Source organism: Ochotona princeps, chromosome 31, assembly GCF_030435755.1.
Source record: "Ochotona princeps isolate mOchPri1 chromosome 31, mOchPri1.hap1, whole genome shotgun sequence".
NCBI lineage: Eukaryota > Metazoa > Chordata > Mammalia > Lagomorpha > Ochotonidae > Ochotona > Ochotona princeps.
Window position 1 is genome coordinate 6,647,161 of NC_080862.1, and position 72,089 is coordinate 6,719,249.

Here is a 72,089-nt window from a genome sequence, read left to right on the forward strand (position 1 = left end):
GAGGCTTGGGAACAGGAGATCATTAAGACCGCCCAATTATTTAGTCATTGATTGGGACTACAGTGGCTTCAGAAGAGGAGTATTTGAAAGACATTTAGGAGCCAGAAGAGTCTGCAGTTGCCAACTGGTTTGTACATGGACTGAGTGATTAGATGTTGAGGGATAGGGAAACTTCAGAGATTCTGCTTGAGCCATTAGCTTTGGAATCTGTGCCCTCATTTCATAGGTAGCCATAAAAGGAAAAGTACATTTGCAGAGAAAGATGCTAAGTTTAGTCTGGAACTGTTGGATGTTGGGCGCCTTTGTTAAATCCAAGACTGTGTTACTGCCCAGTAAAATGACTGCATCATGAAAATTGAGTGAAGACGGTAATTCCAGAAGGAGTTGTTACCCTCCCTAGAGTCTCTAAAACCAACTAAGATGAAGATGAAAAATGTGTCCAGGTTAGAATTCATTTTAATAAAGTTGTTGGAGACTTTGACACATGGACGGAGTAGTAAGGCTAGAAAACAGAATGCAGTGAGCTGAGAAATGAGTGGGAAATTAGTAGTCAAGTGAACAAAAACAACTTTCAGGACTTTGGAGTCAGTGAAGCTTTGGGAGAAGTTGGGTGATTCCTGTAGCAGATGTGGGGGAGTGGTTGCATTTGATAAAGGAGAGAGTTGTGCATGCTTCAGTACTGATGGTAAAAGGCCAGTTTTTTCTATTGAAGTGATTTTTTTTCTGTCTCTTCCCTTCTGTCTAGAGATCTGTATGGTTCCTGGAAATCCCGGAGCAAGTCTGCAGAAGCCTCAGCAGGAGTGCTTTCTGATCCATTATCAACCAATTCTTCAGGAACAGCTGCTGTTGCCAAACCCTAAACCCGCATTCCCCTCGGACTGCTTTCCTGTCTCTCCCCTCCACGCTGAGGGGCGCCAAGCTCTCGCGTTTGCCAGTGGGGTAAAGAGAACAAAACCAATTTTATTGCATTTAACCTGGAAAATTCACGTTTATAAGAATTTTGCTGAAGTTTCAACATTCCATTATTTCTTACTAGTATCTTACCTCTGATATCTTAATGGATCTTGAGTTAAGGGTCAATTCTTGTTCTCTTTATGGTCCCTCTGAGGTGGGACTGTTGGGAGATCTTCAGGTCACGAGCAGCATGCCCTCAGAGGGTGGTTCTCACAAGAAGGCTGATTATTTAAGTTCAAGCTTTGTCTGTCCATTCTCTCTGCTGGTTTATTGTATAACCATTCCTCCATGGCCACCATGGCCAGCCTCTACTAGCCACCGGCCTGTGAGCTTCCTGGAGTCACAACCTCCTTACTATATACTGAAAGAAACATGAAACTCCTCTAAGGTATTGTAGTTAAAGTACAAAAAGGCTGACTATCACAGCATCAATCACAATCTAGTCATTGATTTTTTTATTGATTATTTGTATTGTTGATTGATTGTTGCTATGTTGGTTTTGCTTATTATTGATTGATTTTATGCTCGGCATGAATCACATAAAAGTGACCTAAACATCTTGGTTTTTTTTAAAAGGCATTTTATGTTTCAAAGGTAAATTTCTGTAATTCATGGGAATTTTTAATATCTTAGCTATGCTCTGCTACGTGAAGGCTGTTATTACTTCTGAACTTTTTCTAATTCTACCCTCAAATTCCCTGTTTGTCTTTAGATTTACTTTTATTTCGTTGAAAGTCAAATTCACAGAGAAAAGAAGCAGAGACCCTCCATCTGCTGGTTCGCTTCCCAAATGGCTGCAATGGCCGGAGCGGAGTTGATTCAAAGCCAGGAGGTGGGAGAAGCCTCTGGGTCACCCATGTGGGTGCAGGTGTTCAAGGACCAGGGCCAGTTGTTGCTGCTTTCCCGGAACACGTAGGCAGGGAATAAAAAATACAACTGTTTGAAACTGTGTCACATAATACAATGTAATAAAAAAGAAAAAATATAACTGTGCTTAGTAAGCTTAGTGAGCTGTTGGCATGTTCTTATTTTCTCTATTTTACAAATTAAGCAATCATCATCAAATAATAATAAGTTATGTACTTATGGACATTAGCACACAGTGGGTTTTTGTGTGATTTATTGAATTAGCGCACCGAAAAAATCCTCTTTACATTGTATATTGGCAGGAGTATGTTAACTAATACTACTATTGAGAACACATGAATTATGTCAGAACTGGTGAATCTATTCCAACAAAGGGGATGTTGGTGATTTTCAAGGGTACAGGGAGTAGGACAGAAGCAGCAGTAACCAATAGATAGGTACAGAGATTGTTTTGGAGTCTTTTAAGTTCTCAGACAGCAATTTCTCCTCCTGCACCTGAGGTGATGGAATGTGTTAGAACTAGAGAGAAGTGATGGTGTAAGACACTGTGACCGTACTAAATGCTATTAGATTGTATGCTGCAACCTGGTTAATTCCATACATGAATTTCACTTCAGGGCCCGGTGGGATAGTGTAGTGGTTAAAGTCCTCACCGTGCGTACGCTGGGATCCCATATGGGCACCGGTTCTAATCCCGGTGGCTCCACTTCCCATCCAGCTCCCTGCTTGTGGCCTGGGAAGGCAGTGGCGAACGGCCAAGGCCTTGGGACCCTGTATCCTGGAGGATCTGGAGGAGATTCCTGGCTCCTGGCTTTGGATGGCTTGGCTGTGGCCTTTGTGGCTACTTGGGGAGTGGATCAGCGGATGGAAGATCTGTCTCCCCTTCTTTCTGTGGATCTGCCTTTCTAATAATGGTTAAAAAAATCTGGAGACCTGGTGAGTCTTCTTGAGAAGTTACATTTCAGATTAGCCTGTGGTAACCACAGCAGTTGCTTTATTTGTAACTTTATAAGAGTATTCAAAAACAGAAGATGTTAATAGACATGTCTCAATGTGAAGACAACATTTGGCTAGACTTTATGTAGCCAGAAAAAAAAAAGTCTTCACTTGTTACATGCTGCTCCTTGTGTTTACCTTAAAGGCATCTTGAAGTGACCTGCACTCATTTCTGGGTCTTTGCCCAAATGGAAGAGAGAAGCCTTGACTTGGAACAGGACTGTGGAGCTCTAGCTGTGAAGCAGCAGTGGGCAAGGGAGGGGCACAGGTGTTATTGCGTGTGCCACAAAATCTCAAAGACACCTCAGCAACTTTCAGATGGTCTTGTCTTTCAACCCGAATTATGAACCTTCTTTCTCTGCCACTGGGGATATTAAGACAAATGGCACATTTTCTGCCTATAAGAACTTGCAGTCTAGGTTAGAAGACAGCCACATAAATAGCTTCATGTAGCACATGCTATAAACCATTCTAAAATTTGTGGATGAAGGCCAGATTTTTACTTTGTTGCTAATTGTACACATTTATGGGGGTACAATGTGATAACTTGATGCATGTCTGTAATCCATAATGATCAAGTTGGGTAATTAGCATTTCTAACATATTTGTGCTGAGGTACTTCAAGCTTTCTGATAGTTTAAGAGCTAATTTATTTGTTTGAAAGACAAAGAGAGAGACAGTGATGAAGTGGTCTTGCATCGACAGTTTCGCTCTTCAAATGGCTGCAAATCTGGGCCATGGCCAGGCTGAATCCAGGATCCTGGAGCTCCACTCAGGTCTTCCACATGGGTGGCAAGGACCAAGTTCATGTTTATTATGAAGGATCTGGATTGGAACCAGCAAACCAGTGCTCTGATACAGAATACCAGCATCAGAGGTGGCAGCTTAATCTGTCGTACCACTGTGCCAGCCCCTTTGTTGTATCTTTGTAAAACGTATAGTAATTATTGTAAGTCATAATCATCCTGTACTGTGAAACTCTGAAATTTAGTTTTTCCTAACTGTGTTTGGGTTTTTATCTCCTAACCTGAGGATGTTTCTGTTGGTCAGACCAGGGGCGGAAGGTACATTTCGGTGTGTGATTAGTGTGGATTTGAGAGATGACATTTCAGCTGGATCTCCGTTAGGATTTCTTTGGACAATAAGGATGTTGGGAGGGTGTATGTGTTTGGGTGATAAAGGCTTCCCAGAGTACTAGAGGAACACAACTGAACTTAGTTAAATCAAAATGCTGACAGTTTAGGTGGCCCACCTTATGTTCACAAAGAGTAAAGTAATGGAAAGAGGATCCATAGGGGGAAGAATGATCCTTAGAGAGGACAAGGACAAAACTTCCTGTTTCCCTAGGCGCATACCGATGCTTTTCAGCTATATATGTTGGAAAATATTCCATCGAAGGCCCATCCCAACAAAAATGTGCAAAGAGGCAGTAGGTCCTCCAAGGGAGGACAGTCGTTGGTTGGTGTGGGCTGGAGCTCCAATGATCATTAATGATCTCCTATGGATGTTTGTTTGCTTTCCACTGGCAGCTATTTAAGTTTTAGATTTACTTCGATGATTATTTTCCGTTAAATATGTATGCATATTCATTGTAGATAAATTTGTTAGTATATTTCCTTTTTGGGGGGGGCGGTGAGAATTTCTTATTTAAGAGATATTTTGCAGAGAAAAATAGAAAGAATGTCTTCCATCTGCTGGTTCACTCCCCATGTGGCTATAACATCCAGAGCTGATCTGATCTGAAACTGGGAGCTAGGACCTTCTTCCAGGTGTTTCAATGGATGTAGTGTCCTAAGAATGTTGGACATCCTCAGCTGCTTTCCAAGGTCCTAAACAGAGAGTGGGATTGGAAGCGGAGCAGCCAGGGCATGTACTGGTACCTGTACAGGATGCCAACACTACAAGGGCGGAGGACAAGCCTGCTAAGCCACACAGCACTGGTCCTTTTGTTTGTCAGAGCTGATTCTTAATTTTTTTTCTTTGCAGGATGAGTTTTGCCCGAAGACTCAGAAAACTACATCATTCCACTAAACTCCAATGGTTCATATATAAATTATCTTTCCAGATTCAAAACTTCCTATGCATCGCTTATAGTAAATACTCATCATTTGCCAATTCCAGTGAACTCTTTGCCTGTGCACACCCTATTGCGCCTCTGTTTGTGCCCCCTAGCCTGTTGGTACACAAAGCACCAAAATGGGCTGTCTCCCCTTTCTTTGCTTGGGCACCCCGTCCCCTCCTTGGGGTGCTAAGAGTTTCAGCAGTGGCTTACTGTTAACTTTGGTAGTTCTGATTCCTTTAGGTCCTACCTGCACCCGTGTCAATAGCTGCTTCATTTCACCATTCTCAGTTGCTCCCTTTGACCGTCAAGGTTTTTTTTTTGCAGATTCAAACTGTGCCCAGAAAGAACATTGCAATTCCATCTGTGACGTCTGCATTCATTTTAGTGAGTTTGCGAAATAAAAGGAATTCAGTGAAGTTCAATTAGAAAGCTGTTTTCTTTGACATTAAAAAATGTGAAATGCATGGATTGAATTCCTGGCTCCCAGCTTCGGTTTTCATCCAACCGAGGGTCTTGTTGGGCACCTAGATGTGATTACCAATGCCACAGGTGGTGGCTTAATCCGCTGCACCACTGTGGCACTCCCCAGAAGCACTTTTTCATTGTTGCATCCCTTGAAGTTGTTTCTTGGACGTCCGTTTCAGCTCTCTTGACAACCATGATGTCTGGGGGCTATGGACTTCATCTCTGATGTCGGAGGGCCCTGGTGGCTCTCAACCACTTAGAGTAATGGGATTTTTAGTTCATCCTGAGCAGAGGTTAAAGTCAATCAGACAATGTCATTTCCTGAGTTGCTGAAACTAGATCAGAGTTAGTCCAATCTGAGTGAAGCTTGGTTCTTGGAACTGTTGATTCTAGAAGCTGGCCTTGACCCTTGTTCTGCCCCAAGGTGTGAAGGAGGAACCTCTGTGCCTGCTGCCAGCACTCATTATGTGAGGCCAGCACGGCAGTGAAACCAACCTACACAGACAGGCAGAATTCTGAACTGCAGGAAAAATTCTGCTATAGTCTGTTCCTAGGATCAAGCCAAGTATAGAAGTGTGTGGTAACTTTTGGTATTTGCCTCAGAAATAACTTAAACCAATAACAACTTTGCTATGCTTGGGAACTTAAATTTAATTTAAAAAAAAAAAAATAGAGCTCAGGGCCCGGCACAGTAGCCTAGTGGCTAAGGCTCTCGCCTTACATATGTCAGGATCCCATATGGGCCCTGGTTCTAATCCCAGCAGTGCCACATCCCATTAAGCTTCCTGCTTGTGGCCTGGGAAGGTAGTTGAGGAAGGCCCAAAGTCTTGGGACCCTGCACCCATGTGGGAGACTCAGAAGAGGCTCCTGGCTCCTGGCTTCATATCGGCTCAGCTCTGGCCATTATGGCTGCTTGGGGAGTGAATCATCAAATCGAAGATCTTCCTCTCTGTCTGTCCTCTTCTCTTTTTTAATTTCAGATGGAGATGAACTTGAGCATTTATTGACTAGGTACTGTGAACTAGGACTATGCTAAATACAGAGTATACAATGTCTCATGTCATCATCATGACTGGAAAACTGAAATGAAGATGGATTATTTAATTTGCCCTTAAGTATCAGAGCTGGGATTCAGATATTTTGCTCTGGCAAAATGCCAACCAATCTCAAGCTTTAATGAACCAAAGGGAGTTTGATAAAAACAGACTCTTAGCTCTCACTATGTGAGAATCAGTTAGTGTAAGGTAGGCTCAGAGATCTGTTACTCAGATGAGTTGGGTGCAAGTGGTCCACGATTCCCACTGCTGAAGATCTGCTGTATAAGATTTGTGAAAATAGCATAGGAAATTATTTTAGTCCTAGTGTCTTTAAAAAAAAAGAATGTGTTTTTATTGCAAAGGCAGATTTACAGAGAGAAGGAGACACACAGAGAAAGATCTTCCACCTGCTGGTTCACTTCTTAAATAAGTGCAACAGCCAGAGCTGACCCAATCTGAAATCTGGAGCCAGGAGCTTCTTCTAGGGCTCACACGTGGGTGCAGCATCCCAAGGCTTTGGGCCATCTTCAACTGCTTTCCCAGGCCATAAGCAGGGAGCTGGATGGGAAGTGGAGCCGTCGGGACATAGGGAAATGAACATGTAGGATCTTGGTGCATAGAGGTAGAGGATTGGCCAGTTGAACCATTATGCTGGGCCTGCCTGTATCTTTCGTTCAACAAAACCAGCTGCTCTGGTGCTAGCTTCTATTGTGTTTCTTCCTCCCTCACTTTTCTCACACTCAATATTTTTTTTTTTTTTTATGGATATCAAAGGTCTGGCTGAACTTGACTCCTTTATTTTTTTTAATGTAAGTCTTATTTTCTAGTATAAACATGTCTGGAGAAATTATGTCATGGCTCAAAGGTCAAGGAATCTTGGAAATCCCTGTGTGGTTCCTGTTGTGAGTGGGCATAGCAGTAAGACACAGGGATGTTCGCTGAGAAGGCAAGGCTCCACAGTTCCGAGAACCCATGTGGAAAACACACATGTGGGCCACCAAATAAAATTCCTGGTATTTTAAGAAATTTGCAAACAGCTCACTATCAGCCAGGAATTACTTTTCCTTCTTCTTTTCATCACTTTCCTTACAACCTTGTTTTGCCAATCCAGCAGTAAACATTTTGGAGAAGTTCTCTTGTATGAAGAACGTCTTATTCAAATGTTACCAGGAAAGATAAAATGTAGACATAGTATTTCCTCCCAGACTTTGCATTTTCCCTAACATTTTAGTCTTCAATAGGGCGCCTGTTGTGCATTTAACTCAATTGAATCTGATTTTTTTAAATAAGAAAAAAGTAGATCCTACATTCTTGTCCACTGTGACCAAAGACTCCCATTTAAATATGTTTGAGGCCAGCAAAGTATTTTTGACAAGCTCTTAAGCATATCTTTTATGTCTATAGTATCTTATGAAACAGGCTTAAAAGTTTATTCGTGGTGAATCACTGGTGAGGAAACCAAGACCCAGAGACGTGAAAAGATTTTGCTAAAAGTATGAGGAAAATTGTATAAACAACCCGCGATCCCACTGCATTACTTAGCAATGAGTTGCGAGCTGGAGGCCATTTCCCAGCTGGTTTCCCAGAAAGAACAAATGCTTTCCATTAGAAATGGTTCAGGCTTGTAATACCCAAGTTTCCATTTATGTCTGCAGTCATGGATGGTCAAGGGCTGACCCAGCTGGCCATGAGAAAACTATGTGGGATAAATGAAGGGTTGCTAGCCAAGTAATTACAGCATGGCTGTCTCCAATTCTGAACACTAATAACTCAATAGAACACAAAGAATTTTTTGCTTCCCCCAGTACTGGGTGTATGATCAACTCAGATGAGCTGGGCTATTACAGCATGCTTTCTTTCTCCCTCAATAAAATGTCCAGCAACTAAGAGTTGAAAGCATTTCAGATGTTTTGTGGTCAGCCACACAGCTTTTGGGATCTCCGTTGATGACACTGATGAACAGGCAAGCCCTCTCTGTGCAGATTCTGGTTTTATGCTCTTTGGAGCATATTTCATGGGAATTTTCACCGAGGGCTGTGCACAGTTCACTGAACGATCTGATTTCATTTGTACTCTGCTGCAGTTCAGTAGTATTTAGTTGCTGTGCTGGATCTAAAGGTCATTGCATTAATTGTTGATGGAGGTTCTTCCTGACTGATGGTGAGTCCTACCTGAGTGTGAAAAGGCGATTTTCAAAAGCGGTAGCTGTTCTTGTTGGTTAATGGATAACAGCATCCCAGCCCTGGGGTTACTACTTCAGTACAGTGTGATGCATGTCCCCGAGATGTGTATTTTTAACAGCCAAATGAATGTCGACATCAGGTAAGAGGGACAACAGCACTCTGTGAGCTACACCTTTGAAAAAGTAGAGACCAGGAGTCTGTAAGCCTCAAATATTCCCCCACTGTTGCCTGGAAATAGTTCTCTCCATTTTCCCACACCTTTCTTTCTTTCTTTCTCTGTTTTTTTTTAAACATTGATTTTTATTGAAAAGGCAGATTTATAGAAGGAAAGACAGAGACAAATCTTCTCTTCGTGGTTCACTTCCCCAGTGGACACAATAGCCAAAGCTGAACCGACCTGAAGCCAGGCACCACGAGCTTCTTCCAAGTTGCCTGTGCAGGTGCACAATCCCAAGGCTTTGGAGCATCCTTGACTGTTTTCCCAGACCACAAGTAGGCAGCTGGATGGGAAGTGGAGCAGCCGGGACACTAACCAGTGTCCATAAGGGATCTTGGTGTGTGCAAGGTGAGGATCTAGCCACTGAGGCATCGTGCCGGGCCTGCACACCTCTGTTTTGTACCTCCTGCTAATTGCCATTCAATCCCACTTGGGGATCATTTCGCTTCAGCCCACAATTTCCAGTCCACTTTAAGTAACTCCTATTGTACACCCCTGGGTCACAATCATGTCAGGTGGCTTGCTATTTCACACTGCACAAATCCCAAGAATCTTTTCAACTTTGTGACATTCCGCTCCCTGCATGGAATGCCTTCCCACTCTTTTGCCCATTGGCGTTCCGTGTCTTCAAGCGTTCACGCTTCATTTTTCATCGACGTTTCCTCTGGCTCCTCCAGGGAGTGTTAATTTTTGCTTCCTTTCCCAGCATTTTAGATTTCCTTATCTAGAATGTAATTACATGTTTACCCATCTGTCTCCCTCAGTAGGCTGTGTGCTTGGGGAAGGCATTCTGATCACTGTATTTCAGTGTCTAGCAGAGTACATAATAGGAGATCTAGACATATTTGCTGAGTGAACATTTGACGTTGGTTACTTTATCAAATGACTTCTATGAAATAGAGACATAGAGTAACTTATGTAACTTCAGGTATTCGATTGGTTGAACTGTTTCTTTAGGTTACTACAGATTTAGCTCTGACTGCTTGCTGCATATGCTAATGAAAACCACTTTGTAAAATGACTGTATAGTGAGTAGGTTCCTTGCTATGGAAGGTGTCAAGAATGATAGATACTTGAGGAGGTTGGTGAGTCCATGACCATGAGCTGTGAGCTGCTTCATTTCAACTTATTGGGAATGAGAATTTACACTAAGATGTTTAGAAACCGAGTTACCCAAATCCACTGAGTGGTTCATAATGAGCTCCCAATTTGTATGAAAACAGTGGGAAATGTATGGTGCATGGACCTCGGGTGACTGTCCGGTATCTGGATGAAGGTTGTGTCCTAAATATCGGGGCAGCCAGTTGCCCAGATTTAATTTCAGATGAGCCTGATTTCCTTATCCTGTAAAACTGTTTTATCATTCATGGCTTTTGATTGTTTGGTCTTTAACAGTTCTTTTTTTCTTTCTTAAAAAAAAAGATTCATTTATTTTTATTGGAAAGTCAGATATATACAGAGAGGAGAAGAGACAGAGAGGAAAATCTTCCGATTCACATCCTCTACCCCCAAGTGACTACAACGACCTGAGCTGAGCTGATCTGAAGCCAGGAGCCAGAAGCTTTCTCTGGGTCTCCCATGAGGATGCAGGGTCCCAAGCCTTTGGGCAGTTCTCTGCTGCTTTCCCAGGCCACAAGCCTCCTGCTATAGAGGGTGTCAAGAATGATAGATACTTAAGGCAGTTGGACCTCCAGTATTAGAAACGGCATGCAGATGGGACCTTGGTGTTCACAAGGCGAGGAACTTAGCTTCTAGGCTACTGTGCCGGACCCAGCAGTTCTCTTTTGTAAATACAAACGACATCTATAGTATATTTTGATGAGATCCAGACTGAAAGAAATATCTTAAACCCACCCTTGGGTTTGAGCAGAGTCGACTCCGCATGGAAGTGAAGCTTTATAGGTGGCCGGTTCCTCAGTTTTGCCTCTGCATCGTCTCCACCAGAAATGAACATCATTTTATGAGTGTGGCTGGTAACTTTCCCGTTGAGCATCACTGCGGTTGTTTGGAGTTGGGTTTTACAATGAAACAGAAAGAGCTTTTCTCCCTAACCCCTTTGGCTTTAGGAAATCCAGTAACATCGTTAGCAAAGTGATTAACTGGTGAGTGTGTCCCCCATTCTGTCAGCTGAGCTGCTTCAAGTGTCTTCTAACACCTTTGTGTTTCGGTGGCCTCACACCAGCTTTTCAGAAACAAGTTCTTGCTGTGAGGCCAGGATTTCATGAGAATTTCAGTGTCACTAGTATGAAAATAGTACTTCCTAACCCGGAAAGAACCTACAGAAGCAGAGCTAAAGGGAACTAAAAACATAAATTTATTCACAGAACATATAGAAGCATCCACAAGTGATCGTACAGAGTTATAATTACTGAACAAAAGAAGAGTGTTTTCTGGGCTTCTGTAAAAAGTTCTAGAGCTCCATATTTGTCCCCAGGGGCAGTTTGAACCTGCTACGCTCATGGCTGGGAGTTGTCCCAGAGAAGACAGGCTCCAAAGGCTAAGTCCCAAGTAAACAGTGAGCAGGCTGACTGCTGCTCAAACTTGGCTAACATCGTCCCATTGTTCTTGGAAGTATAGGGTTGGAAGGGCGGTCCCTACTTCTAATAAAGAAGGAAGTCCTGGCCACACAAGTGGGGGGATATAGGTATCTAGAGAAATGTATCAATAGATGTAGCTAGATACATGTATCAAGATGTATCAATATATGCTACTAGATATATGTATCAATAGATGTGTCAATAGATAAATACAAAAGGCAGAGATCAAGCAACAGAGCTAACCCAATGGTATCCATTCAAAGGCTTCGCAGTCCAAAAAAAAAAGCCCTGAGAAATCAGGAGACATTTCACAGAATAGCTGTCACAATAAGAATTGAGTAAAGGGGCACAAGGAAAGACTGGAGTGGATTTTGGAAGGATTAAAACTTGACAGCAAGCCTGAGTAATCTGTTTCATGCAGTTGGTTTCAAACACAGCACACTTTCTCAACCGTTGCTTTTCTCCTCCCCAAGTGGCAAGGCACTGCAAGAAGATCACATTTACTTGGTCCACAAAAGGAAACAGGACAGCCTGCGTGAAATTACTTTCTGTCCCAAGACTCTCCTAAATCCCACTCTGCCACCAAGGGGATAGATTGTCACACTGCCACCCTTCTCTGGTTTCTAGGAACCACATACCTACTAACCCAGAACCCCAGCCTATCTGCGTCTTACATCGTTAGAAATGGCTTTAAGAGAGTAAACTGAAATTTGAAATAAGCGGAAGAAAGGATTCTACTTTTGAAAATACGAGGACATGTCTCAAAAGCTTCACTAACCAGAAACAATAGATGCTAAATGTAGTGTAACATTGAAGTTATTATTATTAACATTTATTTTATACTTGTGATTGCTGAATAATGAATTATTAGTCTAAATTTCAAAGAAGCCCCTCTGAGGACAAGCCTGGAACAAGAAGTGCTGTTCAGCACTCCCAAACTGAACTAGTTTTAGTGCTTAAGTTTGGAATCTGGACTGGTATATGGCAAAAACAATACTGATGACGGATTTGAGAACATACGTGACTCTAAGAGGACAAATGTCTAAGATAAGCCAAAATTGCAGGAAGTACTCTAGATTTAAGACTATGGAATTAGTGAGGCTCAAATCAAGGGCAGTGAATTAATGAGTTTCAAGTGTAAGCACTCATGCAGTATCTGGGTTATAGGTTGACATAGGATAGGAGGAAAGGATGGAGTTTGAGGATGGAGTGAGTGGGTTAGACAGAAAGTTCTGCTGGTTGCTATGGGAGCGGCTGTGGGCACCTCCCTTGGCTGTCCTCTGTGCTCAGAATCCTTTGTGACTGAAGCTCTATGATGCAAACCTGGAACTATATAGCCAAGGGCCGGAACCTTGAGCTCTCAGTTGCCTCGTAGCAGCCTTACGATTCAGACACGGAGACTCTCCTCTTACTTCTGAAAAGCTATCTTGAGCTGTGGCTGAGCTTCAGCTCAACTTTTATTGAGAATGAGTTCAAACACGCTGTTAGCCTAGTTGTTATCAGCGGGTTGGGGATCATCTTCGTGTACTTGGGCTACCGGGTACTGAAGTTGTTTTTCACAAATGCACAAAGAAAGAAGAACATGGCAAAGGTAAGATGGAACTGAGTGAACTCTGGGGCAGATATCATTTTAGCTGTTTTCCATTTCTGTTCTCACATTTCCAAATAAATTTTGTTGGCTCAGAGAAAAGGCAGAGATGGGATTGTGGGAGCACAGGAGACCACTTTTCCAAGGGAAGAGGATGGGCCGAGATGGGTTGAGAGAGGACAAAGGTTTACAAGCAGAGCAATCAGGTATGTTGAAGGTTACCAGGAGAAAACCCTGCAATCAGTGCTGTGGTTCTGTGATGAGATGACTTCCCTACAGACTGTGGCTTCTCTGCTGGAGACCATTCCTGTTGAACCCTGACCGTGAGCCTCATTTTCATGTCAGGTGTTTCCACACCAAGCCCTCCTTTCTCATGGGTTGAGAAGGAGAGTAACACTGGGACTCGGATCAGAACCTACCTGCTGACTGAGCTTTGTCCTGAAGACAAGGTCTCCTTGAGGGAGCACAATGAGAACAGTTAACCCCACCATCTTTTGAACGGAGGCCATCTCACTGGGAACCATTCATCCCAGAGACAGAATACTCTGTTTCAAAGAAGAAACAATTAAGATCTCGGGTCATTCTTAAACTTCACTAAAGAATACATTTCAAATGGAGAGAAATTCTTAGGTAATGAAAAAAAAAAAAAAGAGGAAGGGAAGTGAAGCTCAGCCCCTGAGCTTGCATTTTCTGTTTTCAGTGTCGGGGGAGAGCCAAGAGGAGGCGGAAAGGTGGCACACACAGAGGTAAGACTTTGGTGTTGCAAGGGTGACCCTTTCTGTTTCACACCCAGGGCCTCTGAAAATGTCACTTGCTAGACACAGTCTGAGACAGCAGACTACTCAGAAGAGAAGATGATGGGAAGGCAGTCATATCTGAGACACTTCTCGGAGTATCTATTGGCCCATCCGTGGGCAGGAATGTAAGATAAACCTGGATGATCGATGTGACACGATGATGAGAGTGAGGCAGGACTACTGGTTGGCTTCTAATCAGAACTATCTCCCACCTTTGACTTGTTGGGGCTCAGATGTTTAAGTGAACATTTCACTGCTCTGTGCTCTGTGTTGCTATCGTGTTGGCTAACGGGAAGGTACTTTAAAAATATTGCCACATATACAATCAAGCCTTAATATTGTCACTGACTATTCTTCCCATGTACTCTTTTATTGTTTTCCATGACACATTTTGGTAGGTATTTGGGGATTCCTTCTCTTCTTTTTCCCTTTCTCTTGTTCCCCTCCTACTACTTATTCTTTGAATGCTTGGAGTTTAAGATCCTAAGGGGCTTCCTCAGAGGGACTCCTAACACGTGATGCCTGTGTCTCTACTCTCATGACCCATATTCTACTCTCCTGATTTTCCAGGTTCAAGGATGAAAGAGAAAGAAGCAGAGGAGGGAAGGAAACTTCTTTATATTCTGAAAAGGTGATCAATTGTTCTTTTTCTAGTCCTCCTAAATCTCCATCCCTTTTTGACCATCTTCCATGCATTCCAGGGAGCTGGTGATGCCTGCCATTGTGATGCGAGGCAGGTAGCCATGGCTATGGGACTGTGATGAAAGCCTCAGGGCGGGGCTCCAGAATGTGGGGTTATGTCACAGATGTGAGGCAATGGCAAGGGGACAATTGAAACACCTCTGCTGCTACTAGCATAGCAGACTCTCCTTCCCATCTTTGGGGCCTGACTGCCACTTTTACTTCTTGTTCCCTGTAGCTCTCTGAGCCAAAGTGAAGATATCACCAACGTTCGTCATCTCCTGTGCCCAGATGCCCGCTGCATCGTGTGTAACAGAACAGCAGCCAAGGTCAGCCGGCTGCTGTCTCTGGGCTCCCTGCTAGATGATACATCCTCTAAGCATTACATGGCTTCCTCAACTTCCCTAATTGACAAAACATTCACTGCACAATCTGCTTCCTCAGAAACCCATCCAAAAGCAAGAACATCTGTCTCTCTGCCCGTGCCCTCTGCACCTCCCCCTTCTACTACCTCACTTAGCCGTGTTACCTCTTTACCTGATTTACTGACTGCGGAACCACTGGCTGACTCAGTACCACCAGAGCCTGTTCTTCCCATGGCTATTGAATTCCCAGTGGACCCTTCCCCACCCCAACCCCTTTCTCTTTCCCCTCCTGCACCACTTGGCAGTCAGAAATCCGATCATGGACTCGACCAGCAGACCTCTCTACCTGTAGGAAATGGCCCTGATGAGTTGTCAACTGATAATCCACCAATCAGTGATATTGACCGCTCAATGCCAGAATCCAGGGAGCAGGTTCCTGTGAAAAAGTCTACGGACTTGTTCCTTTCCAATCTAGAACAAGATAGTTTCAAGCAAGAACTTCTTGCTCGCCAATCTCCTGACAGAGAAAGTACATCCTACTTTGTAGAGCCCACTCACCTCTCATTTGTTAGCCCTGATGATATCACCCACTTGGAGAAACAAATAAAAAAGAGGGGTGAGTGCCTGATACAGAAGGAAAGGGAAAGTAAAATGACACCTTTTCCAAAACAAGTTAAGTCAGCCCACCAACTGGAGACTTCAGAGAAAATAACAGAATCAGGTGCTGCTGAATATAAGTCAGCAGTCAGTCCAGACTATCAACTGCATATGCTAGAGTCAGATGCTGAGAAGCATGACTCAGCAATGAGTGCAGAACACCAACTAGACACTTCAGTGAAAGCGCTAGAGTCAGATGCTGACAAGCATGACTCAGCGATCATGTCAGACCAACGACTAGACACTTCAGAGAAGATGTTAGAGTCAGAGGCTGAGAAGCCTGAGCTGGCCTTCCATCTGGACCACCAGCTGCGTACTCTAAAGCCAATGTTAGAATCAGGCGCTGATGAGCACGGTGAAGCAGTCTCCCTGTATTCTGGAGACAGCAAACGCAAACCAGCCGAGCTGCATATGCATCAGCAGCCTCCATCTTCTAAAACGTTTGAGAACCAGTCACCAAAAAAATGTATCCAACACTTCTGGGGTATGCCAACTCTACACAGCGAGTCCTTGTACCCCGTTACCCATGATTCAAATAACTGTCTTTCCACCTTGATCACCTTCAATGGGATTGTCAAATGTCCCATATCTGAAGGATTTCCAGTATCTTACCGTCCCAAACCTCGAGTCTTGCCTGAGATCCAACCTCAACTTTTACCTCAAAGTCTCTCTCCATCTCCACCTCAAAAGGCTACTCAGGCCTATTCTGAACACAAACCTCCACCTCCAATTCCGATGTTACCAACATCTCCTTTAGCCCAGATGAGGATCTGTGGAGTGTGTTTCCATAGACCCAAAATGGAGACACAGTCTCTCTTGCCCTCTGAAATTCATCGGCTGGAATACAATGTCTTACAGAAAGAACAAGAGTATTTGTGGGGTTTACCCCCTTTAGTCCAAAAATCTAGGGAGTACTCTTGTCCTCCACCTCCCAACACTCCCCTTTTGAGCCAGCATTGCAACATCCACAAGCCAACCTCCATTCTTCTCGGAGATTACCCTCTGAGCCCTGACGTTCGGAAGAAATTAGAACATCACCTTCGAAAGAGACTGATCCAACACCGCTGGGGTTTACCCCGCAGGGTCCATGAGTCCCTGACACTGATTAGTCCTCTGAGAGCAGCAGCAGCTTCCCAAATTTCAGATTCAGAGAGCGGTCACGGTCACCGACAGAAACGGGTCTCTCTGCTTAAGAGTAGCAGAGACTTCAAGAGTTCTGAATTCAGCCAGACTTCACTTTCTTCTGAGTCTGGCTCAGAAAAGCTTCACTCAGCTAGAGTTAGGAAGAAGACACAGTGGCACAGCCCAAAGAGTGGCCCTAGTGATTCTCTGTTGGAGGAGTCCTCCGATAACACTCCGGGGTTTGACTCCGAGGAAGATCCAGAGAGCTATACAGCGAATCTCTCTGAGAAGATTTCAAGGGCCTCAGGGGTCAGTGTTCATCAGAAACAATTAGAAAACACACTGAAAGAGCACTTGAGTAAGAAACTGGAGGAAATCAGGGAGGGTCGGATCCCTGCGGCTGTGAGTAGCTCATGGCACGCCATCAAACAGGCACTGTCTGTTCCTGAAACATCTCAAAGCAGTGTGGAGCCGACAGACGCAGCACCAGGTGTAGCCAGAAGCATTAGCCTAAACACTTCCCAGGAGCTATATTTCCTGGGCTCTGAAAAACAAAAGATACTGGAAGATCATATAAATAGTTTTTGTAAAAGGAGCAAGTGGGGCTTTCCCTTTAGGGTCTTGGAGTCCATGCAGATCAGCAGCGGGAGAGAGGACTCCTCCCAGTCCTTAGGCCATATGCACTGCTCTATCTCGGAAAACATGATTTCTGCAGTGAGTTCACTCGGGACCTCTAAGTCATTTGGCAGTTCTCCATCTTTTCATGGACACAAGTTGAAGCCAATAAAGTCCGTCCCTAATCTGGATCATCGCCTTCCTCCTGCCTCACTCGTGGGGAAGGACGGACAAGGGGGGCAGAGGAAACAATCCCTTAAGAAAAAACCAGAGTTTGTAGATGTTCAGATGAAGGATGGCCGGCAGACTCGGACAGACGAAGAAACGAGGAGGAAGGCAGAGCAAGACAATAGACCCGACCCGAAGCTGGTGTCTGCCACTCGTGATGGCTCTGGACTTGAGCCGAAGGAAAAGGTAATGGATTCCAGCGACAGGGAAGAAAGGCGTCAGGTCTCCAAAACAAAGCCTTTAGAATGCTTCCCAAACTATAACAAGTCCAGAGAGATATTTAAGGCGAACGAACTCTTTGCACTTCAATCAAAATCCACCTGCGCCTTGGCAACCAGCACATCCTTAGGGGCAGATGTGAAAATAAAACAAGAAGAAACTACTTTGGTTACTAAAATTCCCACACCAACAATGGCAGTTTCCCCAAACCCTAAAGTGACAGATTTTAAAAACCAATTGATGAATGAATTAAAGTTGAAATTGGAGAATAGGGATCAGATCCAATTTCAAGGCCAATCTGTTGACATGCCAGTGGCCTCAGATAATTCAACTCCCAAATCTTTGCCGACTGCTGCCCAGATTGTCTCCAGCGGGGACGTGGCAGCTTCTCAGGTTATGCACGTCCAGCTGGACAACACAAAAGCCAACGTGGAACAGAATCAGGAGCCCTGGGTTCCTAAGCTTGTCTTACAGAACTGCTGGGATATGAATACTACACCCAGTTCAAAGAAACAAAGTTCTTTGCAAGCTCAAACAGGAGAACTCGGTGAAGGAGACGCAGGACTGGGGACATCCCGACACAGTAAGAAGAGCTGTTCTGTGAAGGACAAAGCATTCAACGAGATGTGTGGGAGCAGAACTTCCCCAAGCCTCTCAAGGCAGGATCAGCCTCCTCCGGAAAGTCTCTTTCAGAAACATATCAAGAATTTTTTGCAATGGTTTTGTCCTGGAAACAGATCCAAAGGGAAAGGATTTTTCCTTGGAAACGGGTCCTCTTCCTTGTCATCGATGCAGACGAAAGTTAAAAGAGCTTCCCCGACTAGCAGCCCAAAAACTCCAGCAATGACAATCAACACTGGCAAGGCATTAGAGGTAAAAGCGGGTCATAGCCACGGAGTCAGGATCGCCTGTGCCCAAGCGCCTGTGTCACTTTCCCCCCTACCAAAGTCTGTGAAAACTCATAAGGCACAACCCAGGGTCCAGCAAGAGCCTGTGCAGGCACATGCTTGCAAGCACAAAGCTGCTTCCTCTAAACTGAACAATACAGGCTCCTTCAGCCAAAAAGCTCCCAATGCTGGCCAAAATTATCCCTCAAAGAATATACTGATCAAAGTCAGACAGGGACATCTCCAGGAAATTGTGGCATTTAAAAATCAGCTACCTTTTCAGAAGCAACCCCCCACCATGCACCACGTAGAGTCTGTGCCCCATGCAAGCCACACCTGTAGGCATCACATTAACCACATGTCTGCGTTAGGAGATACGGGCCAACTCTGCCAACACAAAATGTTCTGTCAGCACTTCCAGGCAGGGAGATTCCCTCCTCCCAAATAATCTATCCTTTGTTGAACACATTGATCAATAAATCTCTAATAAAAATTCTGATGAATGTTGTGTTTTGTGTGTACTTTGTGGGAAACATGGGTTTTGGGTAGCACAAGTGTTACACTTAGGGAAAAGGAGTTCAACACTTATCTTTTTTGGCTTCTGAATGACAGTGCACTGGAACACTTGAGGGATGGTTACTGAGTACCAAGGAAGGCTCATTCTATCCCTGGTGAATGAAGTACAAGGACTTGAGTTCCATCTCCTGACCTTAATGACATCGGGTAATAGACTCTACCTTCCTCCTCATGGATTATTTATTGTCTTCTGTAGCAATGGGTCTTCCTATAGGAGTAGGGTCGAAGTCATGTGCCTTTTTTCAGAAAACTCTGCTGCATCTTTTAACAAACATGAATGACCAGAGCACAGTACAAGTGAGTTACCCTTCCTTGGGAGTGCCTGAGGGTTTCTACTGCAGTAGACACAATACTGGCTGTGGTAAGTTCTGGGAGCACAAGAGGTGTTGCTTTAGCATCTGTCATGAGATGCGGGGTCATGGACTAGGTAACCATACCTTGGGCCATTGAGGCTTCCCTCCTGGAAAATGACCTTGTGAGGGTGGTTTTTTTTTTTTTCCAAGATCCCTAAATTCATTCCATTTTTGCACAGCAAATAATCACCTGGATGTCAGAGATAGAAGCATGGCATAGTTACCTAACTGCTAGGGTACAGCATAAGGACAAAGTATCTTAGAGCAAGTGGGAGATTCAGAGCAAAAATGAATAGGAAAAGGGGTGACCTTGCCGGTAGAGCAAGTCTGTGCCTCCTCATCCTCACCTCCTGGCCTTATTCCCACTTTCTCAACCTGACCAAGACACCACTTCCACATGGCTGATCAGGACACTACAGGGGTTACTGATGCTAAATTGGCAGGACTGTGCATGGGACTGTTCTTACTAGGTTAGAAGTAGTATCCACAGGGCTATTGTCAGGCACAAGTGCAAGATCTGCCCCTTGTGTATGTATCACTCACCTGCGGGAGAAGCTGGCTTTCATCTTGATAGGCTGCTGGGGTCATAATGTACTCCCCAGAACACCTCTAGCTCAAGATGCAGAGGTAGGTACCGGTCAATGCATCATGGCAACATGCTAGAGGGACCTCCTTGCACCTCCAAAGAATACTTCTTTTGACCAAGACTGGGTACACGTGCACTCTTATAATAGGAATCTGGAGGGATGGTATCTCCATTTATACACATTAGAACTCAAAACTTATACATCTTGTGATACAAATATCCTGAGAGGATACTAACTTTCCAGGTGCAGTCTAGCTCCTTGCTAATGCAGGCATGATCAAAGCACTTGGGCTGTGGCTAGCCAGGTGTGAGGACCAGAATGAGTTCCTGTTGCTAGCCATCGCCTTGTCCAGTTCCAGCCATGGCAGCCAATCGAAGAGTGAGCCAGCAGATAGAAGATATATCTCTCTTTCATTTTGTAACTGTGCCCTTTAACCAAAGATTAATTTTATAAGTTCAGAGTTACACAGAAGGAGAGATACAGGCAGATCTTGTACCTGCTGGTTCATTCCCCAGATGTCTTCTGTAACAGCCCGTGTAGGTCCAGGCCAAAGTCAGGAGCTAGAAGCTGCACTTGCATCTCCCTAAGTGTGACAAGAGCCCAAACACTTAGACCATCTTCTGCTGCTGTTCCTAGGCCACTAGCGGGGAGGGGTTCTGAAGCAGAGCAGACAGGACATGAATCAGCACCCATTTGGGATTCTATAGATTCATAGGCTATGCCGTGCCCCCCTCCCCACCCCCACTCCTTTCAAACAAACCTTAAAAAGTTAGGGAATTTCCTAGAGGACACTTTTCTGTAAAAATTGAGTGTCAAAAACAGAAGACGTTCATTGCAGGCCCCTCATTCTAACATGCTTCCGGATATTCAAGGTTCACTTATGAAGAGTGAAGCAGAGACAGAGAAAGGTCTTCCATCTGCTGGTTCACTCCCCAAATAGCCACAAGCGTTGAGTTGATCTGTAGCAAGCAGCCAGGAGCAGCTTCTGAGTCTCACACTCAGAAGTGTAAGGCCCTAAGGCTTTGGCCCATCCTCCACATATGGGATCCCAGCAACACAAGGGCAAGATTAACCGCTGTGATTGAGCCGTTGTGCCAGGCCCATATCTGTATTCTCATGTAGAGTTATGCCATTCCCATCATTTCAATCATATTTCTGTATTTTTATCCAGAATTAAGCCATTCATCCTGCACTGCCTGAAGCTTAAGGTTGCAGAATGAATGCAGATTTTTATTGAACTCTTGGAATGTAAAAAAAAAAAAATGTGAGATGGGCTCCAGGGCAAGGAACTTTGCAGAGGTGGGAAATCAGGGGAGGACCCCATGGATTAGTCAACCAACACCTTGGGGGCCTCGACGTTGCTATCTTAGGGTCCTTCTATTCCAGTGCAGTTACTGCCACACTTTAGAATGTCTTAGCTATCTGAAACCATATATTCTGACCCTTTGGCTTGAAGCCCCTATGCTTATAGCACACACCTGAATCCATCCATTTTTGGAGCTCTGGGTCATTCTTAGTTACTTTTCTTACCGACCTCATGTTTTCATGTCTTCCCTGTTATGCAGACTTCACTGTCTCCAGGGTAATATGCAAAAAGTTTCAAGAGACACTTATGCAATCCACTTTAATTCATTTGCTTGGCAATATCCCATTTCTCTGGCTTTTCCAGAGATGCCTTCCTAGAAGTGATTGATAAAGTTGTACAATCCAGTCTGCTGGCATCATGATAAATTCATGGGTAGCTGAAGCACTACATGAAAATAATTTATTCATTCATTTCACAAATCACTATCTTTTACTTTTTTTAAGTTTTATTTTTATTGAAAAGGCGGATTAAAGAGAGGAGAGACAAGACAAAGATCCGTCTGCTGGTCTACTCTTCAACTGGCCACAAAGGCTGGAACTAAGCCAATCACAAGCCAAACACTTCTTCCAGGTCTCCCACACAGGTGCAGGGTCACAAGGCCTTGGGCCATTCTCTACTGCTTTCCTTGGCCACAACCAGGGAGCTGGGTGGGAAGCGGAGCAGTCAGGACATGAACTGGCACCTATATGGGATTCCGCACACACTAGGTGATGATTTAACCACTAAGGTCTTGCACCAGACCCATATCCTAAATTTTCGAACTGAAAAAATAAAACGGAGCTAAAGACATCAATTTCCTAACTATCTCTTCTATTTTGGACAGAACCATTTGAGATTCCCTGTACTTTCCTTAACGTTATCATCTCTCTACTAGGCCAGCTGGTGTGTTTCATCAAAAACAGTATTCACCCTTTTTTCCTATCTTCCTGTTACACAGAAAATAACAGTTTCCTTCTAGAGTCCTAACCCTCCAAGGAAATAGATGTCTTGAAATAATCTTGAGGCATTGATTTACCCACACCAGCACGTCTTACTGACTCCTCCTTGCTTTCCAGAGGCTCTCAGTATCTTTCATTAAAGCTTATCATCTAAAAAATGTTTCAACATATACAGAATCAGGTTGAGTGATACGATTCCCCATGTACCTATTCTGCAACTTTCAGTTCTCATTTGGCAGGTGTGATGTACTCCATGTTTAAGATTAAAGTACAAAACCCATTTAAATGCTGTCCACCCACCTCTTAGAAGATATATGCCTAATGTCAATCCTCTCACATTTGTTTGATATTTATCACAAGAGGAACACACTGAATTGAAACAAATGTAAACAGCACCGGTGATGAAAACACTCTGAGCTTTCACAGTCAGTTCTGCTCTGCTTTCTAGTCAACTCTGAGGAGCCGTTAGGAGATCTTCCTCCCCCTATTCCATACAGAACATGACCTTATAGAAAAGTTTAGTGCACGATATCACGGTTTGTTAATGGCACAGGACAACTAGAATTGATTAGGATGCTTTTGACGCAGGAGTGGAGCCACTCCTGTGCAGGTGGAGTGCATGGTTTGTATCTGGCTTTTCTCGCTTGGCCAACTTTTGCTAATGTGAATTCCGGCAGGAAGCAGGAGCTGGCTCAAAGTACTTGGGTTCCTACCATTCACATGGGAGCTCTGGGTGGACTTACAGGCTCTCGCATCATCCCCGCCCTGCTGCAGGCATCTGAGGGGTGAGCCCAGATGCACAATCTCTCTCCCTGCCTCTCAAAAGTGTGAGCATAAACAAGAATTGGTCAAAAGTCAGATAATAAAGCTTGAAATGAAAACATTGTGTTTTGGAAAAAAGTTTGGTAGTTTCTCAAGATATTAAACACAGAGTTGCCATTTGAGTCAGCAGCTCCTCTCCTAGGTGTTTTACATAAGAAACATCACAATGTGTCCACAAAAAACTCACATGAATATTCATAAGCAGCAGAACTCACAATACACAAAATATGGAAACAACAAAAACACGTCCATTAGCTGGTGAATGAACACACCAAGTGTGGCATATACATACATTGAAATGTAACTCGGCTATAAAAAGAAAACTTTGGTTAGTGCTAACACATAAGTGAACTTGGAAAAGTCACACTGAATGAAACTATAATAGGGGCTTAAGAGGGCTAGGGAATGAAAGGTAAGAGTGATAAGCTAAAGACATGGTAATTCTTTCAAAGTCATGAAATTTCGGTTCCCATAATGTATGTTGAACTTAGAACATCAAATCAGTGAAGCATACATTTTATAGATATATTTTTTATAGCACACCGGTGTGTCATTTAGGTCTGAAGCTTCCACACCAGAGAGACTGAATTATGTAATTAATAGCACAGCCAAGAGAAGGCAGCGAAGAGCATGTGTCTAATTCAGGGGTGTGTCCTATGGGAAAAGGGACTTGTGGTAGCTGAAAGAGTTCGTGTTACTAACCCAGGCCCACACCACAAATCCTACTTTAGGGCGCATATAGAAGAGGCAGGTAACTTTGTGTGTGGAGGTGGAATTTGAAAGAGTAAGAAAATACACAGAAAATAATGAAAAAGAAGGCAATATCTTTCTTGTTCTCCATCCTGGGTCTCAGGCACTATGGACTGGAAACATGGAAGAGGTTTTAACTTTAAAAGAAGTTGCTATTTAGATTGAAAAGTGAGACTAGCCACTTTAATTACTTAGTTGAATTGTTCTTGGCATTGAGTGACTAATTATTAGAAAAGAAGGTTCTTGAAAATCATTGGACCTTCCTTTTTCCACTCTTTCCTTTACAGAGCAAGAAAAAAAATGAGTTTAAAGATCAATGAATAAGGTTTTAAAGAAAGTATTTTTGTTGCTTATTTGTTTTTCTCTGTATTCTGTGGAGTTCTACTTATTCAACACAATGATTAGCCTTCCACTGTGGGCTTTGTCACATTGGTTAATAGTCTGTTGTTCACTTGTTTGAGTTTTTTACTTGACTGGAAACTTAAGAAGTTAGAAATAATATTTTATCAGTCCTGTTTAACCAACACCTGCCATGATACCTGGCAAGTGGAAACCGTGCAGTTTGGTATTGAACAACTTCTCTCCCTTCATCTGATTTTTTATGAGAATAATCATTTTCCAACAAACTGTAGGCATGACTTAATCCCTCCTAGAAAGACGGGAGTGTGTCTTCAAACAAACTGCCTAAGATGTTTGTTCAGTCTGCTTTTTGATTTAACAAGATGGATTGTGAGGGAAACAACCAGAGCTGTGACAGCTTAGGCTAAATCCTACCTGGCATTCAATCTCTTTTTCCTTTGAAAAGCTCTCCAAGTTCCTAATTCTACAAAAAGCTTAATCATAGCCACTGGAGAAGTGCCTTGGCTGTAGGTAGAGGCAGGGATCAGCGATTTAATATGTCAATTAAAACAGTCATTGTTATTGAAAATTTTTTGGAATTTCTTAATGTCTATAGCGAAAGCAACCTAAGTATGAATCGTTGAAAAGGGTTAAACTGGCTTGTCTTACTGGCAGATAGAAGCTCACTCACTCTGCCTTTCGAACAACATAAAACAAAGAAATACAAAATCAAATGAAATGGAAATAAAAATCAAAGTTACTGTAAAGATGGCTTTGATATAGCTCCCACTTTTACAAATTGAATCTTAAACAAACTGAATCTTAAACAGCAATGTATCAAAACTCAACAGCAAATTATCCGCTACATGGTGCTTGAGAGAGGATGTTTGATAATCCCAAGTCAACAGTGGTTGATCTGAAACGATACTAACTTGTCTATTCTATACCAAAGTGTTGTGAAGTTTCACAGAACTGAAAGAAAAACACTTGGTAATTTTTAGTCTTTTTTTTTTTTAACTTGAAACTCCCACGTGTATTGAAAGGTAAGCACACTTTTGCTTTGTTTCCCACTGGTGCCTTAGCCAGGGTGACTGGAAGGATGATGATAACATACAAAGGAGATAGGCCAAGGAACATGGTGAAGGGAGTTTTATAAGTATACCACATGTACAACATCAATGTGGAAGCATATTTTGGAGGAAATTATTTTTAGATACCAATGAAATGGCAGCTTCACTGTGCCCCTAGAAGTTTCAGTCAGCTTTCAAGGAATAAGAACAACTCAATAAAGCCAGTAAGACAAGCCAGTTTAACCCTTTTCAACGATTCATACTTAGGTTGCATTTTATAACATTATTTCAAACCTGAAACTGTTACAGTTTTAGTGCTGCCTTAGAAATATATTTGAATCTGGCATCTTTTACTTATTCATTGTTGTTGGGTATTAATTAACATGAACTAAAGTTACAGCTTATAAATACTCATCTACATGTAATATAATGCACTAATAAATATACATATTGGAAGTATATTTATTTCTAGTATATATAAATGAATATTTAATCCTTATTCTAATACTGTTTTTCAGAGTATGTATTTTCAATTGGCATTTGAGATGAAATTTAGATGTTCCATTTTGATTTTCTCTTAAATGTATCAGTATACTTGATTAATCAATTTTCATGTTTGTGTTTGAAATGCACGTTTCTAGTTTCGCCTGATCATGTCCTTTTAGGGTCGTTAGTGTCTGGGGACTGGGAGGTCTCAGCAGGTAAGCGTTATCCCCTGAAGAAGATGGACCCAAAACCAATGTGGAGACAGCTCCCAGGCATTAACCTAACCTCAGCACATTGGAACTTGCAAATCCTGTTTCGCTTCTTGGTTTCCTGAAGCAAACAACCAAAACCAAGATCATGATTTCCACTCTACCCACAATTACCCTAAGTGGTCCGTTACTCTATAAAATCATTTAGCTGTATATTTTGCTTTTAAATTTTACTTTAAAAGGTAGAGCAAGAGAGGGAATGAGAACAAGCGTACATGAGAGCACGTACGAGAAGGGTCTTCCATTCTAGTCCATGCTGAATGCACACCACAGCCAGGACAGGGCCACACTGGAGCCAGGAGCTCAGCCTGGGCCCCTGGGGGTGATGTGGACTGCAACGTCATATGTAAGTTGTGAAGTTGAGTAATGAGGACTTGAAATTTGAACCAAATGGGATGTGGGCACCCATATCATTGACATAATTGCTGCCTCATCCGCTTGTCCCACTTTTAAACATTTCTTTCCTTTTTTAAAGCGTCAGCGTACAATTAAAGATTTATCTTCATTTTATCTGAAAAGTGTGCACACACACACACACATGCAGAGAGAAAGGAGAGAAAGCAGTCCTTCATATGCTACAGTTGTCAGAGTAAGTTTTGCAGAGGGTGAATTAGCAATCCAACTCGCTCTTACAGAACACCTATCCTGGGTAAGGTTGTGCCTGCTGGGAGGAGAGTACCTAACTCTAGTTTTGGAAAGTAGAAAGTGTGGATGATCACAGCAGAGAAGAGGCATCTGAAGGGAAGAATAGGCTTCAATAAATGTCACGGAACAGGCAGGGTGGATGAAAAAAATGTCTCTGATAGATGAGGCATCATTGTAGGGAACATGGCAGAACGAGCCATGAACTGCTTTGATGATGCCGTGCTGGGTTTTCTGTTAGCACATCCTACGGGGAGACTTCACCAGCAATGAATCCTTAAGGAGGTTTCCTCGAAGCAATGAGTAAGAGAATGAAGGGAAGGTGGAAAATTCAAGGAAGAAAACGTGTCTTATGACAAAAAAGACTTGTGTTCATTCTGATCTTGCCAGGATTTTCTCACGTATAAATGACTGCTCAGCCTATGTCTGAACCCAGGCAAGTAAGTCAGATGTGCCTCCTTGTGCTGGTGGGGAATTAACTAACAGTTACCTCTCGGGGGTAGAAACTCGTAGGCCCTTCCTATTTTCTCTGCAGAAGTAGGTACAAAGAGGAAGCCTAAATGACGTCATTGGGAAAGAAAAATAGTATACTCAATGGGTCACTAGACACAAATAGCACTGACGCCAGGCAATGGGCACACAGGCCACAGGGACTGGAAGCAATCGGGCAGAACACTGTCAGGGCGTGCTAAAGGAATTCTATCCCAACTTGACATGCATTGTGGGTTTATCATAGTGATCCCCAAATCTGGCTGCATCTTAGAAGCATCTGAAGCACTTGCAAAGTGAAGTTTAACAACTGAACTCCATCACAAATGAAATAAATTAGAATCTGTTAGAACCTACACATTGTGTTTAAAGCTCTTCCTGTGGAATAAATGATTGACAGAGTCAGAAAAGCCAGGGCAGGGCGTGGCAATAAGTAAGTAGTACTGTAGGAGATGACTGGGTACAATTTATAGTATGGACTAAGGGAGGGAAATCTGGAGGAAATAATGGGAATTTGGGCTAGAGATGTGGGATTGGATTGAATGGTGGCAGAATAAACAGAGATAAAGAAGCAAACAAAAGTGTAAGGAAAATTCCAGAAGACTTATGGCTGATGCAACGGGAGGTCTTGAAGAGCTGGGGTCCATGGTGGTTTGGAAGCAATACCCCTTACCATTGTGTGATGCTCACATACCGTGGGAAAATTATTTCAGCCTAGCCCTTTGACATTTCCAGTTGGGAAAGAGAAGATGCTTATTATTACCAAGGAAGCTTCTCTTGGGGCCTTGATTATTCCTTGGTTACAAATTAGTAATTCTATGAACACTGTCAAGTTTAAAGGGACGGTTTAAATGATATGCTTCTTAGTGTAACAGAGCTGAGTATATTTTATGTGCCCTGAGAAATTTGTTCTTTGAGGGAGTACAAGCTTGGCATTCAGAAAATGGTGTTTATAGTTCTGTCACACTGTGCTAATGTCAATACTGTAATTGAAAGTAGCTGCAGGCATTTAGTTCTGTTAATACTAAATGTACACACTCACAGACATCTATCTTTTCCCGTCATCAGTTGTAACCCTTGACCCAATACATATTACTAAATATATCTTGAACGTCTCATGCATTTCTGCTATGTAAAGGGTTTAGCAAAAGCGATAACTTTGTGTTTGGAGGGCAAGAATTATTTTAGATATTTAAGCATTAAGAAATGATCAGAGAAATAATGATGATATATTGACTACTGGAAAGTTTTATCTTGGCACAATGATTACACAAGCAATTGAAGTTTACCTATTTTACCTAAGTTGTATTTTTTTGTAGGGCAAATGCAAGAGCTGGTCAAAGAGCTGCTCCTTTTATATAATGCTTTCTAAATAAATCATGTGGAGGAGGGTCCTGTAAAGATAAAATCACAATACTTTCAGGATCTTAGTTGGTTTCATTTGCATTTGTAGAATCAGGCAACACTTAGTTTCCATAAGGGAGGATAAATGTTCCTGTGAGCTGAAAAAGCAGAAGCAAAAAGAGATAGGGTGTACAAAGTAACTTTTTTTTTTTTGAGTGGACACAAGAAAGAATAAAGTGATGGGCTAACCTTGGATTGTTTCCACTTCCTTCTTCAGTGTAAGCATTAAGGCAGAAGGAACCACATTGTCGGGAAGATTGTAATTGACCTTTCAGGAAATTTGGCTGTTTCCCTTCATCTCTGAGCTCAGAACTTCAGACAAATGTTTGATTTTTAGTCTGTGTCCTGGAACTTTAGTGGTCAACTGGGGCCTATTGCAGAGTTTAGTTCCAAACAATGGCTTCATGTAGCTTTTATTTAACAAGTCTTTAACCTTGGTTCTTGGAAAAAATTTTTTTCCCTTGAAGTGATTACAAATACTGATTTATTACATCTTTAAAAAATAAGCCATCACTCTACATTACCATAAGTGAGAGGCCATGAAACGAGGTAAACAACCAGTATGAGTTAGGACGGCCACATCATCAACAACAACAACATCTAAAATGAATTGTAGCGATCCTGACAACCTCTTAACAGAAGGTCATATGCACAGAGCAGGGGGCAACCCCAGAGTGGAGCAGGTGGACAGGAGGAGGCTTGTATCCCAACCTGGAGACTCCCGGATTCTCACCAAGGACTATCAGCATGGGCACCAAGGACTATATACCAACTGCCAAGGAGACCACAAGGAATTGGAGTGCCTTCGGAGGCCGAGAACTCTGAGGTCATCCACTCCCGTTTGGATCTACCACAGGGGATGGAAGAAGCCCAAATACTTCCTTGTAGGATCCAAGGTCATCGGAGCAACAGCCAGGAACCCTGAGCGGTCCTCAGAAACAGAACAGTAAACTTCCTTTGGGACTAGGGAGAGGAGCTTTCTCTGGTCCTTACTTAGTCCTAACTTTGGGTTCCCATCCTCTCTTGCAAGAACCATCAGGGTCGCTCCGGAGGCCCCCCCCCACAACACACACACACACACACACACACACACACACACACACACACAAAATAGAATAGACAGAGAACAACAAGGAAAGCTTAGAACCAGCAGACAGGAAACAGTCACCGTGAACTCACACCTACCTTACTAGGTAGGGCATAAAGATTAGTTACTCCTCACTAAGGTATTGAAGATTTCTCTGCACACCCCTCCTAAAACTGTTCTGCACCTCAAATGTTGACATATGCCTTGTTAGAGTTATAACCCAGTTTAGACTATCCTAAAATCTGCCAAGTTCAGCAAAATTATGCTTCAACACTATAAACTGCTAAATACGAAAATGAAAATACACGAGACAGCTGAATAGTACCCTATAGCCATTTTAAGGTGTATAGCAGCCAGTAGTATATAAACTAAAATTGAAATGTCAATGAAGTAGTCACAGGATGTGGTTAAGAACTTGCATTTTTTTTTAACATATTGGTTACTCAATACCATGTCAATTAATTCCATAATGTTGTAAATTGTTGTTGATGTTATGTTGTGCCTTTAAATTGATCGGGATGATATTCTGCCAGCTCTGCCTTCAGACCAGAGATGGTCTCCCCAAGAAACCGATGAACTTACCTGGACAATAAGATGCTGGACCCTATGCTTGGTATACACTTGCAATGAAAGATTCTTGACTGAATTTGAACTGTAATACAGCAACAAGGTGGAGGAATCCACCATGGGGAAGGGTATGGGGAGGGGTTGGGGGAATCCCAGAGACTATGAAACTGTGTCACATAATGCAATGTAATTAATATATATATATACATATATATATGAACAAGAAAAAAAAATAAAAAATAAGCCATTACCTTAAGCTAAAGAGATTGTGAAGCTGAGAAGTAAGATCCTCACAACTTGTGTTCCTGGGACTGCAGAATGTCTGGGAAGAGCTGCTCCAGTCCCATGCAGGCACAGAACAGGTGGTGGTGTGTATGCCTCACAAGCAGGAAGGTGGGAAGGGTCCCTTCTCGCTGATGAGCAGCTCAGTACACCTGCCATCGGCGTGGATGGCACCATGCGTGTGTTGAGCAGTTCTTGGACTGTCTCTGAGTCCATGGGCTCCGCAGAGGCAGCTGCCTGGGAAGGGTTCCAGGCTATGCCTTTAATTCCAACATCTGTGGAAGCCCCGTAGACCGCTGCCTTGCGCTGTACCTTTAGGAATGGACACTTCTCAAGAAGCAGCCATGAAGTCCACCTTCCAGCTGTCGCCTCCATCTTCACGGCTCGCACTGTGCCTTCCGCCAGCACGTCGGCCCCATCCTTGCCTTTCCTCCAGTCCCACAGTCACCCCGACGGCTTGCTGCCTCTAGGCCTTTCTCGTCCCTACTGAGTCTCCGTGGGTTCCTCTCCTCTGTTATTTCTGACTCTGGGTTTCCAATCCTCCTCCTGCTCACTCCCCTAGGGGCTTTTCACTTCTTTCTTGCCTCCTGCCATCTTTGCTGCCTTCTGAATAAGTTCTTCCTGACTGCCCTTGCTTTTGCTTGCCTGGCCCGCTTCTTCCGCTGCTTCTTCTGGGAGGCCTTGCCTGTTCCCTACTTGTTTTCGGCCACACGCTTTTTTTTTTCCCCCCCAGTCCTCCATCTTCCTTCCAAACCGTGCTTGTTCGGACACGACCCTCCTCCCTGCTTTCTTCTAATTCCGTTTTTGCAGTCCCGTCTTCTGAAGTTCACCACTTTTCTTGGAAGGATTTCTGCTGTGGAGAGCTCGTTCGTCCCCTGCCAGAGGCAGCAGACCTGTGCGGGACTTGGAACTGAAGCCGCACCCCTTTGGTCCTATAGGGCATCCCTACTTAAGGTGGAACATCTCCGCACCTGCCTCTCCACCAGCCCTTCTTCCACCAGCTAGCTCTTTCGGCTCCTGCTGCTTCTCTGATTCCAAGTAGCCCCGACCCACACCAGCTGAGAATCTCTGAGCATACTGAGGTCTAAGCAGCAGGTGCTGGTGAACGCCAGCATATCACTGTCCCGCAGAGATCCCTGGCTGGCTGCGGCCTTTTCTCCCCCCCCCCCCCCCCCCACTTTTCGCCTCCTTTACAGGAGCTTGGCTGGAGTTTGCGCAGGTGCAGTGTTGTGGCGCCCCGAGGCTCTGGCCCTAAGGCCTAGACAGCCTGGGGCTTGCTTTCCTGGAAGGCCTTGCGGCTCCTGCGATTTTATTTGAAAACAAATCGGTGGATTCAGCGCTGGCAGCCTTTGGGGTAAGGGTCTATCCTTCTGCCAACCCGGCTTAGAGACGGTGGGTACCAGCTAGGCCCCTGTTCCTTCCGAAGGGAGGGTAAAGGAAGTTTCCTCAGGGAGCCCGAGTCTGTGGCCACAGGTCTGGAAGAAGCATATCTAGAATCAGCAACCGCTCCATCGGTCCTGCGCTCGCTAATCCTTGTGGGAAGTACCCTCTAAAATCTCGCAAATTCGCGTTTTCTGTTATTTATGTTGGGAACTTTGGACCCCCAGGTTGTAGTTCTAACAAGGTCAGTCATGGTGAATCTCTCGGACCATGATGGGATGTCAGACTTGGGGCTGGAGTTGGAATTAAATCGTGTGGGTCGTTCCATCAGCCATGCTTCTCCCGTGAAACCCCGATAAAAGCTCAGGGCACAGAACTTTGGATGAGCTGCGTTAGCTGGCAATACTTCTCAGTACTCCTCTGGCGGAGTTCTGCATCTGAAATGCTCCCCGATGTCCCCGGGCGTTTTTACCTCTGACTAGTTCTAACTCGGAGCCCTTTGCTGTGATATTCTTAAGTGCTGAGCTGTGGCATTGTGCAGCTAGTTGCATGATGCCTGCAATGTCGCAGCAACCCCACGTCCACGCCTGCTCGCTGCTGGCACGCCTGGGAAAGCTGCGGGAGATGGCGCCAGTGATTGTGATGTCTTGAGTTCTGTGAGACGTTCTGGCAGAGGAGCAAGTCTGAGGTTGAGTATGGAACCCCCTACACCCCAAGTTTTCAGGCACCTGTCCTGAAGTATCTGAAATGACTGGTGTCTGAAATGAGAGTATGGAAGACAGTTTCTTATTATTTTGCACGTTTGGCCGACAGCCGCTACCAGGAGCAGTCTTGAGTAGACCCGGTGATGAGTAAACGATGCTCTTAACTGTTGAATTTGATCACATTTGGCGATGATTTGTCTGGTTTTTTTTTGTTTGTTTATTCTGTTTGGGTTTTGCTTCTTGATTCTGCAAGTTGGCGTTTTTCACTAAATTTAGGACTTTTTCAGCTATGTTTTTCAAGTATTTTTCATCCTCACCATTTTCTGTCTTCTCTGAAGTTTTTACCACACGAAGAGTCGTTTTTGAGACAGTCTTAGCAATTTGTGAAATACTGTCATTAAAAAAAAAAGATTTATTTCACTATTTATTTGAAAGAGATATAGGACAGGAGAGGGTGACAGGGCCGGGCTTTCCCCTGGTCGATTAGAAGGGTCGCAGCTGGGATGTGACCCAGTACCCACGTTCAAGGCCAACGTAGAGGTCGCAGCTGAGTCAGTACTCCCCGGGGCTGACCCTGTTCCTGCCATCTTCTAAGCGGTGTCATCTGCTGTTCAAACTGTCCGCTCTCTGTCATTCTCCGATTCTTTCCTCTGTCGCCTCCCTTCTGTTGTTGAACTCAGGGCTTTAAAATGTTGCGCAGACTCTTCAGTTCCAATACGTTTCATCATTCCCTTTTGTATTTTCTGTATCCTTGCTGCACTTTTTCTATACTGAGACGCTCATCTCAGTGTTCTCCTTTGCTTCAAGTGTGTTTGTAATTAAATACCGGGAGGTTTTTGGTGCCTTTTAAACTCCTTGTCCATTCTAACGCCTCTGTTATCCCAGGGCTGCACACACTTTATCTTCCCTTTTATTGGGGTTTTTCTGCTTCTTAGTATGTCGTGTTACTGCGCTGAAGCTATGACCACCCATTTGTTTTTCTTGCTAGATTAGATTTTTTTTTTTAAAGATTTTTATTGTTATTGGAAAGCCGGATATACAGAGAGGAGGAGAGACAGAGAGGAAGATCTTCCATCCGATGATTCACTCCCCAAGTGAGCCGCAATGGGCCGATGCGTGCTGATCCGATGCCGGGAACCAGGAACCTCTTCCGGGTCTCCCACGCAGGTGCAGGGTCCCAATGCATTGGGCCGTCCTCGACTGCTTTCCCAGGCAACAAGCAGGGAGCTGGATGGGAAGTGGAGCTGCCGGGATTAGAACCGGCGCCCATATGGGATCCCGGGGCTTTCAAGGCGAGGACTTTAGCCACTAGGTCACGCCGCCGGGCCCTAGATTAGATTTTTGTAGGGAGAGTTTGGTCTGTATCATTTGGTATTTTTCAGTTCAAAATTTTGGATGTATGAAGATCATGTTCAAATTTGGGGTGTGTGTATGTGTGTGTGTGAAAACCAAGAACCCAGCACCGTTATTTCCTTTGGCTCCTGAGGTTCAGAGCTCGTCTGCCTTTTTCTCTCCATCTTTCGACGTCCTGTTACCTTTGTTTAATATGAAACATCCAGAGTGTTATGGTTGTACTTAGAACAGAGAAAAGTACTTTTGTTCTTCATTATGAGAACGGGAAGTCCACAGGCTCTGGTTTGACCATGATTTTCTCTATGCCTTGTGGAGAGAGCATCACTTTTTGTGCCCTAGCATTTACCAGACAGTAGATGCCAAGTAAGTTCTGTGTTTTCTATCTTGGCGCTGATTTGACGCCTTTCTAGCTAAAAGCTGTCCTTAGTTTCCAGCTCCCATTCTAGCATCTAGATGTCTATATTCTGTGGTTGCCAGCAGGGTGAAGCACCTGCCAAGTTTGTTCTGGCTGTATCACAGTTATATTACCTTGATTCTTGAGCTCGCATCTTTCGGAATCTGGCTTAATGGAGTCTGTATTACGTTCCTAAAATAAGACTCTACAATTTAAAAGACTCTGCCACTCCTTCCTCCTCACCGTGTAAACTGTAGAACAATCAGGGTGTGATATATAACTTGTAATCTTCATGTTTTCTGTCCCTTCCCTGTCTTACTAGTTTTCAGAATTGCGGGATGTTAACAAGTGTTGAGAAGGGGCACTTGTGGCACAGTGGGGGCTAAGCCACCACTTGGCATACCTGCACCCTTCATCACAGTGCCTGGGACAGAGTCCTGCCTTTGTCTCAGAGCTAGTTTCTTGCGAATGCTACCTGAGTCCTTATCACCTCTGTGGGAGACCCAGATATAATTTCAGCTCCTGACTTTGGCCTTGTCCTGGGCAGCTGCTGCAGGCTATCTGAGCCAGCAGGTGGAAAATCTCTCTGTCTCCGCCTTTCTAATAAATATGCAAATGATGTGCAGAAAAGCAAAGCATGGTGGGAAGTCAGAGGAGGGAGAAATACAAGTGATACATCACTTTCCACTCAGCTGAGGAACCATGAAGACTTTTCTCTGGTTGGATAGATTCATGAAAGAAGCCTTCAGACAGGCCATTCCCATTTTCTGATTGGTGCACGGCTCAGCCAATGGCTACCCTTCTTGTTTCCACTCCACTGCTGAATCGTGAGAGACAATTTCATCCAAATTTAGTCAACAGTCAGTTCTGAACGTTTCTGTTTTCTATTTCTTTAAAATCCCGACAGGTATTTTAGAAGAAGGGATGAGCAGCCAGCAATTCTAAGGGAAAGAAAACTTTGCAAAATTGAATTGGACAATTAAGCTGCTAAAATAATCTCTTCATTTTAAAACCAACAGTATGCAAAAGTAATGTTATTGTCTGAGCTTTTAAACCACTTTCCAATCTGTCAGTCAGGCGCCTCTTGGTGCTTGAATATGTGCCTTCTGCTGATCTGTAACGAGCCAGATTTTCCATTTGGGTCTAAATTTAATATTTAATTCTGATACATGAACTATATATATTTATAAGCAGTAAAGAATTAGTGGATTTTTATTTTAATGTATTCATTAAACTAAGATTTACTTACTAGTAACTTACATGGCTAGAATTCTTGAAAATACTTACTTATACACAAACTACTGGAGAGCTGTATTAATTAACCACTGTTGTATTAAAACATGTTAATGTATTGCCTCAGAACAGCAAGCAGCAGCTTAGAGAAGTTGATTTCATGGCTCAGTTGGGTGGTTCCTGCTGAGCTGGACTGAGCTTGGCAAGGCTATTCATGTGTCAGTGGTCAGCTTTGAATGGACTAGATGTCTTTGCTGATCTTGGCTATGCATTCTCAAGTCTGGAACCTTGGCCGTGACACTGAATTGGCTTGCTTCTGCATCTCATCCCTCAGCAAGATCACACAGGCATGTTTTTTGTGGTGGAGGTAAGAATCTGGGATGGAGGGGATGGAGGGAGAGAGAAAGAGAGAGAGAGAGAGAGAGAGAGAGAGAGAGAGAGAGAGAGAAAGACTCTGAATATCAAAAATTTGAGCAAGCAAGCAAGCACAGAAAATATACCCATTCCTACACTTGTACCTGGCCAACTATCACTTCCTTTGGTTGGGCTAAGTGAGTCACAGGAGTTGATGACGCACATTTAACTCTTAGAGGAAATGACAAGTAGTATGAGACAGGATTTATCTATAGGGAGAGGTGAATCATTGTAGCCACTTTTGCAATCAACCCATGTTTTGCTTCTGGAACAGGTTTCTTTTCATGGCACAAGTTATTTTTCCTACTTACCTATGTCATAAGTCTGGTGTTTATAAGGGAGACGAAAATGGTGCTATAGGTTATGTTTTTGTCCTTCAATATTTTTTTTTTTTTTGGCCTTCAATATTAATCTAGGGGCCAGTATTTTGGGATAGCGAGTTAAGCCCTGGCTTGCAACACCAGCATCCGACCTGGAGGACTGGTTAGAGTTTCTGCTGTGGCACTAAGTGGGAGGACCATGGAAGGTGTTCCAGGTGCTTGGGCCCCTTCCTCCTCTGTGGCACACCTGGATGGAGCTCTGGGGCCTGACCTTGGCCTGCACTGGTCCCAGTTGGTACGGCCCTTTGAAACGTGAACCAGCCGATGGGAGCTCATTCTGTCTCTCCCACTCTCATTCAGATAAGTTAGTGAATCTTCAAACAAACAAGCAAGCAAGCAAACAAACAACAAGCAAACAATGACAAACAAGCAAACAGTCTCAGTATGAATCCAGATAGCTGCCACCAGCCCGCATCTTTTTTATCTATTGAATGCTTAGAGGTGCTTCACAAAATCAGAACCACTTAAAAATTATTAGTATTTGTGAGAGATGGTTTTTTTCTGAAGCAAGTTACAAGATAACTTATAAAAGTTCAGCGTATGTTTTCCTCACACTGAAATGTTTATCAGGGTTGACTCAGCTCTTGCTGCTGCCCTGCCTCTGTGGGCCTTGAAGCAGATGAAGAAGAGAATTGTTCTTTAGTTGTGGCAGCTCCAAGCTGTCCTGTTTGTCCCCAGATTCCCAATGCCAGTTCCAAAATCCTCTTGCCAAAATTATGCATGGAAAATAACATATTTCAAATATGACATATGTTCGAAATTATCAGGAAATGTTGCCAAGGTTTGTTAAATTAACGAGGAAAAAGTTATTTCTGAAAACAGTTGTGAGTCAAAGAAGAGTATTTGGGTTGAAATATTAGAATATTTTGTGTTTAGTAAATTAAATAATTAAAAACATTCCCAGAAGGAAAATATATTTTTTGCTTTCAATCTGTGTGATTTTTATTAAAAAAAAAAAAAACCTTTTATCGCAAATTAAATTAATAGTTTAAATGTAGTGTATGTAAAAAAAAAGTAATCTGGTAAATCTTTTTCTCTAGTGTATATGTGTGTGTTAAATTATGTCCGGTACTTCTGTTTTTCCATACTTGCAGAAGAAATTATTATTGATATCACTGCCAGATAGGGCAAAAAGCAGTTGAACGGATCCAGATTAAGAAACCAATTCTTCCCTGTCTAACATTGGGTGTTATTCAGGCTAGACTTCTTGATAAGTACCTTATCATTTCTATACATGTAAAAATAATTCTGTAGCAACTTTTTTCTTTGCACCAATTTAATCCATGAGTGGGATATTCAGTAGATGGTTTCTATATAAGGCTGTGAAATGCCAAGGGAAGATATTGGAGGCTTGTAAACTGTGGTTCCTAAACAGCAATCCTGAGCTGTAACTGAGAAGAGCATTTCTGAAATGAGAAGCTCTGCTATCTTTAGGGTTCCATCTATAGGAATCCCTTCTGTATCCTAGAATGATTGGCCTTAAAAAAAGTTGAAAGTCAGAGTTAAAGAAGGAGAGACAGGGAGACCAAAAGGGAGAGAAGGGGTGAGAGAGAGAGAGAGGGAGGGAGAGAGAGAGAGGGAGAGAGAGAGAGAGAGAGAGAGAGAGAGAAGGAGAGAGAGTGATATTCCATTCACTGGTTCACTTTCCATTGGATGCCAAGACTAGAGTTGGGCTGATCTGAAGCTGGGATTCAGAAGGCTCTTCTGGGTCTTTCATGTGGATGCAGAGGCGCAAGCGCTTCAGCTGTCCTCTGCTGCTCTCCCAGGCCATTAACAGGAAGCTGAGTTGAAAGTGGAGCAGCCGGGATTTGAACTCGTGCCTAAATAGGAAGCCGGCACCACAGAGACTGAGGATTAGCCTGCTGCATCACGGTGCTGCTCTTCTTCACCTTCCCATCCTAGTATAACTTATAGGAGGTGAAGATCTGTGTAGGTTAATAATCTTGTGTTTTGTTAATCCCATGATTTCTGGGAAGACTTGTGAAAATGTGACGTGATACGTTTTTAAACACACTGAATGTTACATGTCTTAAATTTGAAAGGGAGGAAGTTAGGAAGAGAAGGAGAGAGAGAGAGAGAGAGAGAGAGAGAGAGAGAGAGAGAGTGTTAGCGAGCAAAAATAGTGGGTTGGAGTGCAGCTGGAAGCCAGAATACAACCAATGGAGAGCAAGAACCCCAGCTACTTACTTGAGACATCCCAGTTGTCTCAGCATCTACATCTGTGGGAAACTGGGGTCAGAAATCAAATCCAGGCTTTCTGTTGTGGGACTTTGGATTCTGAACTGGTAGGTCAAACGCCCTTCTATACATCTTGAATAGGTAGGGGACAAGGCTGTTCTGCCCTTCTGTTGTTTTTGTGATGTCTTCCTACTCTGTCTCTTCCAATAATTGTTAAGGAGTCTACAGCCTGGTAGTAGAACGCTTGTCCCTGGAGTGGAGATGTTGGCGCCAACAGGATGGCTCCTATCTCTGTCTCTTTGGTGGTACTCAACATCTTGAATCACTGAGATGGGCTCGTGTCAGCTATTTCTACTGTATTTCAGTCCTGAAGGAAAACATCAGTTGGCTTTCTTTTATTTTTCTTTGTTTCTGATGGAAGGCTCCAGATAAGATCCAGTTACCAAATCAAACATCAAATGTCAAGCCTTTTGTCTGTCCTTGTTGAAAATGACCACACAATACACTTTGGTACCATCCTTTTTTTTCTTCTGTCAGCTGTTCTGAGACTTCAGATGGTTATCAGAGTCAATAAAATTTGCCTGCCAATAATTGTTTCAAGTCCAGTTCTGAGTGTGGCTCCCGTTCCATAAAAACCTTATCTCCCAGTAGTAATTATTAAGACACAGTGAAATGAGTGATGATGAACTGAATGGGTAAAAATATTTGCAAGCTATATAATTGATAGACAGTTAATGTCCAGGACATATGAAGAGCCCAAGAAATCCAACAACAATAAAAGTAATAACCCAGTTAAGATACAAAGGACATGAATAGACATTTGTCAAAGAATGGAATTCAGATGGCTAACAGACACATGGAAAAAAATGCTCAGGTTTACCAGGGAAATGCAAATTAAAACCTCACCAAAAATATAATAAAAGAGCATGCCCAGTATCCAAAAGTTCAAAAAAAGAGCAATAATTGCTGGCAACAATGTGGAGGAAAAGGTGCTCTGTTGGTGGGAATATAGATGAATGCAGTCAGTAGGGAAGCCTATGTTGAGATTCTTCAGATATTTGAAAATAGATCTATCAAATGACTCAGCCATCTCACTCCTGGAAACTTATCCAAATGAAATGAAATCAGGATATGAAAGAGTTCTCTGCACCCCAAGAAGTGGAATCAACCCAGCTGCCGATGAACAGATGATTTGATAAAGGAAAGGTGTTATGTATAATAACCCTAGAATACTACCCAGCCATGAAAAAGAATTTTTGCAACCAAGTGGATCCAATAGAAAACATTGTACTTAGTGGAATAAGCCAGTCCCCAAAGGACAAATGTGTTTTCCCTAGTCAGTGGTAATTAATATACATAGTACCAAAATGTAATATGTAATTGATTACTGTGTACAACCTTTGTTTAGATCTCTGAGGGTCAGTAGGTTTTTTGATTTTTGTTTGCTTTTCTTCTGTTCTGTTATTAATATTATTTTCTTCTTGCCATTTGTCGATATTATTATGCAGTAGAATGTTCAACCTGTGAAAATTATATACAAATGTGTGATGATGATCTAAGACTGTTTGGCATAAACTACTTGGAATACTCTTAAGAGTCAATGATTAGAGAGTGCACAAGGACTTGGAAAATATAGCTTTTATTAAAAGAGCTCAAATTCCTAGTTTTAATAATAATTTTTGTTTTCCTTAAATCTTAGACTTCAGTAGATGTTCTTTGTTGGTATACAAATGAGAGCTGCTAGAAAATGGTAACTGATTATGTTCACTTAAGAAATGTATTTGATTTATAATGACCATGCGTGATTTATACCAAGAGCTACAGTGAATGACGTGGCCTCTTCTTTGGAGAGCAAATCACAGTAATTTGCCAAAACGGGTCTTAACAATACAGTGTACAAATATGATGGAAAATGTACAATAGAAATGACCCAACCAACTTTGGCCTAATACTAAAGTTTCAAAATATGATCTCTTGTTTATTCAGAAATTCAGAAAATACATTTGAATACACAATCATTCACCATTTTAAAACTAATGCATTTCAATTCTGCCTCTCTGCTTGGCAAAGGTCCTGTGGGCTGTAGATGATGGATTATATCTATGCAAACCGAGACTGCTTTCCTGGGCTGCGCTCTGACTGGGGGCTTCAATCTTGGAGCCCCATAACCACTGGTAGTGACATCTCTATGTCTCTGCCCCTAAAACGCCTGTACTTTCTGCTTAATTGCTTGTTCCCAGCCATATGCACATTTCTCAGTTTAGGTCTGTACTGGTCTTCCTTTTAGGCATTCTGATTTTACCTGGGCGTCATTTCTTTCTCTCTTTCTCTCTCTTCCTTCCTTCCTTCCTTCCTTCCTTCCTTTCTTTTCTTTCTTTCTTTCTTTCTTTCTTTCTTTCTTTCTTTCTTTCTTTCTTTCTTTCTTTCTCTCTTTCTCTCTTTCTCTCTTTCTCTCTTTCTCTCTTTCTCTCTTTCTCTCTTTCTCTCTTTCTCTCTCTCTCTCTCTCTCTCTCTCTCTCTCTCTTTCTCTCTTTCTCTCTTTTCTCTCTTTCTCTCTTTCTCTCTTTCTCTCTTTCTCTCTTTCTCTCTTTCTCTCTCTCTCTCTCTCTCTCTCTCTCTCTCTCTCTTTCTCTCTTTCTCTCTTTCTCTCTTTCTTTCTTTTTCTTTTTCTTGCCTAAAGGCTCATTTGGTAATTCACAGGCCAGGTTTTCAACACATGTGTTCAACATACCCAATGCCATTAGGTCACTGGGTTGTTAATGGCAATAAGAACTACATTGTGCCTTGCAGTCAGTCCTGTTGTTTGGAACAACTTGGTCATTTCTGTGATGCAGTTTTTACATTCACTTGTGGGTGATTCTGCCACTGGAAATAGTTGTTATTGCATATCCTGTGCTAGGCATTTTGCCTAGTTTGTAAAATATGTTGATCAATGAGAAGGAAAACATGTTTTGTTTAGTTCTTGATCGCTAAGACCCTGTCTCTGCATTAGACAATAAATACAATGAAGTCAGAGGTCATATTTACTTTGCTGCCCCACGTATACCATGGTCCTGATATCATGGCTTAAATAATTTGGTGATTGAATGACTCAAGAGTCCACAGAGATTTTATGTATTTTTAAAAAGCTGCAAAAGTATAAATATTATTCTATAACTTATTAAGGGAAATTTTGCCCTGAAATGAATTTAATTTTATCTATACTAATTTTTTAAGCCCTGAAACTATCATTAATGAAAAACTTAGAAAATCATATTGAAGTTGGGAATGTCTTAATGATTAATTGGTAAAATTCCTCCTGGCTTTTTTGGTAAGCTGTAAAATTAAGGGAAGAGGCCATCCAGGGTCCCATAGTATTCTGGCAACGGATCTGGAACTCTAGAAGTGTCTGAATTTTGATCACCTCAAGGAGGTGATGCTTTGATTTTCATTTAAGGTCTCAGACACCAAGGTGAAATGAAATCACTCTACATAAAAATCTTAACCCAAGAGGGTTTCTGAAGCAAATCAGTGTAATCAAATGAGACAGATGTTCGTTGGCATCGCCTTATGCGAAAAAAATAACTTGAGTTGGCTGAGACCTAGAGCCTCATTCCTGTCTTTTGCATGAAAATGTTGCATGAAAACGTGTTAGGCGTTTGACATGTGTGGCAACCAATCCTCAAAAAGTGAGTCACACCTCCTCCTACTTTGCAACTGTCAGTGTGGGCTTCAAGCAAAAGGTTGGAAGCACTGCAGTCATGTGGTTTGGCTTGCTGGGAGAGAAGACGGTGAGCCAGGAGAAGGCGGCTTTAGAAGGCATGTCAGGAAGGATACGGGGCAAAATGAAGGACAAACGGAGCCGCTGGGTGAGGAGTGTGAACATATGACGTAGAAATTAAGGAGGAATGAAGTTAACCTACAGTATTTCATATGGTTCAGCAGCTTTAATTCCTACCAAGAGGAAATAGTTTCTTAAGCTAGATTCTGTCATTTATTATTTGAAAGATAGAATGACAGAGAGGGCAGAGGTCTCTTCTGGTTTACTCCCCAAATGTCCACAACAGTCAGGGCTGTGCCAGAGGGAAGCCAGGACCCAGAAACTCCATCTGGGTCTCCCATAGGGCGAGTGTGGACTCAGTTCCTCCAGCTGTCACCGGGTGTTTTCCCAAGACCTAGCAGGGAGCTGAAATCACAAGCAGAGCAGCCAGAAAAAGAACTGTCCCTCTGATACAAATTGTTGGTGTACCAAATGGCAGCTTAGCTCACTGTGCCACAATGCTGACCTCATAACGGCGGATTTTTGAAGATGCTGGGATAGTCTTTTAACTCCGGGTGAAGGAGGCTGATAGGAAGGATAGGAACATGACAGATCGGTTCTATACAGAAAACTGGGAAGCAAGGCAAGGCCTCTTTGAATAATGGTCAGAGTTGGCTTTCCCTGGTGATATACTGGTAATGACTGTCAGGAGAGGAGGGGAACTGATTCCGTCTTGCTGCCGATGGGTCATCCTGCTAGGCTGCTGTCACTGGGGCAGGGTTGTGGCAGTGGGATTCAAGCGAAGAGCTGAAATAGGGCTAGCGTTTTGTTTGAACTGACCATTTTGACCATTGTGGGAAATGGAACATTGGATAGTGAGATTTGCATGACTGCTGATGAATGGCGTCAATCAGTTGGGATATTGGGAAAAGATGGGAATTTTTTGGAACTAGAAAAGTGCAAAAGAAACAAGTTCCTCTGCATGTGCAGAATACAGCAAGTCCCTTCGCCAGAAGCATGGGTCTCCGAATAGGAGTGACCAGTGTGCCCCATGTTGCATGTCAGGAAGAGCTAGCGTTGTCAGACTGCACATACCACATCAAAGCACTAAGTCACACTGCGTGTAAACTTTCAGTCTTTACAACTGGGTTTATAGGATTGCTTTATTTTTCTTTGTGTAAAACATGTGACTAGATATTATTTGTCCTTTTTTCCAGATGAGGACATTCATTGAATTTCCACAGCCTAGAGTTGCTCAAAGTTTTTAGGTTTTAACCTCATCTTCTGGTCTTCAATTTTTAATTTTTCACCCCGATACAATTTGTGCACTTCCTTGGAGATCTTGGCTGGGACCATGGATCTAGGACCCGTATGGGATCCTGGCACCTGCAAGGTAAGAACTTTAGTCACTAGGTTACCGTGTTGGGCCCAAGAATTATGCTTAGTTTTGTTCTTGTCTACCACTATAGAATAAAAACTGTACATGTCAGAGAAATATGGAAGTTTCTTTTTGTGGACAGACCCTCATTTGAGTGTCAGATAAACTAGGTTTTTGTCCTGTCCAGTACTTATAGTTTTATCATCTCTGAGTGGAAATAAGTCTCCCTTCAGTGCGTGACAATCACATGAGTTAAGAGGTTGGGAACCACCAGAGCTATATCTGAACAGAGACATTTTGCTTTGTTGCTATTCTTAATACTATTCTGTGAGAAAGACCAGTGTTTAACTGGTTTTGTATAAGGCTGGGCAACTTACTTAATCTTGTCAAATTTTTTGTTTTTGTTTTTTGCAGAATTAGATGGTAGGATCAACCATTATGATGGGAATGGATTTTGCAAACTGTCAGTTCCTTTACTTTGAGGTTACCTGTTGCCACCCAGATCTCACTATCATGAGGCACTAAGAGAGGAGATTGTATTTCTAATTTTCTGTCTTCTTTCAGCAGGAGAAAGTTTCCCAGTGAAATTTTCTAATTTCACTTAATTAAAAAGATGTGATGTCAATGTTGGCTACTAACATTTTACCTCTTGGTCAAAGCATTCTATGCAGGATTCCTAGAACTATCGTACATTTTAAAATAGAAACTGTACATATAATATTATTCTGTTGTTTGCAGCAAATATGAACCGTTTTTATCTTCTGTCTTATGCCAGTCTATCGACATCATCCGAGAACCGCTTCTCTTTTATCGTATAGTCTTCAAGCGATTTTTTTGTAGATGATCATGGTGATAAGCACATTATGAGAGGCCACAGACATCGAAAGTGTTATCAAATACATACACTTGTAAGTTTTCACCTCAAGAACAGGATGAACAACATGGAACCACTCACAGGAAATCTGCAGAGTGGGGAGAAGCCATGATTTCTTAAGGCAATTCAGTGAAGGCTTGCCCACTGTGCAAATGCAGTTAGTATCATGTGTAGACGTTTTTTAAAATGCAAACGGCAGTATGTGAGATTTGGCTTTCTTAATTGAACTTCCAAAACCTCCTTAGCAGGATTTATCTTTTCACACAGGAGCATTAATCAGGACAAATTCTATCACAACTGTTGCCACGCATTTTTTTTTTTTTTGCCATGTGCGTTAGAGCTAGTTTACCCAGAGCCTGCTTCAAAAGACTGTAATTTCGGTATTTCATCACTTGAGCATTTCATCTGTCACTCTGGTAATATTTGATGCCTCTTTTCTCCTTCAGCGTTTTTTTCTGCATATAAACTATTAATATATATGAAACTGCATGTGTCTCTCTTAGACTCTCATTACCATCTTGCCTACTCTGCTAGTTTTTCATACAGCCTGCAGTAAATTTAATGTGGATGGTCTAATAAGTTATGGAAAAGCCAAATGTGATTGGACAGATTCATAAAATGCAGTCAGACTGTGCACTCCTGAATATATATTTCTTTCTGCATCCTCTACACCCACACACAAAGCAGTGTGTTTGCGTAAGAACATGTTCGGAGGGAGATGTCTTAGCCACACATAAATAACTTGATAAAGTCCAGGAGTCACCCAGCACTTACCAGACGCTGAGCTGCAGCTCATGAATCAGCTGGAGTGAAGCAGAAAATTCACAGCCATGGACTCCTTACTGGGCTGGTTGTGGGTCTTTTCCAGTGATTGGTTTTTAATGTAAAAATAGGAGCCGGCGGGCTGTTTCAAATATGTCATGTCAAGAGAGCGAATGTTTGGAATCGGCTGTCCCTTTTTTTTCTTCTTGAATTGCGATTCATTGATAATGCATAATGCCTGGGAAAAAAGGGTTGCTAAAGGATTTCTGGGCTGTCATTTCACCTCAGATACTGGAGCACAGAGCCTTTGATGACCCAGCATCATTGGTTTGTTATCTATGTAATTTTGTTCACTAATTTTTAAAGATGAGTTTGTAATCATGTCATAAAATTCATCGCAGCTGGTTAGCTGGTTGGTTTCCTTTCCGGGCACCTTTTCTATTTTCATGATTAGCCTCTCTCATTGTGCATCGAATTTGTCAGAATTCTTTGGGTTGTAGATGACAGAAGCACAATTTGCATTGGTTTAAGCAGAAAGAGAACTGGTTAACCTGCATCCGTGACCTCTCAGCCCAGCCAAGCACAGGGCTGGGGGAGATGACCCTTTGGCCTCTCTTTCTTACAGAGTAAATGTACGCCTCTTGATATGTTTGCTTCTTGGAATTTGCCAGATATTCTGGTGGGTTCTCCAGAGCTTTGATCTCAGAACATCCAGGGTGTCTAAGCTCTCAATCAGAATAAACAGATGGCAGAAAGAGAAAGCCTTTCCCTACTTCCTTCTGTGAGAGGAAGCAAACCATCCTTCCACATTGTATCAAAGATCTTGTTGGACTTCAGTCCGTTAAGCTTATTAGGTGTGGTTTGTAAGTGACCAAAATGTGGTAACCTCTCCCCCCTTTAAAAAGATGTTTTAATAAAAAATTGTAAAGGATATTCCAGTTCCCTAAGCCTGTTATTACATTTGATTTCATACTTTTCTGAATTGTATTTCCTGCTCACTTTGTTTCTAGAACAATCCTAAAAGCATTTATTATATATATCACTTGATGAAAACAATAATTTTGGTGGCTTATATACTGTCTATTATCCTTTCTCTCTTCCTATACCATTTCAAGATTCTATTGCATTATTATCTGCTTTATTTGACAAATTGACAGATGGGAAACATGCCACATGCTTTTTCCCTTTCAGTCAAGACAAAGCCTTTCCTCCTTCCCATAGGCACTGGTGTGCACATGTCCCTAACAAACATCCTTCTCTTGGTTTTTGACCAGGAGGGACCATGTATATCCCCAACTCAGAAATCTTTCTGGTGTGAGAAGCACCTCATGCAATTGTATCATATCCATCCTTTGACCTATAGCTGTGTTATGTGTGGGTTTATATTTATTTGAAAGGCATATTTTACAGAGAGGTCAGGTGAGATACAGAAGTTCTTTCTTCTGCTGGTTCACTCCCTAAAAGGCCACAGTGGTCAGAGCTGAACTGGTCTGAAACTGGGAGCCAGGAGGTTCTTCTGGATTTCCCATGTGAGTGTAACAGTGTCCCAAGGACTTGGGCCATCTTCTGCTGCTTTCCCGGGCTGGAAGCAGAGCAGCTGGGACATGGACTGGTACTCAAATAAGGTACTGGTGCCACAGGGCAGAGGATTAATTTGCAACACCATGCCCTCTCCCCCCCTTCCTCCAGTCCATGGAATCCTTCTTTATCTGAAATCAAAGAATCTCTGCTTAATTCCAAGTTTCTGTAGCTGCATTGTTTACATTAACTTAGGTAGAGATTCAGATATGTCCAGGTAGTCTAAACTAGTGGAGTTCTCTGCCAGAAGACTATCTGGATACGCCAATTGGCATACATCTCCATTTCCCTCCCTCCCTCCTTCTCTCACTTGTCTCTCCCTCCCTCCCTCCCTCCCTCCCCCTCTCTCTCTCTTCCTTCCCTCTTTCTTTTTCTTTTCTTCTTTTCTTCCATGGTATAGAGTACTTCAAGGAAGTATACATTTGATCTAGAGTTGACAGAAATGGGATTGCAATACGGGCATGTTTTTTTCGTACCTGTGAGCCAGGCACTGTGGCTATAGAGGAAGGGAGTGATTGAATGTTGGTGAAAGCCGAAGGAGCCCTCTTTCTGAGCTGCTGTGAGACCTCAGGGTACCCTTCGCTCCTGTAACCCTCTTGTAATAAGTCGTGTGATAACACGGGGAGGAAGCGGATAAAGCACACGGTTGCTTCAGAGAACTGAAGCTTGTGGGGTAAGCATCACTGTGTTCCTCCAGATTTTACGGGCAGTTTTGCAAGCAACAGGAGGCAGCATTATTTCCGAATACATCACCAACTTCACGGTGGACTTCTGCTACACTGAATTGAATCAAATGCCCTTGGCAGCAGCCACTGACGGAAGGGGTTAAGACGGGAAGAACGTGGTAGAAGCCACTTGTTAGCAGGGAGCACGATTCAGGAACTTTCATAAGACACACTTGAAGTACCAGTGGGGATTAGTGAAGAGGATCTGAGATCCCGTGCGAGCAATATGTGTCAACAGTCAGTAAAACAAAGGTTATTACTTTTCATATGGCTGGAGCTCTCCTGGATGAGGCCCAGTCAAGCAGTTTTCTCTGAGAGATTTTTCCTTCATGATGCCTTTAAGGAAATGTTTTGAAACTCTTAGAAATATGTTGAGGGGAAAGACTTCTGATGTGAAATTGCTATTGCCACTTTGTCAGGTACATTTGCTGGCACACCATATGTAGCACATATATGGCATATATAGCTCCAGCACATATATATGTACATATACACACTTTGCTTTGTAGGGTGGTTGATCAGAGAATGAGGCCAAATACAGACTATATTGATGTGCCATTTTTACCGTTTCTTAGAGGCAAATGATTTATACAATCACAGATGTTTGAAAATATTGCAATTTAGTGGCATTTGCGTTGTGGTCAACTTTTGATTTTCCATAAAGCAGAAAAGTTAAAATGTGCTTCAGGAAACATTCTCTAATTACTGGAATGTTTGTCGAGGCAAACCATGTATCTAAGATCTCCGCCTGGTTTGTAAAATGGAGATTATCTTTGCTGTTTTCCCACTGAGCTAAGTTTGTATCTAACATCTACATTTTTCCTTTTATGAAGGAAGAACCATTAATTAAAAACAAAAAAAACAAGCCTCATGGCAGCAGCACATTCTGTGGTTTCCTTTATTTTATCCAAATAGAATATTTGATTCCACTCACTGGCAATCCTTGCAATCACAGCAAATCTACACTACTCCACGGCATGCCATTGCGACACATTCTTGATTCTAATGCATTCAGTGAATTAAGTCACGTCAAAGTCCTAGCTGCTGCGCTGTACAGTCTTAGTGATGTCATTATTATTTGTTTACTAGGAATACTGTAAGAGAATATGATATTTTTCCTATGGCTGCCTGGAGTTTGTATTTGGGTATACGTAAGTAGTTTCTGCTTCATTAGCTATGGCTTACGCTTATGCAAAAAAAAAAAGTTTTTTTGTCAAGTATTTCAAAAATTTGTATAAATATGTGCAGAGCCGATATGTCTATCTTTTCTGCATTAACGGTGTAAGGAGTTATTTGAATATCCCACCCTGGACCCTGCGCCATGTCCTCTTCCTCACAGCTCACAATATTCACACCAGCCCAGCCATCCACCAATCAGATGTAACCTGGCATTTCACCTGAGAATCCTACCCCCAATCTCCCAGCCCCTTCCCCAGCTGTGCCCACTTACCAATCATTCTTAGGCAATCACCTGTGACAGTCTCAGGCATCAATCCCCTGGGGCCTGCTCTCAATTCCTCCCAATCCCCGCCCCCTACACCTTGCAGGCTCATCTGAATGGCATAAAGGCCCCCAGGTGCGGCTCTGTCTCTTTCTTCTCCTTCTGGCCCCCCACCCGTTCTCCGCTCTTTCCTTGCTACTCTACCACCACCCTGTCGGGTTCCTGCCCTGCCGGAATAAATCTCCTAAGATACCTCGTTGCATCTGGTGTTTTCAGCTCAAGGTAAAGAACCAGGCTGTGTGTAATATCGTAAGAACTAGAACTTTAACTGTTTTAAATAACTAATAAATGTGACACTTGTTAGCAATCTGTAGCGAGGCACTGCCACTTTCCTATCATTAAAGTCTTCTATCTTATAATTTTTCCTATTGTGGACATTTTACATAAATGGAATCATATTTCTGGACTTTTCTATAGCCTGGATTCTTAAATTTAGCATGTGTCCTTAGTTCATCCTTACTGTGGTATATATCAGTGATTCATCTCTTTTTGTTGTTAAATAATTTACCCTTGTATGGTTGTCTTATTTCCCGAAAATAATGCAAAAATTCGAAGCCATTAAGGGGTTGTAGATCAGGCAATGTGAGGTTTCCTTTCCCTTTATTGTGGAGTTAAATGGCACATTTCTTAGCAGAGGAACCAGACTCAATTATAGGGTGGAGGGGATGGATCAAAGGGTGTAATGGCCCCAAGGGACCTTCTAAGCCAATCAGCTGCCCTTAGGTGCAAGGCCTGGGTGTAGGGAAGCCACACCCCCTTAGAATTTTCCAAGTCAGAGGCAGGAGATTGGGATGGGGACAATTTTTGTGTTGTTTTCAGCCAATTCCATGTTGACCAGAAGCAGCGAAAGCAGATAAGATGTATAATGCATCTGAAGAAACAAATGTCATGGGCTTCTGTGGTCAGAGGGAATACTTTTCACAGCTGCTGGAGAAAGGATTCAACTATTCTCTTTTTTTACTTTTGCAATTCCTCCTACCACTTCCAGGAGATTTGTTTATTCTCTGCAGGTCTAATTCATGGGAGGAGCTGGAGGGAGAAGGGCGGGTCCTCGGAATAGGTCATTGAGGAAGATGACTTCATCCTTGGAGAGGTTGTGCTGTTCTGACTTGGTTTCCATATGAATTCGTTCTGGTTTAAGACTCTGTCCAATGTCTCCTATTGATTTTTCAGGTTCATTCTGTGTGGGTTTGTGTGGCTTTCCTTCCCTGGACCAGCATGACAGTCATCTCTTCAATGAGATGCCTACCACCTGTGCTTTGACTGCTCTTAGCTATGGAGGCCAAGAGCCTCTCTGAGGCTCTTTAACCCATACTCTTTGGCCCCATACATGTCTGCAGTTGGCCCAGGGTTCGAGCCCCCGATATTCCATGTGGTATAGCAGAGCCCTTGGGAAGGGACAGCTCTGGGGTTGGAGAGGTATCCTGAAGTAGGGGAGGCTTTAAAAATGGGAGTAGTCCCCTGGATGGGGGAACAAATGGGCTTCCTGAGGGCAGACCCAAGCTTCCTCCTTTGTCCCACCTCCTATCTTTTCTGCCATACCCGCTCCTCTGGGTGGCAGCTTGGTCAATGGACCAGGAGGAAGTGCTGAGCATGATGAGGGTTACCTCCTTTCAAGACCTCTAGGGCCCTGGTAATGCTGGTGACAAACATGTCCTTGATGGCAAAGCTGAGGCCCTTACTATATCCTGTATACGCATCGCATCACCCCTGGACGTCAGGCATGGCCTGATCGTTCTTGATGACGGTATAGTTGATGACCATGATACAGAAGGAATTGGACATAGAGATCTAGGAAATCTGAATATGGTTGAATATAGTTGGGCCTCATATCTACAGGGAGCCAGGGCTTGTAGGAACAGATGACTTCTAGCTCATGGCTGTTGAGTGGGCAGCACAAAACCAGTGAGTAGGCCTCTACGTCACTGAATCAAACACGCGATGCTTCGTTCCACTAAACTGCTTCCTTCTTGTTTTCCTAAAAGGATTCACTTACTCTGCCAATATTATGAGTGTTAGAGAAATCAGTTTCTGAATTGTTCTTCTAGAAATTGCCCTTCAGTACTTCACGAAGTCCTCCCATGCCATCTGCTCAGCTCTAAAACTGCAACACACGTTGAGAAGAATTTGCTAAAATTACATGATAGAAATTTAGTGGCAGGAAATCTTTCATGTGTATAGGCTTGTGAGGATCACGCCGGGCAGTATTCCACGATGTCAGTTCTTCAAAAATGGCCCTTTGGTTGCCACTCTTCATCTGAACCAACCACATCAATTATGCTTGCAAGGCAAGCTTATCTCACGCTGTTGGGTCACGCGTCTGAGAATTTAAGGAAAGCTGTGTAAGTTTAGGTGGCTTAATATCTTCTTTCTTCAGTGGTGCCCATGAAAGTACTGGGGTCATAATGGATATCGTTCCTTAGATCTGTTCCTTAGGCTCCTCATTTTTGATCAAGCCCTGTGTTACATTGTGTTCAAGAACCTGATTTCCTATCTCATTCTCTTGGGTTCAAATCTTTGGTACATCTAGAATTCAAGTTCCTTTTATTATTTAAGACCTTTTGAAAGCCTTGATAAGTTTTCGAGATATACTTTTATGTGTAACATTAACTTTTTGCTTCCTTACTACCTTCCTCTCTTTCTTCCTTGACTCATTAAATAGGCTGAATTGTTGAAAGATTCTGATGCTAATTGTGGTAGGGATTTTGATCTAGGAATTCTTACGCAATGATGTCGGGTAAGTGCTATCAAGATATTATGGAAAGATAGAAGCCTTGTGGAAAGGGAACCCTACTGGAAAAATTATGCTCGTCACCAGCAAGGGGACTGTAATGATGCCCTTGATATCAGCAATGCTTGACTGTGGCCCTCTCCTGAGATGGGGATACGTGGAGACTAACGTCAACTCCAGCTTCTGTAGACAGTGTGTCTCCTGACAGGGAAGCACAGTTTGTCTGGGGACAGTTGATGTAGGTAACACCCATGCCGTCCGGGAGCTGAGCACATTAGAATGATTCAAAGCTCTGGGTGGGGCAACGGTAACATCCTCGCGATGACAGCATCCTCAGAGCTAAAGGAGCTGCATGGACCTAGATGGTTGTGGAGCGAGATGGAGGTAGAGAATGTAGAAGAGTGGTAAGAAGGAACGCACAAGCCAACCTGGCGTGCGGATGTGGGGAAGTGGGGAGGACTCTCCAGGAAAATTTCTGCAAGGAATTGATTGACACATGGAGCCTTATGGGGGTGAAATAGATGACGAGGGGGAGAATGAGAGCTTCAGAGAGTACAAGTGTGAACATTAGTGGGTAGAGCTTGTGTTAGCTTTTACTGCCACATACCTGAAAGCCAGACACTCAAGGAAGTCTTTATTTCAGTATGTGAAGTAGCCATGGGGCCAAGAGAAGGCGGGAGCAGAGCATGAGGAGAAGAGCAGAGAGAGCAGGAGAGAGAGAAAGAGAGAGAGAGAGAGTATGTGGCTGTCCTTGTCTTTTTGTTGCTGTCATCCTTTCCTTGCTGGATTCCATCTGTATTATTATTCTCTCCCAAGACTCAGCTCTACCGATACTGTACGGCATGGGTGGTCTCAGGAGCCCCTTTTGCTCTCCCAGGCACATGATCAGGGACCTTGACTGGAAGTGGAAAAGTCAGGACATGAACCAGTACCAGTAGGGGCTGCCAGCATTACAGACGGTGGTTTTAAATACTGTGCCATAGCAGCACTTCCCAGTGTTCTGTTTCTTCTCCAAGAGTCCAAACATCTTTTCTGTAGAAGTTTTCTCCAGCTCCTTCAGGGAGTGCTAATTTTTTCTTCCTTCTCCCCTGACTATAGATTTCCTTATCTAGAATGTGTGTGTTATGTTCCAATTGTTTATGTACCCATCTGTATCCCTCAGTGGACTGTGTGCATGGAATGACCTTTGACCTCTATTTCAGTGTCTAGAGAGTATGTGATATGGGTTTGGGAAATATTTGCTGGGACCTTGAAACCCCTGCTAAGTTTATTACACAAATGCCATTGAATAGAAATATATTGATTAACATTATATAATTTCAGACATTATTCATTCATTGAGCCATTTATTTAAGCAAATACATATTTAGCCTCCATTATATACTGAATATAGTATTATAGTATTTTAATGACTTATAATAAAAGTACTTGTAAGTACTTATAATAAAAAAATTGCCAATCTGAAAGCTGTCAATAATGAAAGGCATCTAAAGGAGGTAGTGATGATGGAGCTGAGTGCCACTGTTGAGAAGAATTTTCTAGAAAAAAAGGGAGTGAAGAGCCTGCTCAAAGAGCCTGGGTGTGGGAAGAGAGGAGACGGACAAGGTCCTGCAAGAATGTGTCTGCTGTACAGAGAGTTAAGTGAAATTGTGAATGGAGGAAGAAGGCTGTATCTCATAGCACATGCATATTCCTGTGGCCTTTTAAAAACCTTTGCTGTTATTGCAGACATAGTGGAAATGTGTTGAGGAGCTTGATGAAACTGATGGTTATGGAACTTTTTTTTGGTGGGGATCTCCACTGGCTTAAATGATGATTTGTATTGTTATTTTGTTGTTTTGTTTTGCCTGGGATACTTCTTTGTACAAGATCCATGTCTTACTTTACCTGGAGTCTTTGGTACTTAGTACTAAATAATAGAGTAGGTGACCGTCAGATATGTGCTGCTTTATTTCAAAATCTTGAGAATAAAAATTTACGTTAACACACATCACGAGAACCTGAGTCAAGCAACTTCACAAGGTAGCTTATAATGAGATATCAATAAAATTGTGTTGTAATAATGACAAGTGCATATAAGGAGGATGATTGACTGATGATCCACTACTATCTGGATGGACAAAACTGTTTTTTGAGAGTTGGGGGAACTAATTTTTCAGCACTCATTTTAGATGTTTCTACTTTTGAAATTTTGCCTTTACAGAATCATTAGCAAGCCCTAAAAGATTATTTTAAAACATTAAAGATCTTTTCTTGAAAATATAAACCTAATAGAGGCTTGAGAATGTATTGCATTTCTCAAGAGACATCTTTGGAATGTTTTGATGAGGAGAAGATCTTAAGGAAATATCCATAACTTGAATTTGAGCTGAGGTGCATTTGAGGGGGCTAGTTGCTCAGTTTTGTGTCTGCGCCATCTCCACCAGAAATGAACATCATTTTGTGAATGTGGGTGGTAACTCTCCCATTGAGCATCACTGAAGCCATCAGATTTTGGTGTCACAACACAGCAGGGTGTACTTTTCTCCCTAACCTTTGTGGTTTTGTGAAATTTAATGCTATCTTGAGGAAAATATGTTGAACTAAAGGTAAGTCACTTTTTCAGTTAAGGATGTGATACTGTTTTCTAAAAGGCTTTTTGTTTTTCTAGTCTTCTCACATCAACTTCCTAGAAATAATCTCCTGATGTAAGGCTGAGATTTTGTTAGAACTCCGATGTGTCTAGTGTTAAACCAATGTTTTCTAGGCTTCCATAAATTATTCTGGCGTTCTGTTTTCAGCCTTCTGCTCAGTAATTTGCTAGTGGTTGAGGAGGAAATTAATGATAAGTAGAACCCTTGCTGAGGTTTTGGGGTTAGAGTAGTTTCCCAGAATATTCCATTATAATTTGATAAATTAAGAGCTCTACGCATGAATGGGCAAATTTGCATTGCAAACCATATAGGAGATGGTTCTTGCTTTAGGAAACTTCTCCCATATTGTATTCTGCAGATTTCTCATCATAATTTGCAAATTTCTTCACTGTGCTTGCTTGAAATAATTGGTGATTGGAACATGTTTTGTTTTAAAAATATTTTTTAAACCAGCTAAACCATCTTGTTAATAAATGTAACTGCTTCATTTCCTCACACATTCACAAGAAATGTCAAGGATCTTATTGGCAAATTTTATAATTTTAAAAAATCACCATCCAGGAAGAAAGGTTTGATGATTTCAGCTACCGCATTAGCCAAAGACTGATCATTCCAGTCTGTGTCTCTTCCTGTGAGGAATGCTGCTCCTAGGTTTGATGGATGGCCAACAGAGTGAAAGTCAAGAGTCAGAAACCGCAGGTCTAATCTGGCTAGAACTGGACTCATCCATGTCATTTGTACAAGTACTGTCTGTGCTGTGGTAAAGTTGGGTACTTTTGCCATTTGTGGTCTGTGATATATTTCTGTGAAGCTCTTTGGTCTTAATCAGCCTTCAGCTCCCTGAATGAATTGCATAAATCAGCATCTATCCTGAACTCAGAAACCCCAGAGACTGCAGGAAATTCTGAATGATTAGAAGCAAGGCATGACATAATTTCTGATCAGGAAAAATTTGGGGTTTTTGTGCCATATCTGTTTCAATAAGGCATACTCCAATCTTGATGTGCTGCAAAGACTAGCTTCTGTTCCTGTTCCTACGGTGAGTAGATCATTGCAAATGTTGCTGCTCTGGGATAATTTTTATTTTCCTTTTAAGAAGTAAATATTATTTGATTTCATTTACAAGGACTAAAGAGTGAGATAAATGAAAAAGAGAGATAATGAAAGATAGGAGATTCTTTTATATGCTTCACTCTGCAAAGGCCTGTGATAACCAGGCAGGCCAGGCTGAAGCTGGGAGCTTGGAATTCATCTGAGGTCTTGTACACGGATGACAGCAACCCAAGTCTTCAGGCCTTCATCTGCTTCTGGGAGAATGAACACACACACACACACACACACACACACACACACACACACGAGAATTCAGAAGGAAAGAAACGAAAGTGATTGGGTTGCAGTTCCCAATTTTTAAAAATAAGGATGGCATAATTTCCAGTCGTGTTAGAAAATTGCCCAAGGTCAGTGCTAGCACTGTGTGTCAGACCTCTGAACTCTCGGCTGTATCACCACCTCGTGGATACAGAGTACAGAACTGCTGAAGGTCATGAAGCAAAACTCGAATTGCCAAACTGCAATTGGAACAAGAATAAAAGGAGTCATCCAGACTAATGCTTAAATTTTGTTTTTAATTGTGTACTTGTTTTTTTTTATTTTCAAAGAGAATGAAAGTTCCACTTTACCAAATTGCTTACAAGTTTCCTGGCCATTAAACTGTCCTAGCAAGTTAACTTACAACCTTTCTGAAAATGTATTTTTAATGAGAATCTTGATCCTTGAAAATTTTCTTGAACAGATTTTTTTTCCTTCAGACCTCTTACAAGACTCTGGAATTTCCATTCCTCAGTGCCAAGAGCAGAACTAAGGAATTCAGTCTCATTTAATAATTGCCCCCCTGTTAACTCCAGCTTAAAATTGTGTTCTTAATAGCTTAAAGGAGCCACTCGAATACATTGATTCTGATGTGGGCTATGAGTTTGTTACTTTTATACGCAGGTCATTTTCTCCCTCTACATGGAGACTGATATTGTATGAAACAGGAACAGGGTTTATTTGGCAGAAGGAGAGTAATAATATTCATTCCTGAGTGTGGGCTGCCGTGCACAGAGACATGTGTTGCACGAGTATGCCAGAGCGTTTCCCATGAGCTAGGGAGATAAGAAAAGCTGAAAACGATACCTATAACTGGGAATGTCTGCCCCAGAGCAGGAGGGCAGGAGAGGGGCCGAGCTCCACCTTACTGCTGATTGCATGGGTGCATCCCTTCTGCTGAGTCCATGGTGGAAAGAGACAGAACTCCCTCCAATGTTTCACTGCTTTTGATAACATATGCATCCTCGTCCCAGAGGCAGGTGGATGTGTTAGCTGACAAATAAGAGAGTATGTAAGGCTAGGGGTGACTTTACCTAAATAGCTGACTATTTAGCCTAATTGTTCCTCTTTCTGTTCCTCGATTGTAAGTGGATGTGGAGGGATAAAATTCCATTTTCTGCATCTGCTTCCTGATAATGAGAGTCATAGTCTCTGCCCATTCCGGGTTCAGAAGCAACTACCTCTCCTGTCTGATGCACCACTCTGAGTAGTCAAAAGGTATTTTTTTACCAGTTACTGCCCATGGCTGCAACCCCCGCATGCTCATGATTCATCTGAGAAATGGTCAAATTCTGAAACAGAAGAATTTATCACCTAGAATACACATAGAAAAATAGAAATCGCAGGTGTCATCTGCTTTAACGAGAGTGTATTGTTTCCCAGTGGAAGGAGGTCCTAGAAGCCTCCTGCACAGACTATAGAAACATCAAACCTGAGCAGAAAGGTTTGTGATAGGTTTTAAGATGAATGCATTGGGTTTGATGATCCCTGACGGATTTTTAAAACAACTTCACATGCCTCTTCTTGTATCTATGTATTCTAAGACTACTTGGTTGTAAATGACTACCATAATAGAGATTCACAGATGTTAAGTGCTAGTTGCAAAAGCTGTCCTGAAGTGCAGACTAGGCTTAGCCGAGCAATAGCATATCAAAAAAAAAAAAAAAAGCTTCAAGAAGGATATGAGGGTCATGTAGTATGATGACAGAACAACTCACTAAAAGTTTCCTGCCAGTAGCGGCTTCCTGAGAACATCAAAAGAGGTCAGCAAAATGTGTCTTCCATAAAATACAACGGCCTTAATACAATAAAAGCAAAAAGTATATGTTAGTTTTTGGAAGAGATTTTTTTAGGTCTTTAGTTGGTTCACACTTATCCTTTGAATGCACCTGTGAAGGTTCAAGAGATTAAAGTTTTGATTTTTGGCAAATGGACCACGCTTGGAGTTCCCTGTAAGTAAGCTGCAGGAGTAGGATTAAGTAGCACCTGGTAAAGTCCCTTCCATTTCGGCTGCATTTAATTATAGGGATCACTATCCAAGTTTCTAATAAAAGTAGGTCACCCGGGGAGAAAGGCTGGCTGTTGACGTTTGGGATGTAAAGCTGGCTGAATTTTGTTCCATACTCCACGAAAGTCTTAAAACTGACCAAGATTAATCCAGTACTTTATGTGAGGTTGACGTTCTGGATGCAAAAGGATGTCATAATTAAGGAAGGGTATTCCACGTAGTGTTTTCAATGGACTTCTTTTTAAAGCAGGTGCCATTTTTCATCCTGAGGAGGACAAGAAGTAATCATTTAAACTAATTTCCTGAGGTTTATGAGTTTATCCATAATTTTCTTAAGGCTATGATCAACATTTCAGCTTCCCCTGATGTCTGAGATATCCAAGAGCATGGAGTTGATATTTTCTTCTTAGAATTTCTTCTTCTTCTTCTTGTTCTTCTTCTTTAGCTTTGTAAGTGCTAAATATATTACATGTTTTGGTGATGTTTGCTTTGAATTTTTATTTTCAATAATGATTACACAGTTCAGAGGAATGCATACCCATTTGGGCCAGCCCCAATCTAACCTGCCCTCAGACCCAGTACACATGCATTCTGAAAGGTGCTGTATCCTTATCTGGTCTGGCTCACCTTTGCCCCAGCTGTTGCACTCACCAACAAGAGCCTAGCAGAAGAGTCCCAAAGTTCGTCTACCAGGCCTGCCTCCAGCCACAGGTCTTGCACAGGCTGGTCATTGCTTCAATCCAACCTGGCATGGCCCGTCCTGTCTTGGCACTTGCTGGCAGATGCTGCAGGCTGGCATGGCCCATTCTGCTCCCAGTCCCAGCTCTCATGTGAGTGGCAGGTACTGCGGCCTAACCCAGCCCAGCCTGAAGTTTGTTTTGGCTTTCGTGTGTGCCAGTGAGTGCTGTGGACTGGCACAGCCTGGCCCTCCTGAGATCAGACCCACACATATGCAACCGTGCCTGGCCCAGCCTGGCCCCAGCACCATCTATTGCACTTACCAGGAGCAGATGTGGCCCAGTAGGAGAAACCCCCAAAGTTTACCTACTAGGCCTACTGTTAGCCCTGGAGCTCTCACTTGCTATCAAGTGCTGCAGCTGCACCTGGCATGGGCCATCCCATCACAGTACATATTGGTGTGTGCTATCGCGTAGCCCAGAGCAGCCTGCCGCTGAATCTGGTTCTTGAATATGCCAGCATATGTTCCAGCCTGGACCTGCCTGGCTGCTCTAAGACCTGGCTTTCCTGTGTGTTGTGGGGTGCCATGACCTTGCATGGGCTGGCCTGCCACCATCCCAGGCTCTTGGACACACTGGAGAGTCCTTGAATCCAGCATGAATGAGCCTACAAATCCCCTAGCAAATCAGTCCTAGCCCTGATTCTTCCGTGTACTGGTGGGTGCTGCAGCCCAGTCTGACATGGCTTAACCATGCGCTGACACTTGCTGGCAGGTGCTGTGGCCTACAAACTAGGGGAGAAAGGAGAAACCTAAAATGGTTTCTGTCCAAGAATAAGAGAGTAGGAGAGTGAAAATATTCTGAGCTCTGTGAAAGATGGAGATTGTGTCTCGAAGGAGGTCCAGGATAGAAGGAAAGGACTCTCTCCTGCCTTCCACCTCCTGTTATCGTTCAGGTGTCCTGGTCTTACATGAAACAGATGTATTTTGATTGGCAGGTGGGCGGATACAAGGGCCTGGAGACAACAATGATTTGAGGTTTGTAGACCTAACTGCTTGCCCACGCCACGTCAAGTCTACTAACACAAATTCTAACGAGAGGCTCACTTAATTCTCATGTAATAGCAAGCCTATCAAAATGGTCATAGTCATAGATTTGGCAGAGTAAGATCTTATCAGAGACTCCAAATAAGGGTGAATCAGGGTGGAGGAAGTCTTGAAAAAAGAGCAGAGCTAAATTACACCTAAGAAATTTTATTTTCCTCTCTCTGAAAATTAGGCTCTGTGACTATAGCGTACATTTGTTTTTGTTCTTCCTCTTGCTGGGAGGGCAAGTCCTCCCCGACAGGCCTCTCTGATGCTCCCTTGCTACAGTAGTCCATGTGCTTTACGGAGAAAGAATCAGGTAGACAGACACACACACGCAGAAAGACGTGTATTATTGTAAACTGACTCATAGTTTTGGAAGATGAGGATTCTTGCGATCTTTGATCTACCATCTGAAGATCCAGGGCAGTCGCTGTTATCTTTCAGTCCAGGTCTTGAAGCCTGAGCACCAAGGCAGCCCGTGGTGTCTCAGTTTTAAGAGCCTTATCTCAGTTCAGGGAGGCAGACACAAATTGGGAAGATCCTTCCTTTCTCTGCTGTTGTTTTGATTCTTGAGTCAACTAATTCAAATGTTCATCTCGTTTGGAAGCATCTTTAGATATACACTCAGAAAGAATTCCTAGTCAGTTATCAGAACAACTCACATTCCAGGCAAATTTATACACAAAATGACCCATCCCCCAAATATCACAGTGGAACATGTATGTCAGGACAAAGCTTATCCTATTACTGTGATTTCATATTTGTATAAAACAATAAGAATGAGTCATCAGAAAAATTGTTCACTAAGCAAAAACACCCTATAGGCCTCAAATGTTTATCATTGTAGTATTTTGTCAAATTGCTCTAAAGTTTTTTTTTTTATGAATTGTATATAGTAACAAAAATGTGTTGACAAGTGCTGGTCCATGGATAATATTTCAGAAGTAGCTTGACTGAGATATGCTAATAGTGTCTCTCTGGTTAGCAGTAACTGTTTCAGAGACGTGCTTTTACGTTGATTGTCCCATATGTCTTTTGCTTGGATGTAAGCTGGAATGCTGACATGGTGATTCATTATTCTTGCTGTTTATGTTGTCTTAGGTGGTGAGAGATATGGCCTTAATCCCGAGAAGGCAGAACTGAGGGATGCTGAGTGAGAAAATGGAGATGCTTCTACCCTGTGGGGAAAGGAGCCCAATTTTGCTTAAGGCATCATTTGGTTTTCCATCACTTGTAGGATAATGAATCCTATTAGATACATCAATACATGTAGTTTTTTTTTTCCCCTAGGAACTCTCACTAGCTTCTCTGTCCCTGTCATCTTTTCACAACATCTGGATCCGCTAGTCTGGTTACAAAAACCTTGACTTCCCATTGCCCTTCATATAGAGTTCCATCCTCTTAACCTGTCATCCAGAGTCTTGGAATTGGACTCCCTTCCATGGTTTCAGCCCAATGCTTTGCTCACCTCATCCTCAGGCACAAGTCCAGTGCCTTGTTGTGATCAGATATTAGAAACATGTTATCAAGAAAAACATCTTAGGACTCTAAAGTGTCCTTTACTAATAATGTTAAGCATTACACATCAAAAACATTCCTATTGATTCAGGGGGCTAATTTTGAGAGTTGGAAGCAGGGCAAATTGGTGTATTCAAACATTTGATAGGAAGTGTTTTTAGACTCCAAACCTCTCATTTCATGCAAATTCTTTCAGAGATCAGCAGGCTTTGACAAATTATGATTATATGCTAGTTCGAAAAAGAAAAAGCAAGAAATAAAAACATGTGCCCACGAAGGCATGCCTGGGAATGTTCATAACAATATTATTCATTGTAGCCAAAGGTGTAAACAACCCACATGTTCTTCACCAATTAGTGGAGAGAAAAACTGTGTTTTACCCATGCAACTGAGTGTTAGACAATGTGATAGAGGAATCAATATGAAATGTCTGGAGTTGACAAATTTATAGAGACAGAAGCTAAATGAATAGTAACTTAGAGATGGGGAGAATGCAAATATTGATGAGTGAATGCTAAAAGGAGCAGGGTTTTCTTTTTGGAATGATATTCTACGGCAAGCTCCGTAGAAGATACATGATCAAAAGTGAACCTTAATGTAAACTGTGCACTTTGGGGGATAATGATGATAATGATGCGCAACTGCAGCTTCGTTAATTATAACAAATGCACCACTCTGGTGTGGGATGTTGATAGTGTGGAGGCAGTGTCTGCATGGGGTTGGGGTGTATGACAAACCTCTGTACTTGAAATTTCTTCATGGCTCTACATCTGCTCTCAAAGTACAATGTATTGGAAGGATGAGGAGGAATATGGTAATGCCATAATGTTCAGCTTCAGAGAGTTGATTCCAACATGCCTGTCCTCTTTCACTCTTCCCTCTATTGGGTAGCCTTTCTACCAATTTCATGGTTCAGATAACGTTTTATTTGAGTTATTTGCAGGTATCATTTCCTGAGCTATGCAAGGGTTGAGGTAATGTTTTACTTCACATCAGCTCAGCTCTGACTGTTGCGGACACCTGGGAAGTGAGCCAGGGCATGGAAGATCTTTGTCTTTTCTTCTCTCTGTATATCTGACTTTCCAATTAAAATAAATAAATCTTAAGAAGAAGAAAACACAGTGAAAAGCCTTGAAAACAGACTTGGTAAAAAACAATGCTAACTGAGATAGAATAAAAATTCTTGGAAATACACAGAAAAACAAGAAAAATGAGAAAAATGGAAAACAATATTCTGGATTTATGGGACACTGTCAAATGACCCAGCATACATGTCTTAGGAGTTCCTGAACCTAGGAAAAGAGTGTATGGATTAGAAACCTATTCAGTGAAGTGATAGCAGAAAACTTAAAAAAGAATTTAGGTTGCTTAGCTAGCATTGTTTTTCAGTGCTGCCTTATGTTGGTGCTGGGAGGATAATTCAGTTATGGAAAGATACAGGTTTTAATCTGGACCTCTCCCGACTTCCCTGTGTATCTTTATCTTTGACTTGTTCTAACATGTTTGCTTGCCTGTAATACGACTGTAGCAATGAGTATGCTGAGAGATTGGTGTTGGGATGCAGTGCGTCAAGCTACCGCCGGGAGCTCGAGCATCCCATGTGGGCACCAGTTGGAGTTCTACTGGCTCCTCTTCCCAGGCTGCTCTTTGCAAATTTTCCCGCGGAAGCAGGAGCAGATGGCCCCAGTGGTAGATCCATGGGCGAGTCCTGGTTTAAGATGCTGGTTCTTGACTTTGGCTTGCTCCAATCCTGGCCATAGTAGCTATTTGGAGAGTGAACCAGTGGACAGAAAATCCATCTCCCCTTATTTCTCTCTCTTTTATAATCTTGTTTTCCATCTCTGTAACGCACATTTCAAATAAATAAATACATTTACAATATAAATATATATTATTGTTTCCCGAATTTAAGTCATTCCGGAAAATTGTTGGCTCTGAGGATGATCATGATAACCCACTAATTTTTTAGATAGGTGTTCTGAAGTAACAATACTCACTTGTGGCTTAAAATGAGGACACAGTCTCATAGAGGCAATTCCTTCATACTTTACCCTGTGGCTAACTCAATGCAGTTGTCATCAGAAACCTTAGACTTGGTCATGCACAAGACTGTGCTCTTGACTACTGAGTTGGTCAGCTTTGGGGGGAGCGAACCCAGAGATTACTGAGTAAATTCATGTGGAGTATCCCATATGGGCATAGTGAGGGGAATTCTGCTTCTAGAAATGTTAAGAAAGATGAGCTTGGCTTCTGATGGCAATCTGACCTATGGTGAGTGATATCCTACATGTTGAACGTAGCGTATCGAGTGATGAAATCAATGCAGGTAGAAAGAGAGCTCGTTTCAACAAAATATGAAATGTATTCAAAAACCTAATGGAAAAGGATGTTATAAAAATAGTATGCATAGGTATCAAACCTTTATGCCACAATACACTCATCTTCCATTCTTTTCTAGAAACTCTTTGAATTACTGTTGTATTTTTCAAACTTGTGTCTCTCACTGTGCTAGGGGATGAAGGTATCTGTGGCTTCCTGAGTCATTAAATCATTGCTCAAATGAGTTTGGCCTCTACTATTGCTATAAAAATATTTTGTCATCATATTTGCCCACCCCGTCTCTCCTGGAGGATCAAAACTGGGCAATATGTATTGCTGAATGAAATTTGTATTGAGCAACTCCTTATTTTTATATAATATTGGTACATATAAGGGACTTTATTCTACATGTGCTTTATTTTTATTGTTTTATTTATGCCAGGAGAGTCAATTTTATACATTTCACAATATAGATTTAAATGTCTATTTATGAAGCAATAAAATCTCTTCTTTATGAAAATGTTCAATCAAGAAGTGCCCAAGTTCATTGCCCTGAATTGTATTATTTGTCTGACAAATTATATTTTTGGTGTGGAAATTGAGAATAATGAGGGAAATGTAAAGTTAGAGAGACCCTGGAAATAGATTTCTACTGTCCTACTATTTCTACTATTCCAAGTTGATTGTTTATACCTTCTGTATATATGGGGAAATCTCTTGCTGAATTTTTCTTTGCCAAGAGTCAATTTTTCATTTGCTTCAAGTATATTTACATTACATATTGAGGTCTTATTATTGCAGCTTTAGAATTTTTTTTTCAGTTCTAACATGTCTTTCACCCCAGTATTGATATGTATGGTTTTATTTTCCCATTTATTTGAAGTTTTTTTTTTTAATTTTTTTTTTTGCCTCTTAGCATCTATTACTGCCATACTGCAGTATGAGTTCATGGAATATGTATTAGTCTCTCAAAACAAGGTTTAAAAGGCTCTGTTCATCTCAGCTCTTAACCATGCAAAACTATAGGATATTATGATCTGGAATATAATGTGTAACTTATGATGTTCACACATTCTGTGCCTTCTCTTGGTTTTTGAGAATTGCAGAATATTTAAAGATCGTTTTGAAGGGCCAGGTGTTGGGGCTCAGTAGGCTCGCCCACCGTTTGTGACTCCCATATTCTGTATCGTAACGTCTGACAGGTGGAGGCTCGCCTTTGCTTTGGGTCTCATTTCCTGCTACTGCACCTGAGAGGCAGCGGTTTCTGACTCCAGCACTTGCATCCATGCTAGCCTCCTCGGAGACCCAGATAACGCATCTGGCTCCCAGCTTTGACCTTCCCCAGGCTTAGCTGTTGCAGGCATTTGTGAAGTGCCTCCGTCTCTTCCTTTCTAATAAAATATCTTTAAAAAGGTGTTGAGGAGTGAGAGAAGGGATATGTTGTCTCTGATCTCCTTAGCGGAGGAAAGATGATTGTGTGTTTGTGATTGGCTGTCTGCATGTTTTCCTAATCCAAAGTTGCAGAGATCATGTGAGGTAGAAAATTCTTTACTTTCACACAGGCCATTCTCATTTTCTGAATGAATGTGTGAATTATGGGTCACCTGCTCTTCCACTGAGACAGTAGTAATCCAGCTTTTAACCTTGCTGCTGTTTTTTGTGTGTCTTCTATTTCTTTCCTTGATGTTTTGCAGTTCTCACTGTAGAGGAGTCTTATATCCTTGGTTAAATTTATCCAATGTTTGTTGAACTCTCTATGTGTTCCAATAGCTTTTGGTGGAGTTTTTGTTTCCCCCACATAAAGGACCATGTCATCTGCACATGTAGATAGTTTGACTTCCATCTTTCTTATTTGTACCTCTTCGATTTCATTTTCCTGCTTTGTGGCTCTGGCTAAAACTCCTGGAAATATATCCAGCAGTATTCTTGAGCGTAGATATTCTTGACTGATTTGGGATCTTAGTGGAACTGCTTCCAACTCTTCCCCTTCAATTATCCATTTTGTTCATGTGCTATATTTCGCTGATTGAGCTGCATATTTTGAGCAATCCCCGCATCTCCAGGAACAATCCAACATGGCTCAGTGCGTTTCCTTTTGATTGTGTTGGTGGATGCTCTTAGTTTGTATTGCTTTGTATGTTTATTTTGTCATCTGCAGCTTTACTGAGTCGGTTTAAAAATTCCGACAGCTTTTTGGTGTTCAGTTTTCTTTCTTTGAGGTCAGCATCATGTCGTCATAAATAATGGATCATTTGGCTTTGTTCTTTCTTTCCATTTTTGATGTCCTTTCTTTTCTTTTTTTCTCTCTGATGCTCTCATTAAAACTTCCACTACTATGTTTACTAAGGGTGATGAAAGTGGATATTCTTTGCTTGTTCTAGACTGAGGGAACGTTCTTCCAGCTCTTTCCCATTCAGGATGATGTTGGTTGTTGGCTTGTGATTACATAGCCTTTAGACTTTTAAGAAATGTCCCTTCAATAACTAATTTGTGGAGGGCTTTACTGCTGCAATTTCATTGATTGTTAAGGCCATACCACAAATTCTTGTATTTAGACACTGTTAACCTTTACATCTGTGGTATTTTTTTTTAAATTTCCTCTGCTCTTTGTAAATATGTTTCTGTGGGTGTTGCAGTGCTGACAGCATAAGGCAGATATCCAGGCATCTGTGCCGTGTGGGGCCAAGGATATCCAGCCAGCATCTGTGGGTGGAACACAAGTCCAGAGTCACACCCGGGTGCGTGTGGTAGAGCTCCTTAGACTGTCAGTAACAGGAGAGAAAGTTTTTATACTGGCTGGCATGATCATAGTCTTAGCCCTTCTTTGTGCAAAGGTGAACCAATTGATTCACTGTCTAGAGTGAAATATGCTCATGGACTACACATCCAGTTGCTCAAGCTGTGATCTCTGTGGAGTGAGCGTGGAGTCCTCCACAAGATACCCCCATGCCTCCAAGGACTAAGGGAGTTCTTGAGTTAGAGTGATGAGTTCCTACACACCCAGTCACATCCCATGCTCAACTCAGTTCCATACCTATGCAGAACTTTTGTAATCACAACATGCCCACAGTTATGCAGTACAGGATTATCACACTGCAGGTGCGAGGGGATACGTTCTCTGCCCTGTGAGATATCTCATCTGTGTGGAGTGAGCTGTCTTGTCAATGTTCGTTGCAGCTCCACATTACTGAAATAAGTCTAGTTATTTTATTGGGAGGAGAGAAGTGACATACCCTCCCTTCATGGAGCTGAATGTGGAATCCCTACTCCCAGCCACCTCTCTCTAACCAGATTCTAAGCCAGTGAGGGCCATGGAGTTCTTCCTTGTCAAAATACACCAATACAGGCCATTACAACCTGCTTTCTACTTTATTTTGGTAAGAGGGTGTCTGTTCAATCCACTGGCTATGGTAGTCACTGGTGGTATACCTTCAGGTACTACGTGTTTATGCAGCACAGTTTATTAGCAATAATTGCTATGCTGTACATTAAATTTCAGAACTGTTCATATTTTTGTAACACGTTTTTATTAACCGTACTTGCTGTTCTGTAGATAAAGTTTTAGAGTTTAGTCATCCTGCAGAATCTGTACCTTTTGAGCCTTTTTCTTTCCATTTCCTGAAGCTCCATTCTGGCCATAACTCTGCTTCTATTAATTACACTTCAATGAGAATATTGTCTTTTTTTGTGCCTGTCTTATTTTACTTTATAATATAATGTCCTCTAGCTTCACCAATATCGTGGGAAAAAATGGATTTCCTTCTTTTTAAAGCTTTAGTACCATTCCTGTCATGCAACCCTGAGCAGCATATGGATCCTGTATATCTTCTCATGTTCAGGTGTATTTCTTCAGTATGTAATTTTGGCTTTTATTTTTATGAGTTTATATTGAATTTTAATCAGGGCCTAGACAAACGAGATTATGATTTTTATGCTTGACTCAAATGACTTGGTGTGTTACATTTATTGAATTATATATATATTGAACCATTCTTGCAGGCCAGGAATAAATCCTGGTTCATCCTGGTAGATGGCCCTTTAAATGTGGTATATTACATTTCGACGGATGAAAAGTCTCTCTAGTTCTTTCTCTATCGCTACTTCTCTTTCTTTCCATCTCTGTTTCCCTCCCTCTCTTTCTCTGTTAAAAATAATTTTTTTTTAAGTGTGAACCACTAGCGTAGATATAAATAAAGATTTGGTATCCACAGTTTCCAAAATTTGCTTTAGAGGTGGAAGTTCAATGCTCAAAGGAAAGCTGCTAGGGACCATTTTTTACCTTTATGTAAGTTTGGTGACTGGGAATATATGTTATGACACATTTGACTAAGCCAAGACTTGGGCTACGCTCATTGAGCATTGGAGTGCCTGATTTGGCCTTGGCTTGGTCTCACTCCAGTTGCGGTGGGCGTTTGGTGAGTTAATGAGCAAGAAGAAAAATATCTCCAGCTCTCCCTCTTGCTTTTGCTCTGCCATTCAAAACAAATACGTTTATGAAAGGTTAATGACTTCAGTTAAATATTATAATTGCATAAATGTTATAATTATGTGTTTTATATAGAACTAAATGTTATAATTAAAAACAACAGAATTGTTGGGTACTTCACAGCTACCCAAAGTATTGATTTTTTTTGTCTGAATATGAAATATCACTCCAAAATTTGTATGTCTAAATGATGTGAACTGAAATAAAGATAGTATTCATTGGCTCGGAAGTTAATGAGCGTGCTCCCATCTCACAGGAGAGTAAGAAACATTCTGTGCACGCACTTGTCTTCCTACTTTTTGTCTCTAAACTCTTAGGCATTTTTGAGTATTAGTTTGCTTTGTGTTGAAAGTAGGGTAATTTCAGTGGTTCCATTTTGTAGTTGATGAGAATGAATGGGGCATTCTGAGGGTAATTTTTACTTGATGAGTAACCAAATCAAACTTATGAAGAATTTACTTCTATTCCTCATGTAAATGATATATTTTTTTCAATTCTGAAGACCAACTGTTAGTGACTTAGAGAATAAATTGGTTATAATCAACTCAGCAAAGTACTGAGAATTTATGCTGCTGCATTGAATGAATGAATCCTTTCTTATCATATGTTCCAATTTGGTAAGATCTGACTGAAATGTCTTCAACAGGTCACATTTTTATTTCTTCGGCTCAAGTGTGAAGTCGTATGTTCTCTGTTAATGCTATTTAGAAGTAATTTTACTTATTCCATCAAGATTTGTTGGTTGACTACTATAGCAAATGTGTTTGTTGGTAAATAATGGTAACCTTAAAATGAATACATACATTTAAAAAATTGTTTCATGTTTAAATATTTGTTTTATTTGATGTCAGATTTTACATACTGAGGAGAGATGGAGTGGCCTTCCATTCTGTTGACTCACTCCCCAAATGGCCACAATGGCCACAGTTGAGCTGATCCGAAGCTGGGAGCCAGGAGCCTCTTCCAGATATTCCATGTACATGCAGGATCCCAAGGACTTGGGCCTTTTTCACTGGTTTCACAGGTCATAAGCGGAAAGCTGAATTGGAAATGGGAAATCCAAGATGCAACTGGCGCCAATCTGGGATACCAGTGCCGCAAAGTGGAGGGTTAGTGTGTTGAGCTTTAATTTATATATGCCTTCGCCACATGATTCATGCAAATACATTTGCATGAAAAATTGGTTTTAGCTTTTTAGTATTTATACAGTTGTTAGCATAGAAATAAATACCTAAAGGCTTTGTTAAATCTCTGATTCTTACAGAATTATAGAATGAAATAATAACATTTTAGAAAATTGAACAATTAAGATACTTCAGAGAGCTAGAAAAAAAAAGAAAAACAGGAATATGAGGTGGTTTTTCTGAGTTCACGGACAAATGAAATTGAAAGGTGATGTAACGTTATTGATATCCCTCATACGTTTAAGAGAAACTGCCAGACAAATGAGATGGTGGCATGTCCCTTTTAAATAAAAATCTTGCTAACGCTGGCAGCTGGGGAAAGGCTGGTGAGATTAAATCAGTGACTTACTCCTCTTGGCTCTGTCAAGCATGAGAAGAGGAGAGACTGGGAAGCCTTGACAAGGAGAGCAGAGAATTTAATTGAGGGCAAAGGAGGTCTTGGGTCGTGTTTCCTAATTATAGATGCTCTTTAACATCTGAGACGCAAATCCAAATACGTGGCAGTTTACTAGACTGTATTGTCCTCTTATACGAAGTACTATTTCATTCAGAGAAATGTGCAAGGTTTTTAAGCCATCTCTTTGTATGTTGTATTCTCACATGCCCGAAGAACCTCAGCTTTTCAATGTTGACTTTGCCGTTTTCACCTGCTTGGATTTTCTTTTTGGTGTTTACATGGATTTTTTTTTTGTTGTTGTTGTTTTACCATATCTGCTGTGTTTCTACAGTTAGTTTTTCAAAGTAGAGGAGAGGTTTCTGATCGTGCAGTTCAATTCCAGTCATCATCACAAATCTGAGTTGATGGCTTCCATCATGCTGTTTAGATCAATAAGAAATATGGCCACAGGGCAAGTGTAGTCCATGACCGATTTTACGAGACATGGCTTAAATGATTTCTCAATTAAATTCCAGTTGTTTCCTTCTGCAGATAAGCCAAAAGTGTCCCTAGTAGTAGTATTCACAAAGTGCAATTGAAGTTTGATAACTTAATATTTAATGATGTTTTTTCTGACTCTTAGTTTTGGTTTGTTACAGAAGTGTTCCTACTTCTACTGCTCAGCTCCATGAGTTACACCCAAGAAGCTTTAAGGCTCATTGTTCAGTGGTTGTCATTCATTGAATGAATATTGTCCTAGTTTTACATATATATATACATCTATATATACGTATAAATCTAAAACTAGGAGATATATATATATATACACATATATGTATATTTATAAAACTAGGAATATATATTGTCTCAAGGTAGAGGAAGGGTTCAAATGGTTCTATGATACTGACAAGATTTATTTTTTGTTGTTATTATCATGAATGCCACCCAGCATCTCTGTAGCTAACATTTCTTGGTGGCCCAAATATAAAAGCTTCTAATTGGAAGTATGTGATGCTGTAATGAAAACATTATAAAACCAGCTGCGCTGTGTGCATAGACTTTCCATTTCTATTCATGTGTGTGCATCTATTACAAACATAGCACAAATAGAATATAAAAAAAGTTAACAGCCAGAGCCAAACCTGTTACATTTAGTTCAACAAATTGTATAAAACTCTCCATCTGCTTGCTACATTATCTTCACCATGATAATAGGAAGCACAGATCTGCTTGCTGAGTTTGAGAGAGAGAATGGCTTGTTCAAAATGTATCATAAGCTCCCCTAAATGAAATCAAACCAAACAGCACTGTTTTCTCCGTGGCTCTGAGTGCTTATGTCGTGTTATTATATTTACCCAGATGTTAGCACTGATCGGTCGTTCCAAAGGATGACTTTGAAGTTCATTTATCAATAATTATTGCTTGGGCCAGGGTGAATGTTCCAAAAGAGTTAACCCATGGAGGGAACAGATTTTTTGATTTCTTTAGTAATGAGTTATGAATCGCTGGTTTTGGTCTTAAATAACTTTTTCTCTTGGTATTACAAGTGTGATATTTTCTGATTGGAAATTTGGATCACAATGTAATAATGTGTATTGGAATTAATGTTCACATCATAGGGCTGTTATAAGGATTATACAATAAAAATAAATGCCCAGAACAAATAATTTTGAGCTGATAAAGAACTTCATTTACCTCCCACCATTTATATATTATTAGAAGCAATTGTGGAGTGTTCAAGAAATCTCAGAAAATTGATGTTATATCTTCCTAGAGAAGTAAAATTCTTTTGAATTTAGCTTTGTGAATTACTTTTCATTGTTTTATATATATATATGCACATATATATTTTAGGATGAGTGATTACTTAGTTTCTATTATTTGTGAATCATCAATGTACTGGGTTTTTAAAGGGACCAAAGATAAATAAGGTGACATAGTCTACCTAGGTTCCCATATTTATATTTTTGTTCTGTTACATCTTGATTTCTGTTTCAATTTTTAGGGTTTTTTTTTTTTGCTAATTACCTGGAAAAACTTTAAAATTGTCATGAAGGCATAACTGCATTTCATATATTGATTTTTTCCTTAATTCTTCTGTTTATCAAGTTTGCATGAACCATGTGGTGAAGGCACCCTATAGAAATAAGAATTATGATTCCTCTGTTCACTGTTTTCACATTAGAGACCTCTAAGCGGTCAGATATCAGAGGTTGCATCTACCTTTGGAATCTGAATTCCCAAAGTCCAACTCCCATGGCTCATGTAACATAGCCATAAGATTTGAATTCAGGTTCTCATGCCTTGTGTATCTGGGAATCGTGGAGGAGCATGTCCCTGTATTCCACATTCTCATCCTAAGCTATGCATTGGGAGAATCTTGTGGGAAACATCTCCAAGCTGCTGCCACATTCCCCACTATTTTATTCCAGCTGCATACACATGCCCTTCCTCTGATCTGTAGTCGTTATGATTAGATTCTAACATTTTAGAAGCTCAGCTGAAGAGCTATGGATGATTAGGACATCACAGCAGATTGTAACTTCTGTTAGTCCCATGTCACGCTTCTACACAAGGTACTCTCTGCTGATTTCCTTCCTC

The 72,089-nt window shown here is 41.9% G+C and overlaps 1 protein-coding gene across 1 annotated transcript; it reads left to right on the forward strand.

Annotated features, from left to right (window-relative positions):
* The first annotated feature begins 12,608 nt into the window (after positions 1 to 12,608).
* LOC101532958 (spermatogenesis-associated protein 31D4) lies at positions 12,609 to 32,243 on the forward strand. Its single transcript, XM_058657301.1, has 5 exons — positions 12,609 to 12,909; positions 13,607 to 13,652; positions 14,274 to 14,334; positions 14,623 to 18,703; positions 32,112 to 32,243. The coding sequence occupies exons 1-5, from the start codon at positions 12,901 to 12,903 to the stop codon at positions 32,241 to 32,243; spliced, it is 4,329 nt and encodes a 1,442-aa protein (XP_058513284.1). The 5' UTR covers positions 12,609 to 12,900.
* Positions 32,244 to 72,089: the final 39,846 nt, after the last annotated feature.

Bases quoted from the DNA above. Each gene is read 5' to 3' on its own strand.
- LOC101532958 (XM_058657301.1), top strand. The intron at 14,335-14,622 runs GTGATCAATTGT...TGTTCCCTGTAG, and splicing joins CTTCTTTATATTCTGAAAAG to CTCTCTGAGCCAAAGTGAAG. The intron at 18,704-32,111 runs GTCAGACAGGGA...TTGGACCCCCAG, and splicing joins CAAAGAATATACTGATCAAA to GTTGTAGTTCTAACAAGGTC.